Source organism: Mesoplodon densirostris, chromosome 18 (genome assembly GCF_025265405.1).
Source record: "Mesoplodon densirostris isolate mMesDen1 chromosome 18, mMesDen1 primary haplotype, whole genome shotgun sequence".
NCBI classification, from domain to species: Eukaryota; Metazoa; Chordata; class Mammalia; order Artiodactyla; family Ziphiidae; genus Mesoplodon; species Mesoplodon densirostris.
The window spans coordinates 48,090,099-48,152,708 of record NC_082678.1 but is presented as its reverse complement, the minus strand read 5'-3'; the positions used below and the strand labels follow the sequence as shown (position 1 = coordinate 48,152,708).

Here is a 62,610-nt window from a genome sequence, read left to right as displayed (position 1 = left end):
AATCCCTACCATAACTTGGGAGATAGCCGCATCCACATTTTTCAGATGAAAAACAAGCTTTAAGTAACATTTCCAAAGTCACAAAACAAGTATGTCAGAACTGAGATTTGAATCCAAGTCTAATTTGAATGAAATTCTGGGTTTTTGTTTGTTTGTTTGTTTGTTCTGGCTGAGCCTTGTGGCTTGTGGGATTTTAGTTCCCCAACCAGGGATTGAACCCAGGCCAGGACAGTGAAAGTGCCAAGTCCTAACTACTGGACCACCAGGGAATTCCCTGGGTTTGGGGTTTTTTTCAGTCTTTTTGTCAGCAGTGTTAAAGGCATCACACCAGCACTGCTGGCAAATCATAAAGAAATGAATTATTATGTATAAAATAAGCTACAAGGATATGTTGCTCAACACAGGGAATATAGCCAATATTTTATAATAACTATAAATGGAGCATAACCTTTACAAATTGTGAATCACTATATTGTACATGTGTAACATATAATATTGTACATCAACTATACTTCAATTAAAAATTCATAAAGAAATAAAAGTACTAAAAGAAAATGTAGAATATTATTTCACTGATTTTAAGGTAGAGAAAGCCTTTCCATCTTTCCATTATGCATGACATTAAACCCAGAAGTCAAAAAGAAAAAGACTTGTCTAAATTTAAACTTTTAATTTCTATGGAGAAAAAGAAGAAAGAAACTATAAACAGCATTAAAAGACCAATCACAGGGCCTCCCTGGTGGCGCAGTGGTTGAGAGTCCGCCTGCCGATGCAGGGGATACGGGTTCGTGCCCCGATCTGGGAGGATCCCATATGCCGCGGAGCGGCTGGGCCCGTGAGCCGTGGCCGCTGGGCTCCGCAGCGGGAGAGGCCACAACAGTGAGAGGCCCGCATACCGCAAAAAGGAAAAAAAAAAAAAAAAAAAAAAAGACCAATCACAAACTGGGCGAAGAATTAATATCCTTGAGCAGAAATAGAAACACAGATGTAGAGAACAAACGTATAGACACCAAGTGGGGAAGTGGGGGTGGGATGAATTGGGAGACTGGGATTGACATATATACACTAAAATATATAAAATAGGTAACTAATGAAAACCTGCCTGCTGTATAGCACAGGGAACTCCACTTTGCTGTACAGTAGAAACTAACACAACATTAGAAAACAACTATATCCCAATTTTAAAAATTTTAAATAAAAATAAAAAAGAATATTCTTGATATAAAGGCACATAAATCAATGAGAAAAAAATGAACACCTCAATTGAAAATTGGGGAAAGGGCTTCCCTGGTGGTGCAGTGGTTAAGAATCCACCTGCAATGCAGGGGACACGGGTTCGAGCCCTAGTCCAGGAAGATCCCACATGCCGTGGAGCAACTAAGCCCATGCGCCACAACTACTGAGCCTGCGCTCTAGAACCCGCAAGCCACGACTACTGAGCCCGCGCACTGCAACAAAGAGTAGCTCCCGCTCGCCGCAACTAGAGAAAGCCCGTGCACAGCAACGAAGACCCAAGGCAGCCAAAAATAAATAAATTAATTAATTAATTTAGAAAAAAAAAAGAAAAAAAATTGGGGAAAGAATATAACCAAATCATCCATAGGAAAAATACAAATAACTTTAAAGATATGAAACGCTCAGTCTTAGACTAATCATAGAATTCACATTTTAATGATCTTATTTTTTCATTTTTTTAGTGATTCAATTATATATATATACATATGTGTGTATATATATATATATATATATATATATATATTTTGGCTGTGCATCATGGCATGTGGGATCTTATTTCCCTGACTAGGGATCGAACCCATGTGCCTGGCAGTAGAAGCGTGGAGCCCTAACCAGTGGACCGCCAGAAAATTCCCAATATATATATATATTCTTTTTCAGATTCTTTTTCACTACAGTGTATTACAAGATATTGAATATAGTTCCCTGTGTTATTCAGTAGGACCTTGTTGTTTATCTATTTTATATATAGTAGTGTATATATGTTAATCCCATACTCCTAATTCATCCTTCCCTCTCTCCCCTTTGGTAACCTTAATCTTGTTTTTATGTCTGTGAGTCTATTTCTCTTTTGTAGATAAGTTCATTTGTATCATTTTTTTAGATTCCACATATAAGTGATCTCATTTGATATTTTTCTTTGTCTGACTTACTTCAATTACTATGATAATCTCTAGGTCCATCCATTTTGCTGCAAATGGCAATATTTCCTTCTTTCTTATGGCTGAGTAATATTCCATTGTATATAGACCATGTCTTCTTTTTTTTAAATTAATTAATTAATTTATTTATTTATTTGGCTGTGTTGGGTCTTCCTTGCTGTGCGCAGGCTTTCTCTAGTTGCTGTGAGAGGGGGCAACTCTTCGTTGCGGTGCGCGGGCTTCTCATTGCAGTGGCTTCTCTTGTTGCAGAGCACGGGCTCTAGGCACACGGGCTTCAGTAGTTGTGGCACGCGGGCTCAGTAGTTGTGGCTCACGGGCTCTAGAGTGCTGGCTCAGTAGTTGTGGCGCGTGGGCTTAGTTGCTCCATGGCATTTGGGATCTTCCCGGACCAGGGCTCGAACCTGAAGTCCTAGACCACACCTTCTTTATCCATTCATCTATTGATGGATACTGACGTTGCTTCCATGTCCTGGCTATTGTAAATAGTGCTGCTGTGAACATTGGGTGCATGAATGATACCATTTTTGATAGTTAAAAAACACAAACAGGACTTCCCTGGTGGCGCAGTGGTTGAGAATCCGCCTGCCAATGCAGGGGACACACGTTCGATCCCCGGGCTGGGAAGATCCCACATGTCGCGGAGCAACTAAGCCCGTGTGCCACAACTACTGAGCCCACGTGTTGCAACTACTGAGCCCGCATGCTGCAACTACTGAAACCCACGTGCCTAGAGCCCATGCTCCGCCAGAAGAGAAGCCACCACAATGAGAAGCCTGCACACCACAAGGAAGAGTAGCTCCAGCTCGCCGCAACTAGAGAAAGCCCACACACAGCAATAAAAACCCAACACAGCCAAGAATAATAAAAAAAAAAGAAAAAAGAAAAAAATTAACATTATAAAAAAAAAAAAAGAAGATACTTAACAACAACAGAAACCCCACAAACAAAAAACTTTTATCTGGGGAATTCCCTGGCTGTCCAGTGGTTAGGATTCTGCGCTCTCACTGCTGAGGGCCCAGGTTCAACCCCTGGTCGGGGAACTAAGATCCCATAAGCTGCTTGGCACAGCCAAAAAAAAAAAAAACCCCAAACTTTTATCTGTACAAAGAATTTAACTTTTTAAGAATTAAAAATGTTATTACTTTAGTTATATTTTGTGCATGCTAAAATAATGAGATATCACTTTTAACCTATCAGATTGGGTGTGGGAAAATAGATGCCAACATAATTTATGAGAACACAAAGCCATTCAACTTTTTTTGGAGGGCCAATTGGAGTAAATACTCAAATGTTTAATTTTCTTACCCCATAACCCAGCAATTCCACCTCCAGGAAGCTCTTCTACAGAAGACCTAGCACTGATGCAAAAGGAAATGTAGACCGAGTTGTCCACTGCATCATTTATTGTATCAAAACAATTAGAAACAACCCACATCCCCATAGGCAGGGGATGGTTTAAATAACCTGTGTTATTTCCACATGATGGAATCCCGTGCAGCCATTTTTTATAAAAAGAGGTAGTTTTATATTTACTGACATCAAAAGATAGCCAGGTTATACTGTTAAGTAAAAAAGCAAATTGCAGAACAGTATGTTCTTTTATTTTCATGCGCACAGAAAAACATTTGAAAGGAAGCATCTAAACTGTTCATGAGATTCTCTGCACACTGGGACAGAGGGACTTGCTTTTTATTTCCTGACTGGCTAATACAAGTATGTGAGGAAAGTATTCAGAACTAGACCAACAGGCATTCCGGGAAAATTAAGTCTGGCCCCTCCCTCATCCCCCAGAATCCTCTGGGGAGAAGAGAAATCTCATTTTTACTCTAGACATGTCTATAATGTTAGTACTTTTTATTTTAATGAAGAATATTGCCTATTATAATTTTAAATATTCAACCTAGTGAGAAAAGTAAAAAGAACGTTCACTGTAGAAAATTTGCAAATTATGCAAAAATTTAAGAAGAAAATAAATATCTGCCACAATCTCATCTCCCAGAGAAAAATGCCATTTGATGCCTTTCCCTCAAATATCTTTTATGCACATACATCTTTTTTTAAAAAGTCTGTAAAACAGTCACAAAATAAACACAAAATGGAAGAATTCTAAACATGTATTCTGAGGCCAAAAGGAATAAAATTTGTAAAAAGAAAACTTACTTTTTACACGTAGCAGGATAGTGTGAACATGCTCCCATATGAAATATTCTTACACAACCTGATTTATTATGGTTGTTTAGGAACCTTTCATAAGGAAAAGCTCTTTAATTAATCTTTTAGCATCAAACATTTAGGTTGTTTCCCATTTCAGAAAAATGTTTTGCAAATGAAGGAAAGAATAGCCTTTGGGGGCAAACAGAGTACAGGACAACAGAGAAAAAGTCCCTGCAGCCATCTCTTTCCCCTTCCTGACCCCATCCTGTGGGGTCTCTGCCCAGGCCTTCCAGACCCACTCCCAGAGCACGGCCAGGGCCAGAGCCAACTGGCCTCCAGCTCTGACATGTCCCGGTGTAAGTGCAGGGGCTCCAGCATGTCTTTCCTGGCCCTGGGATCTTTTCCCAGCACAAAACACAATCTAATTCGGGGTAGTTCGGATGCCTAAGCACCATCCACAGTCTTCCCACTCACGAAATTCAAGGTCCTCAGGGCTCTGGTGGTCCAGAGATGAGTACGACATTCTCATACTGGGGCTCCTCCTGCCCTTCCTCGTCAGCAAGCTTCTGGGGATCCTGATCTAGGGGACCACCCTGAGGGACCAGCTCCTGGCCCCTCCCTGAGCTCTTGATGCCATCCCCGAGCCCCCTGGCCACTTCCTCTGGCCCAGGCCCTGCAGACTCTAAGGCCCCAGTCAGCTCCTCACTTGGGGCTGAGCTGGAGCTCTGATCAGCAGAGCCAGAGGCCAGCCCGGGGCTGCCCTTGTTCCGACTCAGGGCCCGGCGTGGAGGCTTGGGGATGGCACTCTTGACCTTGGGCTCCGCCTGGCCTTTCTGGAAGCTACCAAAGCGGCGGAGGACAGACCGGACAGGGCCCTCAGATCCCCGGGGTGTCCCTGCCAGCATGTAGATTGTGGTCACAGAGCCTGCGCTCTCCTGGACACTGCCCTCGATGGCTTCCACACGTTCAGCCACTGTCCGGCCACTAAGCGGGAGCCGGCGGCGGCCAATGGCTGAATCCCTGGGGCTGGCGGCACCTGGAGGGGCCCCGTTCATTTCAGCTTGCTCTGGGCCTGGGGACTCCTCAGCCTCCTGGCTTTCAGGACCTGGCTGGCCCCCCCGGGAGAGCCTCTTGGGCTTACGGAGAGGGCTGGAGAGCTCCCCGGAGCCTCGGCAACTCTGTGGTGCAAACTTGGTGCCTTCAGCAAAGGAGACCGATGGCCGCTTGGCCCGAGCTAGGCTGGAAGTGCGCGGGATGGCAAACGGCGTGGAGGCATCCTCAGGGGGAGGGAAGGGACCTCCGGCCAGGCTGGCCTCTGGTGACTCTGCTTGGGCCGCAGGGACCATCCCTGGCAAAGGAGACAGAAGAGCTTGGCCAAAGCTGGGCTGGCTACCCCAATCCATCCCGCTTACCCAGCTCAGCATCTTCTGGGAGGCCCCCCAAATGGGGCAAGGGAGAGGGTGAGGATGCAGAGAGGCAGGGGAAGGGCCTATTCAGGCAGATGCTACTGCTTCTACCCTCTTTTCTCACCACCCGCCCTACTTTGCACTAATGTCACACTCTAACCATGGTAAAACTCCTTCAGCGCCACATGGCCATGTCCCTCTTACCTCTGGGCCTTTGGGTATACTGTTCACTCTTCCTGAAACATCATTCCCAACTCTCCCTAACTTTCCCAGGGCTAATTCCTACTGATTCTGCCAGGCTCAACTCCAATAACACTAACACCGAGACATCCTCCCTGACTCCAGTCATCCCTGACGTGGCTGGATTCCGAGCCCCGACTTGCATGTCCTCCATGAAAGCAAGTATCACTCTGTCCCACATGTGTCTGATGACTGCCCGCCAGACGACAGGCTTGGGGAGGAGGAATCTATCTTGTTCTTTACTGCATCCCACTGCCAGGAGCTGTGAAGGGCATGGAACGGGCGCCTGATACACGTTTGCTAAAGGAATAAAGGAGAGGCTGTGATGAGCAGGACTGCTCAGGGGCTGAGTGGGCTGTTTGGGGGCTACCTTCTTGGGGTGGCACGCAGTAGGCAGGACCCTCGTCCTCTTCTCCAGACTCAGGATCAGTAGAGAAGGAGTCGTCAGAGGCCCAGCCGGCCGAGGGCGGTTCGATGAAGCTGTGGTTGAAGGGGATCTCCGGATCATGGTGCGAGACTGAGGCGGGAGCGGGGGGGGCTCTAGGTCAGGCGCAGAGCCCCAGGGGAAGCCCTGTCCCCTTGCAGCCCCTGACCCTCAGCACCCACTTACCTGTCACCCAGGGAAGCTTGTGGCTGCTGAGGGAACCGCAGGGCAGCGCAGAGCCCAGGCTGGAGGTCAGTGCCCCCCAGACCTGCAGCTTCATCCTGGACATAGCGGTTCCATCTCTCGCTGGCCTGAGGGCACAGGAGAGTCGTCAGTGAGGGAGACCCCGGTTGGGGCGGGATGGGGGCAGCAGAAAAGGGCCAGGACCATTCTGGTCCCGGGATTCGTGTGACAGAGTGACTGTGTCTACTTCAGTGACTCTCTATGACTACAGAGTAAAGTCCAAACTACTGACCCTGAGATCTGGGCCTGTCGCAGAGGGCAGCGTGGCTCCAGAGTCACGAGGCAGCAACTGTGGCTCAGACTTTGCCTCTCTGGGCCTCAGCTTCCTCATCCATAAAATGGAGACAACTGCTATATATCAGAACTTTTTTCAGGACCCAGCACAGCACCAGCTACCTGGTGGGGCTGCCCCAAAATGCAGCAGTGTGTTATTATCATCGCAGCTGAGCCCGGCTCACCTATCTTTCTGGAAGTGGCACCACCTCCAGGAAGCCCACTCTTGTCCCCGCCCCGAAGCTGGAAGTGACAGCTTCAGTCATTACCATTCCTCAGACAGTCTGTGCACATGTCCTGGTCTTCCTGTGAGGGGCTTCTCCCCACCTCCAGGCTCTATGCCCCAGGGTTGCGGGGAGGCTACTGGGTCTGCTGGTCTGAGGATGCCCCACAGCACAGAGGGGGACAGGATCAAGGGGTAGTGCGTGAACTAATAAGAGCACACAGGACAAAACAAAGAGTCCAGAGAACCGGCCACGGGCTCTGTGCGTGCCAGTGACTAGCTGGGTCACCTTGGGCCTGTGTCCTCCTGGGAATTGAGAATGCTAATCCTCCTGCCCCCACGTGCCCTGCTCCAAACCTCCGTGCTGCTGTGAGCCTCCAAGGAGCTGAGAAGTACGAAGAGATTTTGTAAAGGAGCAAAGTCCTGTGCGAGGAATATTCCCCGCTTCCCTACAGCAGCCCGCAAGCTCAAAGCCCTCCTCGCCTCTCCTTTTCTCGAAAAGCCACATTCTCTGCTAAACCACTGCTCAGGCTTTTATGGCACTCTCCCTTCTGAGGCCTGGTCTCTTCCCCTCACTGCCCAGAGCTGTCCCGTTGCTTCTACCTCCTGCCATCCTGGTGCCCGGGGCCCCCTGCTCACGCGTGACTCAGAACCTCCCCCACTGAAGGCTTCTGAGGAGGGCAGATAGCTGACTTGGTGTCTCCAGGCCACAGCCACTGCCAGCTACCTCGTTACCTCTGACCTACGTGTGTGACAAGGCCAGCCCATCCCCACCCCTGAAAGGAAACCAGATGCCACCTTGCTTCCACCCATGGCCTGAACTGTGGAATCGGGAAGGAAGGGGCCAGGGTTCACCTGTCCTTGGGATCCAACCGGGCAGCCCAGCAGCAGCAGGCACAGCAGGCGATGGCCAGGAGGAGAAGCAGCAGAGGCACAAGAATGCCCGCAATGAGGGCGGCATCCTGACTATGAGATCCTAGGGAGAGCCAGGGACGGGCAACTATTCAGGGCCATGTTGTCTCCCATACATCACGTCTCATCTCTAGCTCTGAATTACCTACTCTGGGCCCCTCCCACTCTTCTAAGAGATGTAGACTCTGCTCAGCCTGGAGGCCCCCTCCTCCAGGCAGCCTCCCCACTGGTCTGTCCTCTCCCGATGGTCCACGGCCTGTTCCGCAAACTCTTGTCCTCAGTTCTCGGGCCGGATGAGACATCCCAGTGTCCAGCCCTGTCCGCTCATTTCCTGGGTGCTAGCCTGGACAGAGGCTCTGTCACATCTTCAGGGGGCCCCAAAGCACCCATATAGATTTCAAGTAAAGGGAACATCTCTGAAGGGGGCCCAGCCTCTCTGGCAAGTGATGAGGCCCCGGAGCCCATGTAAAGGGCCACTCTTTCCCCGGTTACTTCTCCCTGTACCCTCTTTCCACCTTACCCAGCTGGCAGGCCCCAGAGACAGGGTGGCAGTTTCCCTCCGGACATTCACAGGGAACAGAGCAGTTGTTTCCATGGAAGCCAGACGGACACGAAGTGTTGCAGCTTTGGGGTGACAGGAGAGACAGGCTGAAGGCTGGGTGAGAAGGCATGGAGGTAGGCAGGGGACAGGGGAGGGTAGATTTCTGGGCACTGCTTCCCACCCCCTGCCATACAGACTTCCCTGGATGATGCCCACGCAGATTCCTCTGACCTCTCAGCCACATTCTAAGTACCCTTAGCAGTGTTTGGGAGAATCCCTTAGCCCCTAAGCCCATCTTCCAGAGAGACCACCCACAAACTGCCCCCTGGCTCCCAGGCCCCCCAGGGTGTAAGCCACAGTCAGGGCCCACCTCTCATGATCCTCATCCCTTGCCCACCTGGCACTAATGTGAAGTAAGCTAGATGCCAATGGAATCCAGAGACACTTCCTCAGGGTTTGGAGGTCTGAGCCATCCCCAGCCCTGCCCCTAACTCTCTGGGCCTCGGTCCTCTCCTCTATAACATGAGGTCTCTTCCAGTTGATACTACATTCTATCCTACAGGTGGGAAAAACGTGACATTGGAAATAGTGACACTGATTATGTTTTTACCACCTGAAGACCTTAGGGAAACAACAATGGGGTTTGGCGCCCTCCTCCTAAGTAACGTCTAGTTCAGGAGCCAGGCCTTTTAGATTAAGCGTCACTCCGACCCTCCTTTGGAAGATGCAGACCCCACAACAAGAGGAATAACTTCTTAGTTATGAGGACGCTGGGTGGGAATCTGGGAGATGGAGAAGCCCAGGGAGGGAAGTTTGGGAAGCAGATTGCACAGAGGCCTGACCTAGGCCCCTGCCTCCTTCCAGGGCCCCAGTCCTCACCTGGGCCCCCAGTAGCCGGCGTTGCAGACACACTCCCCAGTCACAGCATCGCAGGCACCCCGGACACAGGTGGGGCAGGTAGAGCCACAATCCTCCCCAAAGGTGCCAATCGGGCAGGGGTCTTCACACCTGAGGTGAGGCAAGACTCAGAATGGGGAGCAGGGCAGGCCTGGACCCCACAGAGGGGCCTCACCCATGTGCCCACACTTGTAGATTCAGAGACCCAGCTGTCTACTTTTCAGCAGTGAAGCTCAGGTGCAAACAGGGCCTTGAATTTGAGGCCAGACCCAGTAGGTGACAGACTACAGATCCCTGGACGAGAAGAGGGCAGGAAGCCTGAGTGGTGAGGGAGCTGGAGGAAAACCGTGCCCAGGGCCCCATCAGCACCCATCTCTCACACCTCAGTCTTCCCCAGGAGGCGGGCCCCCAGGGCTGTGTGAATGTATGCGTTGCGGGAGGAGGCAGCTCTCCCTGAGGGAGCCGCTGCGGGGAGGATCTAGAAGGAAGGTATACCCTCACCCTGAGCAGGCTGGCCCCCTCACCTGGGCCCCAGCCAGCCAGGGTCACAATGTCGACAGTGCCCGGTGTCTGGCTGGCAGGCCTCCCCAAGCCGGCAGTGGGGGCACTGCTGCCTGCAGCTCTCGCCGAAGGTGCCAGGAGGGCAGGGCTCGTGGCACTGAGTCCCGTTCCAGCCCGGCTCGCAGGACTCGCAGCTGCCTGTGTCTGCAGAGCATGGCTCATTCTGCTTGCAGTGGCCGCAGCTGGGAAGAGAAGGAGGACATGCAACGCTAAGAGAGCCTCCCAGCGCCAGCTGGGCCCCTCAGGCAGGTCTGAGCCTCAGCTGCCCCATGTTGTACAACAAAGAGGCTGGGCAGACTATCTCTGTGGGCTCTAGTAGGATTCCAGCCCTTTCTTAACCCCTGGTTCTGAGCCCCACCCTTTCCTGGGTCCCAGGGTCACCAGGAGCTCCCAGCCCAGCCAGGGAAGCCAAGTTACGACCTCAGCCTCTGCTTGCCTTCTGCCCAGTGTCCCCTCCTCCCCTTTCCCCCTTCCTCCGTTCCACCCATGCCATCTTGGAGGTCTGGCATGAGCAGTCCTCAGTAGTGTACCCTCTATGCCATTTTATGCATTATGAAAACGCATAAAGTGTGTTTTCACCACTAGAATTTTATCTTACATTTTTTCCAGTTTTATTGAGTTATAATTGACATACAGCACTGTATAAGTTTCAAGTGTGCAGCATAATGACCTCCTCACTATATATTGTGACATGATTACCACAAAAAGTTTAGTTAACATCCATCATCTCATATGGATACCAAAAAATGAAAAAAAAAGTTTTTTTCCTCGTGATGAGAACACTTAGGATCTACTCTTTTAGCAACTTTTCCAATAAGGTTTATCTGGTCTTAATATCTCATTGATCCTTACTTGAAGTTTTTCCCTCCAGAGACTTAATTATCTGGGATCACGTGCTTGGATCAGACTCATTAGTAGGGTGAGGAAGGGAGTTCATAAAATCAATTTAGCAGATCCTGACCAGTATTAAAAAAGAGAGAGAGAGAGAGAATAGAAAACATTTCGGTGTACATATGTGCGTTGTCCGGTTAAGTTTTTACTTCAGTTAATATATATCGCATCATATATTATATATGATGGGAGGTAAAACATTTCTTACTGTGGGTGGAACTGGTCAAAGTTTGAAAGCCATTGAGTTTCAGAGGGACCTTGTAATCCTTTTGCCACAATGTTGATTCTTTATCTGTTTCTACGGCTTGCTAGTAGTAGTATTTTGTTTAACAGTAAGCGGATGAAAGTGGTGGGCGAGGCTGGACTTTAGGGCGTCGAGGGACTCTTTTCCCCCTTTCACCCCATCCTTGTCTGTTTCTGCGCAGCGTTCTCCCTGCGCCGCCGGCTCATCCCCTTTCCCTCCCGTTCTCTCCCCTTCCTTCTCACGCCCTCCTCCCTCCCTTTTCTCCCGCATCCCCCGTTGCCCCGGCTCACCTGTCGCGGCACTGCAGCCCGTAGCGGCCTGCGGGGCAGGGCAGCTCGCAGCGCGCGCCGCGGAAGCCGGGCGGGCATGTGCACAGGCCGGAGGCGGCGCTGCAGCGGCCGCGCACGCACTCGCAAGGCTGCCGGCACTCGGAGCCCCACCAGCCGGGCCGGCAGGCGCAGCGGCCCGACTCCTGCGCGCACGGCGAGCCATGGCAGGCGCAGCGGAAGCTGCAACGGCGGCCCCACCAGCCCGGCTCGCACAGGCAGGAGCCGGTGGCCTGATCGCAGCGCGCCGCCGCCGGGTTGCACTGGCACGGGCGGCGGCACGTGGGCGACCACCAGCCGGGCTCGCAGCGGCACGCGCCGGTCTCGGGGTTGCAACGCCCGTGGGGGCCGCAGGCGCACGGGAACTCGCAGAGGTCGCCCCAGCGGTCGGATTGGCAGTGGCACACGCCCGTGGCTGGCTCGCACTGGCCGTGCGGGTGGCAGGCGCAGCTCTCCCGGCAGTCGGGGCCCCAGTACTGGCCCGGGCAGCCTGCGGGGTGGGAGGAAGGGAAGGGGGTCAACGGGATCAGGGTCAGGCACCACGGATCCTCGCCCTGCACCCCCTTCCACGAGGAAGAGGTGGGGGGCCGGGCCCGCCCTCCAAGAGCCGGGGACAGCCTGTCCTCCTGGGGCACAGCTTACTTCCTGCCCCAGACTCTGAACTACACAAATCCTTACCACTGGCCCAGCCTCCCACTTCCACATTCCAAAACACACTTAAAGATCACGAGTGGCAAAGGGCCTTGCCCAGAGTCACACAGAAGTGGGTGTGCCTTCATTCACATGCCCCTCCTCCCTCTCATTGGGTTCCCCCATTGTGTCTTCCCCCGCCTGGATGCTGCCCATCCGGGTCGAAGAAGAAGCCACATTCCCCCCAGTGTCTCCTCTCAACCCTGACTCCTAGCCAGGCTGCCCTCTGGCTAAACTGCCCACCAACCCCTCTCCCATGCCCCACTTTCTGCCAGAGAGGGAGGACATTCCAGTCACCCTCCACACGTGCATACGGTGTATGCGGGGGAGACCAAGAATGCATCCATTCTGCAGTTAACGGGGGATCCACAGCATCTTTCCGGAAGTTGAAAGGGAAGATGAATGGCCCAGAACTGAACCTGTGGGAGGGCTCTGTGGATGGGATAAAAACCAGATGACTCAGGACATCCCCTTAGAGTGCGTCACTTCCTGTCTCGACCTCAGTCTCCTCAGCGAAGCTTGGAGGGATTCTGGCCCTGCTGTTCTAAGATGACGTTCCTACGTGCTTTGCCTCCCCTCTCCCCCAGTCCTGCCCGGCAACCTCATCCCCCAGGAGAGACTCAGGACTCACGGGAGTTGCACCGGGCCCCGAAGAATCCAGGTTTGCATCGACAGAGGCCTGGTTTCACACATACCTCGTCTTCCCGGCAGACGTCCAGCCCCTCACAGATGGCTGAAAAACACCCCACCCAGGTTGGAAGGACTGGGGTGCGGCCAGGGGACACTCTGCCCCTCTCACTGACTCCCGGTGGCCTGCCCCCCTCAAGAGCTGTTTCCCCAGGCCTGGGGGGTTGGGTCACAGCATAGACCCTAGCTCTAGGGCTCAGGAGGGCAAACAGACCCCAGGAGGGTAGGAAGGAAGGGTCGCTGGGCTCCCTTCTCAGGTGGGGGGTGCATCCTGGCTACTCACGGGTGGTGCATTCTCGATCTTTCTGCCTCCAGCCTGGGCAGCACTGGAGCTCAGCAGAAGGGCTGTGGGGCAGAGAGGGGTCAGCCGGGGGGCAGCCTGGCTCCGCAGGTGCATCCCTGTCTCCCTGAGACACGAGATGCCGCCTCAGCCCCATCGGGCAGGCCTGGCCAAGGGTCACAGCCCCCGTGTCCCCGACCCCTTCCCGCTCTGTCCCTGGCCATCCCACCATCTGCCCCCACTACCCACCACCCTCCAGGCTGTCCCCGAGCCCCTCTCGCTTTAGCCCCTCTTTCCTCGTGTCCTCCTCCCTCCCATCAGACCCCCAGAAGACCCACCTGCTGGCCATGCAGACGTGCCGCCCATTGGGGTCCAGCTCAGACCCCTGGGTCCCCCGAGTCCAGAGCAGCAGCAGAGGGAACAGGAGCCCCAGCCCCATGGCGGCCAGTGCAGTGGGAGGGCTTGGGTTAGTCTGGCCCCCACAGCTCCCAACCCCCTCCCTGCTTCCTCCCAAGGCTTTTCCTGAGGAAACCAGGCCGGAGGGGCGGGCTGCCCTGAGGCACCTCCCTGAGAGGGTGGGCAGGCGCAGAGAGGACCAGACAGCAGAGTACTGAAAGGAAAAGGAAGGCCAATGGCGAGGGCTGAGCGGGGGCTTCAGGGTCTAAATAGGCGAGGGGATAGGCGAGGGGGTGAGCCACGGGTGTCCACTAGGTCACACTCCCCACTGGAGGTCCACGCTGGGAGAAGCCTCCCCAGCCAGTGACAGCCAAGGGGAACTTCCTGGCAGAGCTGGGCAGGGGCAGACCACTGACAGACAGACATGGAGCAGTTTCTGGGTGTCACGGGCAGTTGCTTTATTACATCAGCTTAGGCCATCCGTACAAACACCTGGGAGGGAGGTAGTCAACTCTCCATCGCATGGATGGGGAGACTGAAACGCACAGAAGCAGCACTTTTATCTGGCCCCGGAGGCTTGGCACAGAGATACAGGAAGGAAGGTAGGTTGAGCTCCCCGTCACACCCTGGCTCAGGCCAGGGTTCGAAAAGAGCCTGGGGAGGGCGGGGAAGGAGGGAGCCCTGTCCTCATGTGAGGTCACACATCCACCCCCAGACAGACTCCGAAGTCAGGCAGGCCTCTGGGGCAGCCGAGACCCCAGACGAAGATATTCATCGAGAGCAGAGCAGGGCCGGTCAGGAGTTGGGGGCTGTCAGGCTGCCCACAGGCTCCACGGGGGTGGCTGTGGAGCCTCCTCTCCTCCCCGCATCTCGCTGGTGGCTGCAATGCTGGCCTCAGCCTCAGCCTCAGCCTCAGGGGCCTCTGTTCCACCCCGATGCCACAGGCCCAAGCTGGGGGGAGAGCCAAGAGGTGCTTTGAGCCTGGATGCCAGGGAGGTCAAGGATAGGGGCCGAAGGCAGGGGGTGCTGTAAAAAGGGGACTCGAGGATGACAGGGCAGCATGAGGCAGGGGGAGGTAAACGGGTCACCAGAGGAGCGGGAGGGGACGGGCATGCTCAGAGCTCAAGGTGGCTGGGTGAGCCACAGTGGAGCGCGAAAGGTGGGGTCCCTCCACTCCCACCACATTTGTCCTTCCTCTTCCCCCAACATACAAACTCTGTATTCTGGACTCAGGGGGTGGGGGCTGGAGGTGGTCTCCCTTATCCCTGGAGAGCAGGAGCCATGAGCCATCCTCATCGTCACTGAGGCAGAGGAGAGAGGAGTTGTGAGGGTCATTTGTCAAGGCCCTGAGGGACAGCGGGACTCCAGCTATGTTCAGCCTTCTGTGCAGCCCCCAGGAGCAGGCAGGGGAGGACAAAGTGACTTCAGGGCCCCCAAAGCTGGGGAGAAGGAAAAGCAGGGGAGACGGAGGACAACTAGAGGATTTTTTTCTTTTTGGCCGTGCCCCACGGCATGCGGGATCTTAGTTCCCCGACCAGGGATCGAATCCATGCCCCCTGCAGTGGAAGCACGGAGTCTTAACCACTGGACCGCCAGGGAAGCCCCCTCCTGAGGCTTTTATTTTCTAGCCTGACACACAGCAGGCCCCTGACAAGACTGCAGATACAGCCTTACCCATCTGAGGACAAACAGATGCAGCCAAGACAAGAAACCGAAAACTGACTGTGGAGAAGCAGAATTAGCAGGTTTCTTCAGCAGGATGTACGGGGAGCATGGCAGGCGGGAGCAGTGCGATCCAGAGAGAAGGGTGGTGGGCTCAAGACGGCAGGCTCAGGGGATGACCAGGCCAGGTTAGGTTCTAGAAGTGACTAAGCTAGGTGACAGGCTCAAGGTGTGACTAGATTGGGGTCACAGGTACAGTCTGAGGCAACAGGCTCAGAAGGTGACCAGGCTCAGTGGGAATGGAGGCAGGGACTTACCTGCTCTCTGCTTCCTCTGGGGTCCCTAACATCTTGGCCTTGATCTTCTTTCGTTGCTTCCTGATAGCCACCTTCATGGCTTCGAGCAGAAGCCCGGGGACCCGGTGGTCTGTGAGCAGCTCCCTACAGAGGAGGGGGAGGGGCAGAGAAAAAGCAGTGGGGATGCCAAGAGTAGGTCTTGTCCCAAGTACCTGCGCATGTTGTTCCCCCTTTTGGAAACACTCTGCCTTGCTAACCCGCCGACTTTAGTTTAGATGTCACCCCTCCTAGGAATACTTCCTTGATGGCTGCTGTGACCCTTTGCAATGGCCCACCCCATGTGGAAGAAGTTCCAGGAGGGCAGGGGCTTTGTGATTCTCGTCCTTCAGTGCCCAGCACAGTGCCCGGCACACGACAGCGTGGATATATCGATGACCCAAAGAATGAGGAGGGTGAACCAAGGCCTGGGAACAGGTGAAAGTGGTGCCCCCGAGCCTCCCGACCCCTGTCCTGCGCCCTCACCGCTGGAAGTAGGCCAACTCCTCCTTCAGCAGGAACACGTTGGCTTTGAGCTCATTCCTCTCCTGAAGGATCTGTTCAACCTCCTCTCGACTGAAGCCGCACTGCCCTACCTTGGCGGGGCGTCCTGGCGGCGGCAGGGCATCCGCCTGCGGAAGGACAGGCTTGGTCAGGGGGGCGCCTCGGCTGGAGAGGGACGCTAGAGGGTGACTGGCAGGGCGACTTGGGAGGCCAGGGCGCTACAATAGATGCCAGACCGGTGCTCTGGCTGAGACTGGGGGCGGAGGCCGGCTGGGGGCGCACACTCGTGCCACCTTCCTACTTCCCGGTGGCCCTAACTACGCAGCACAGCAAACCTTTCCCGAGTGCCGGACCGGTCTCTGACCTCATCCGGCACTCACCCGGTCCTCAGGGGTCCCCGGGGCTCCTGTGCTCGCGGCTGCCGTCTCGGGCTCCTGCCTCTGCTCGCACCCGGGCGCCGCGGCCTGGCCCTGCGCCTGCTCTGGCTCGGGCTCCAAGGTCGCTTCGCGCCGCCGCTCTGATTCGCTCTCCAGGTCCCGCGCGGCGCGCAGCTGGCTTTGTACTGCGGCCAGCTTGTGCCGCAACTCCGCATTCACCAGCAGGAGGCGCTGCAGCTGCTCCTGCAACTGTGGGCGGAGCAAAGGGGGCTGGTGGGCGGGGCGCCGGAGGGCCGGGAGAGCCCCGCCCCCGCACGTCGCCCCGCCCTGCCCTCACCGCCTCCGTCTCCTGGCTGCGCTGCAGCAGGTCGCGGTTGTGCGCCCGGAGTTCATCCCGCTGGCGGTCGGTAACCTCCTTGAGCTGCCGCAGCAGAGCGCGCTCCTCTGAAGAAGGGTCGTTCTCAGCGGCGGCCCGTGGGGAGAGGCCCTGAGCCTCCCCGCCCCCGGGCCCCGGCAGGCCCGCACTCACCCTGTGGCCCAGAGCGCAACTCTCTGCAGAGGCGCTCGTTCTCCTCCCGCAGCCGCCGCAGCTCGAGTTCGGCCTGCTGCGCGGATACCTGCAGCTGGAGAGGCCGCGCCGTCAGAGCCGGGCCCCGCCAGCCCGCGGGCGGCTAAGGGAGGGCGCCGTGACTCACCGAGTCCGGGGCGGGCCCCACGGCCGCCTTTTCCAGGAGCTCCAGCGCCTGCACCACCAGCGGCACGAGCCCGGCCGCCGCCTCCGGCCCGAAGCGGCGCGCCAGCTCCTTCAGCTCATTGCCCAAGGCCCCCGCTAGGTGGTACACGAGCTCCGCAGCCGTCCCCGACCCCGCGGCCACCCGAGGCCCCCAGTAGTGCGCCCCAGGCCCCACTCTCCTGGGCTCCATGTCCCCCCGAAGGCGACTAGGGCTGCGACACCCTCCTCCCCGCAACTGGGGAAGGAAAAGGCCAACCAGTCCTGGCCCAGGAAGCAGTTTAGGACGGTAGAGGGCGGGGTAGAAGCGACAAGGGAGGAGCGATTAAGGGAAAAAAGCTGGGGAAGGAGAGTCTCAGTGCCCTGCTCCCTGTCCTGTTCAAGCCCCCAAGGTCACAGGAAGCAGGACAGCCAACTTCCAGCCAGGTGTCCAGGAGCTGAGGCTCAGGGCTGTAAGTGGTCACTTTCGACAAGCCCTCCCCACAGTGCCCACACCAGGCTCCACCCCTGTGTCTGGAGTCATGGGGCCTGACTTGGCTGCCAACTCTCCAGGCAAGAGGTGAGAGGTAGGAGAGCTGTCACTGGCCTCAACCAGAGGCAGCCGACTGTCCAGCCATGTGCCTGTTTCCAAGACAGACTGAGAGTGACACAAAGCTTAAAGGGCTAGGCTGGGCACCACAGCTGCAAACTGCTCCGAGAGATGTTGGAAAGCGGTGAGTGTTTCCAAGTATTCTGGAGGGAAATTGGCAAATGTCGTCATGGCAGAAGGAGTGTGAAGGCCCAAGTCCCCTTCAGTTCTCTGAGTTTAGAGCATATTTACCCCCATAGCTCCTGAATTTCAGGGGGACCTCAAGGATCAGTCCAGCAGCTTGCTGTGAACAAGTCTGGCCTCTGCCATCCTTACACCCAGAATTCGAGCTGAGGGAAAAAAAAAAAACCTCAAAAACTCCTATTTATACAAAATTTATTATACTTTGTTCAGAATTACCAGTCACCACGAGGTCAACAACATAAGCACAAAATAGAGGAAAAAGGGGCCAAGCTGCTGAATGTCACCAGCTTGTCTGTGAGGGTAAAAAGGCTCTAGCCTCTGGGGAGTCTGAAGCAGGAGGTGAGGAGACAACTAGGCATAGAGGTCCTCTCGGTCCGCAGAGTAGACCTCGCCCTCCTGCAGGAGAGCAAAGTTGAGGAAGTGGGAGGGTCTGTGCACCTCGTGGTAGAACTCTTTGGGGTTCGCCAGCTGCAGCTCATACTTCATGTTGGGATCATGCCGAACACCTTGGAGTAGAAGGAAAGGGCCAGTGTTGACAAGGTCCACCTGCCTCACCCTGCTGGGTCCTGGACCATCTCCAAACCAGAGTCCGGCCCCAAGTGCTACGGGTGATGGCCTAACCCCAAGCCCACCTTCCTGTGTGCCCCGCCACCACCCCACACCCTGCCTCACATACCCATAAAGTTGTAGTTCCACGAGGACTGGGCAGGGACCATAAAGAAGCCAAGGAAGCGGTCTGACAGTAGCATCTGGACCCTCTCGTAGTGCGAGGGTAGGTAGCCCTTGGGGTTGTTGCCCTTGTCTGTGTTCTGGCGGCCCCATTCATAGCCACTGGGGGTCAGCTTGTAGGCTGTCAGGGTGCAGGAGCCTGGTGTGAAGCTGGAAGAGGAATGAGGACAGAGTCAGCGCTCAGGCCACCACTCCTGGGCCCTGGCCTGCAGTGCCTGCCCCATCGTACTTCCTCCCAAGGCGGCCCAACCCCACCTGCAGGTGATGATAATGGTCTTCTCGCCATCCCAAGATGGGTTGTCAGCCATGATCTTGGCATGGGTGGTGACATCCTGGGGTGACAGCTGGGGGGACTCGTTGGGCTGAGTGTGGATCCAACCTAAGGGTTCCATCTCCTATGGGTAGAGCAGTGAAAAGCTATTTAGAGCCCCGTCTGCAGACAGGAATCCCACCCATGAGAGTAACACCCCTGCCTTCCCTCTACCGCCTTGAGAGCAGAAAGCCCCGGTTCTCCCACACCCCCGCTAACCTTGAGGTACTCATGCTGGGGCAGCTGGCCAGGCAGGTGCACAGTCTGGTGAGTGCCCCACTGCGGTACCATCACGATGCAGCGGATCTCCTTCACCTGGGGGTTATCTGGTGGGCTCACCCCATAGAGGTACCCTGCAATCTGGAGACAAGGGGGTCAAGAGCCAAAGAGATTCTTAGTACCAGTCCAGATTTGGGGCTGTGAGCCCTGTGTTTAATCCCCTTCTCCAAGAACAAGGACAGAGTTTCTCAAAAAGTGGCCAGAATCTCCTGCATCAAAAACGCCTGGGGGTGCTTATTCAAAATGTTAAACACGGACCTCATCTCAGACTTATCACATCAGAATCTCGAGTGGGGTCCAGGAATTGGCACTGCTCACACATTCCCCAGTTGATTATTTAAGTATTTAAGTACAGTGTCCATAAACAAATGAGCACACAAGCACAGAGCTCATGCATTTCCACAAACTGAACACATCTATAAAATCAGCACTCAGCAGTACTTTAAATTTTACATTGTCATGAACAAAGTAAGAAAACTTGTGTTACTATAAACTCACCCAACACAGGACACTAACAATCTTCAAATTCACCAAACTGAGGCCACAAGTTAGTGTTTTATAAAATATGATTCTCCCTGATTACTAGTAAAGTTGACCATCTTTTCATATATTTTCCACCTTCAGTTCCTTTTCTGAACTACCTTCATACTCCTTTGCCCATTCTTCTACAGTTATCTTTTATAAAAATCAACTTCTGAGAATTCCCTATTCTAGATCCAAACCCACTATATCTTAGAGTTACGCAAATATTTTCTTCCTGTTTTTAGTTTGTCTTTTGTGGTACCCTTTGTCACGCACAAATTATTAATTTTGTTGTTGTTTTTGTTTTTTTGGGGTACGCGGGCCTCTCACTGTTGTGGCCTCTCCCGTTGTGGAGCACAGGCTCCGGACGCGCAGGCTCCGCGGCATGTGGGATCCTCCCGGACTGGGGCACGAACCCGTGTCCCCTGCATCAGCAGGTGGACTCTCAACCACTGCGCCACCAGGGAAGCCCACAAATTATTAATTTTGATGATGGCTTTGTGTCTCGTTTAAGAAGGTTATCCTAACTTTAAGATGATAAATATTTTCTTCTAATACTCTACTACAGTTTAGTATTTTACATTCACAGTTGTACTCCACCTGGATTTGACTTCTGTTAAGTGCTATGAGGCAGGGATCAAGCCTCCTTTTTCTGACTGTTTCAGTATCATAAGGCATGCTTAATCCCACAGATGAAGCGGGATCCTCAAGTGATACAACACATTTATTATATACACATGAATCTGTTTCTATATATCCTCTTCCAATAACTTCTAGGCCCAAAATACATCATTTCTCAGTTGCCACAGCTTTATAATGTTTTGGTATCTGGTGGGGGCCGAAACCCTCCTCCCTGCTTTGGCTATCCTTGTATAATTACTCATCTATCAATTTCAAAACCAGCACCTCCAGTTCCAGGAAATCTCAGGGAAGTTTTAGGCACATAAAATGTTTGGCACACACTGTGGCCTCGTTGAACAAACAGACTCACTTGGGCCCGAAGGTCAGATATGCAGATAAACTTCTTAAGCACATTCTTGGGAAGAATATAGGTATAACCAGTCTCCTTGATGTCATCAGATGAAACATAGATGTGATTGGTCCTTAGGTGCAGGTTGGCGGCAGAGATGGCCCTAAAAACAGGGAGGGGATGTTGGCATTTCTCAACTGAAGCACCTCAGGTAGTACCAGTAGGCCTGTCCATCCCTACCCCTCTTGCCCCTTATACTACCTGACCCTCCACTCAGTCTTAGATGAGAAAGTCTGGGTCTCATAGTTGCTGGTGGTAGAGGTGATGATTTCGTCCCCGTGCTTGTTGACAGTGCGAGTCTGGGTTGCGGTCAGCTGTGACTGTTCCTTGGTCTGCTTCTCAATCTCAGCTATCTGCTGCCGCTGCTGTGACGGCGCCGAGATCTCCATACCCAGGATGATGTCTCGGATTTCTGACTGTGTCAGCGACGCCACGTTCACACTGTGGGGACAGTGTGGGTCACACCACAAGGATCCCTTCCCCTTGGTCATTTATGCCCCAATGGCAAGGTATAACATGGTGGGACAGGGGGGCCCATACTCTGACCCCAGATAACCTTCGATTGACACTTGAAGCGTGAAGTGGAAATACACTAATACGGATAAGATTTGTCACATCCCAGGCTGGCCCTGGGCCTGTACACCTTTCAGCCATGCTCAAACCTGCTCAGCATCCATACCTCCCACTTTTCCTCAAGAAAATGTGCCCTGGAACTGGGAAAACTCTCAAAAACGGAAATCCTAGAACAAGTTCTCAATCACAGTTGGTGTGTCTGCACCCGTACTGGGTAAACATTTTTGGGTGCCAAATGACAAGGAAGAAGAGAGAAGGAAGGGGTGTGTGTGTGTGTTATTAGCTGTGGTACCTGGGGGTCTGGGACGTTAGAACTTCCTGTAATGTATGGACAGTAAGGAAACGCCCTGCTCAAAATGGCAACGGTGCCTCTGCTGAGGAATAGCGCCCAAGTGTTAGCCCGAGCCCTGAAACATGGACACTTCCTATACCATCTGAAGACACTGCCTACCTACCTCTCCTCTATAGGCATCTCTAGGACAATTTCTTGAGAAACTTCTGAGCTTAAAATGTTGCAAAAAACCCAGAAGGCATATACTGAGCCACCCATTTTACCCTTTTTGGATCTCTCATCTGTATCCCCACCACTGCTCACTTGTTTTTCTTGCCATAGTCAGCCAAGATAAGGTCCTTGAGCTGCACCTCCACCTTGATCCACTCCTCGTCAGTCAGAGTGGGCCAGATGTGGTGTGGTTCCGTGATTGTAGTCTTGTCTGGCTTCAGGATCACCTTCGCCCGGTCGTTGTTCACATGCAGGGCACGCAGAATCAGGATGAGGCGGGAGAAAGCCTGGGGAGAGATGTGGCAGAATGGGAGGAGGCCAGCTACTCGATGTTCTTCCCCTCTCCTCCACCCTATCCTTTCAGGAGACCCAAGAACCCATTTCAAACCCTACGGTGCTCCCCTCACCATGAGTCAACTTGATATGCAGAGTCACTGGCCCATGCACAGGCTGAAGATGTGAAAATGGCCCCATAAGAGGCCTGTGGGAAAAGCTAAGGCACAGGACCTTCTTGTGACCCCAAACCCACTCCTCTTAGAGTGACCCTCCCTCCTCGTGAGGTGGCTTCATACCGTGTAAGATGAGATAGTCTTGAGCCAGTCATCATAGAGGTTAAAGAGAACCATCTGCGGCTCAGTGGCTTTAAGGATGAGATCCCCAAACTTTTCCACCTTGAGACAAGCCTGGAAGGGGAGCTGGAGCTCTGATCCTTTGATCACAATATTGGGGAAGTCCAGCAAGTGCACCTGAGTCAAGATCAAGTCCAAGTTTAGAAACAGAACCAGCAGGTCTCAGCCCTCTTTCCTTCTACCTCATTCACCACCTCTCACCTCCAATGGATCGAGCATGCCTTTCCTGGTGACAATGATCTGCTTGGGCTGCTCCTCCACTGGCAGAGATCGGATCAGGGCAGCCACCTCCTCAGCTGTCTTCCACTTAGCCAACTAAAAAGCAAGAGAGAAGAACATGGAAACTGAGTCTCCACCCTCCCAGGTCAACTAGAACAAAAAATTCTAGTCTTAAAACAATTAGACTATGTTTCTATCACACACTGCTATTGAATGTTAGGTACTTCAGAGGTATAGAAAAAACGTCTAATGGCCTTGCCCCAAAGGGTGTCTCAACCTAGCTGGCCAGACAAAGTTCACACAATACCACAAGCTAGTATTTAATTATATACACGCTATGTCAGGGACAAAAGAAATTAAGGCTAAAGGTCATAAAAAGCTGCACAAATAAAGAAGTCTTAAGGGATGAGTAAGACAGTGATTAACAGAAGAGAAGAGTTCATTCTAGAAGCAAAGACCTATAAGCAAAGCCACAGAGGTGGAGATGCTCATCAGGGTTTGGGATATCAGGATCCTGGACTGACTGCCGGAGGAAACACGCTACAGAGGAAGAGGAACTGTGGCTGGACAGGTTACAGGCCAACCAGATATTAAGCAGATATCTAGGAAACCAAAAAGTTAATTCAGCAAAAAGGAAGGGGCTACCAAAGGCTTTGAGGAGGAGATGAGATTTGGTGAAAATAACATTTTAAGAGTGCTTATTCCCTTTAGAAAGATGATTTTTCATAGCCCTCTTCAAGATAGGTTAGAGATGGGAGAGTCAGGAAGCAGAGACACCAACTCCTAGGTAATGAAGGACCTCAAATATTCTTGGACCTCTTATAGAAGAACACTTCCCAAGTTAAGTAATTCAGGAAAAAAGTTTAAATGAGATGTCCTAAATCTTACAAAGAGAGAAACAGGAGATTCTCTCTCTCACACACACCCCCCCCACACATACCAAAGAGTAAGAGGCAGCAAAGTTCTACAGCCTCTCTACCCTTTCACACGCTCACCTGCCCCAAACGCTTCTGTCCAGCCCACACAGATGTGTGAATTATCTTGAGAAACAGCTGCCCTGTGCGTGGGTTGAAGATGAAGATGGCCCCATTGATGGGCTTGGTGGTCAGGTTCCCTTCAAAGGTCTAAGGAATGATTACATCAGTTAGCACAGTCTAGACACAACCAGCCCGCCTTCCTCACAATATGTACACACTTGCCCGGCCACCCTCCCACAGGCATATACAGAGCCCCACCCCCACATGCTGCATCTAACTCTCACCTTATGGATAGTCACTCTGTAGACATTCGTGTCATCCACAAACCAGATAATCTGGTTGGAAAAGAGCTCACCATAGTTCTGAGAGGACAGATAGGGCTCAGTAGGCTCAGATGAATAAAGCTGCAGCCCTTTACGGATCCGTTCACGTAACACATACAAGGCAGGGTTTGCCTTCATGATCTTGGCCATGGCCTGCTGTATGAGGGGCTTGCTGCCAGGGAACCAGTTTCCATAGGCACTGTGAGGGTGGAAGAGGCAAGAAAGGTTAAGACCAGGCTGGCAGTCCCAGGAACAAGGCAAACTGCAACTCTACAGAGGAAGAAAAGGCTGTTGGTCAGGCTGAGAATGAGTGCCTGCTCGTGTACGTAGAGGCAGGGAAGAAAGAGTCAGTGACCCCAGTGGAGGAAACGGCCAACCTCACCTCACCTGGGCAAACTAAAAAAACACGTGTATATTAAAGTACGGGGCAGGGGGGAAGGATAAATTAGGAGGGTGAGATTAACATATACATACTACTATATATAAAATAGATAATCAACAAGGACCTACTGTATATAGCACAGGGAACTCTACTCAATACTCTGTAATAATCTATATGGGAAAAATATCCTAAAAACAATAGGTATATGTATACATATAACTAAATCACTTTGCTGTACACCTGAAACTAACACAACATTGTAAATCAACTACACTCCAATGTAAAATAAAAATTAAGGGATTTCCTGGTGGTTCAGTGGTAGAGAATCCGCCTTACAATCCAGGGGACGCAGGTTCCATCCCTGAGCCGGGAACTAAGATCCCACATGCCACGGGGCATCTAAGCCTGTGCGCCACAACTACTGAGCTCTCACTCATTCCTTAGACCTTTGAAGGGAACTTGACCACCAAGCCTCTCAATGGGGCCATCTTCATCATCGAACCTCAACTAGAGAGCCTGCGTGCCGCAAACTACAGAGCCCACATGCTACAACTACAGAGCCCACGCACTCTAGAACCTGCGCACTACAACTAGAGAAAACCCGCACACCACAACTAGAGAGAAGCCCATGTGCCACAACAAAAGATCCTGTATGCCTCAACAAAGATCCCACGTGCTGTGACTAAGACCCGATGCGCCCCAAAATAAATAAGAATAAATAATAAATAAATCTTTTAAAAATAAATAAATAAATACAATAAAGTGTGGGGCTGTTGAAAAATATCAATACATGCTTCTGAGCCTCAACTTACCTATGCAGGTTATAGGCCAGGTCGATGGCAATGAGCACACCTGTGGGCGAAGGGTAGATACTCATGTTGTCTGTGGTGTAGTCCAAGAACTTGGCCCGGGCGTAGCGCTCAATGTCATGGGAATCATAGTCCCCCCAGCGCAACTGGATGTCAATCCAATACTTCTGAGTGGTGGTGCTGTCCATCACATCCCTGAGGGTGGAAAGGGGTCAGGAATCTAGGCTTCCAGGAAGACAATGGCACAACCAATATCCCCAGAACCACAAGAACTCTCAATCACTACGTCTAAATCTCAAAACCAACCCCTCTGCCTGTTCCAGATCAGCAAGACCCACCAGAGAATTAGCAGACCTGGCTGAGGGTGTTAAGAGAATCAGGGGTAGAACTTGTTTCAAGTTAAAAAGAAAGGCAGCCAGGGACAATTTCTAAAGTAGTTCTGCTAGAATAGTAAAACTAAGCTTCTCAGATGCCTAGGGCTGGGTCGTAAGGCACTTACTTAGAGTCTGCCAGCAATGAGGGCCGGGAGACATTCCACTTATAGGAGGCAAAGAGCAGGATATCTGCACAGGAAGAGTTCATCTTATAGGACTTTCGGGGGTGGATTGTCTCCTTTTGTACTGTCTCAATTTCCAGTGCATCCAGTTCCTGATCAAACACCTGGAGGCAAAGGTGGAAAGGTTATGACTAGTTATGGAAGCCCACTTAGAATGAGGGCTTATAGAACTTAAGATAATGTGGCACCTGGGACCACAACAGAAGTCTCATCCTTGAAGCTCTGAGGGTGGATTTCCCATACCCAAAAGAGAGAGCTGACTTGACTTTTTGTGGCATCCTCTCCCCTCAATTCTAGCCCACCTGACACAAGTCCATAACGATGCTCTCGTGGATCTTCTGCCACAAGTGAGCTCGGAAGATCTGGATGAGTGAGATCTTCAGTGTGGGGATCTTGCCGTGCATGAAGATACCTGTCAGGTCCAGCTGCACCTGAAAGCCTACGTATACCTGACAGGAAAAAGAGAGTGACACTAGCGACCAAGACGTTCTCAGGACATAATTAAGGGAGTAGAAACTCTTGTTTTTAGCTTCCCATCTCCCATGTCTATCAATCACACTCACGTTGGCTCGGTTGATGGTTGGGGACCACCAGAGGGTGAATCTACGATTGGGAATCTGGTTCAATCCTGATCGCTGAGCATTGGTTAGTTTCTTCCACTTCATAGACTCCTCAAAACCACTGGCCTTCTCCCTGGGAAGCAGAAGAGACCAGGTAAAGTGACGTCCTGCCATCCCCCAGAGCACTGCTGACCTCCTGGGGTGGCTATGTGGGAAACACCACAGTAGAACACAAAAGCACATGAGGGATGAGCTCAGAGGGCTGTGACATGTGAGAGGTCACTGTAAGGGGAGAACAGAATCCTCACCAGAAAAGCCCCTCCCAGGTAGGGAAGTAAGTGCCCTTGAAGAGAGTGTGTTCCAGAATGCCTTCCACACCACCCAGGGCCTGGATCATGTCCGTACGGTAGTTGTTCAGGTTCCAGAGCTTTCCATCATGCCGCTGGTGTGTCCACCAAAAAGGGTTCTGCTTCAAAACCTAGATGGCAAGGTAGGTACGGTGAAGCTTCTGGGTGCCCACTGCCCCAGGTTCCCAGCATGGCCACAGACTCCCCTAATTCAGGGAAAATCTCTCCACTATCCCCTCCACGTACCTGGTACTGCTTAAAGTCCGTTCGGACGCGCCAACCCTTATCATAAGCCAGTGTGTGCCGGTCCTTCTGGAAGAGGGTGTTGATTCGAGGAATGCCACGATCCCATGAATCCTCTAGATCTTCTAGGGTCAGTCGTCTGCCAAGGAAAAAAGACCAAAGTTAAACAAATACTCATATGAAGAGTCCAGCATTCCTCCCTGGCCAAGGATAAACAGGGTCAGACACACAACCTACTTCCTCGACCCCATAAACACATGGCATGCTCTACTCCTGACCTCCAGGCAGGGCTCAAAGGTCACACCCCTCAGCAGGACTGCTATGCCCTCCTGGATGCCCACCTGTTCTGCGCAATGGCCTCTTGTCTCTTGAGTGCATACTCAGCCCAGACCCGCTGAGAATCGATGAACTCACTCTCCCAGGGCTGTATGTAGCGATACAAGTTGGGAATCAGCTGGTCTTCTTCATGGCTCATTCCTGAGCGAAAGTGTGTGATACCTACATCTGTCTGCTTGGACCACCTGTGTGGGGACACAACCAAGATTAGAGAAAAAATAAAAACTGAAAATAAAGAAACATCCCCTTCCCTCAGGGTCTAGCAAGATTTTCAGCCAAGTCCTACCTGAGGTCAGATTGGGGGATGAGCACATGGCCCATTGAGAGCATGCCAAGTCCACCCAACTCCTTAGGGGTGTAGAACACGACAGGGGGGAAGCGACTCGGCATCTTGGAGTTGAGGCCAATCTTGATTCGTGTCTGGATCTTGTTCTCACACTTCACCAGCAAGTCCAGGAGCTCCTGGGTGTTCACCACAGCCTCCCGAAAGTATGTCATAAGGCCAATAAGAGCTGTGTTCCACTTATTCACAATCTGAAGACAGTGAAAAAGAAGTAAATTATAGATAAGCCATTGCAGGGAAAGGGTGTGTGTCTAGGAACCACCAGATATAATTAGTTATATTCTCCCTAGTTCTCAAGAAAGATTTGAGCTCAATGTCATTAGGGGAGTGTGTATAAATCAAAATCACTATGAGATATTACTTAACACCCACTGCAATGGCTATAAGATAGTTACAAGGATGTGGAGAAAATGGAACTCTCATATACTGCTAGTAGGAATATGAAATAGTGCAGCCACATTGAAACAGCCTGGCAGCTCCTCAAAAGGTTAAATAGAGTTACCATATGACCCAACAATTCTACTCCTAGGTATATACCCAAGAGAAATAAAAACATATGTCCAGGGCTTCCCTGATGGCGCAGTGGTTGAACGTCCGCCTGCCGATGCAGGGGACACGGGTTCGTGCCCCGGTCCGGGAAGATCCCACATGCCACGGAGCGGCTTGGCCCGTGAGTCATGGCCGCTGAGCCTGCGCGTCCGGAGCCTGTGTTCCGCAACGGGAGAGGCCCCAACAGTGAGAGGCCCGCATACCGCAAAAAAAAAAAACAAAACCAAAAACATATGTCCACACAAAAATGCGTATACAAATGTTCACAAAAGCATTATTCGTAATAGCCAAAAAGTAGAAAAAAACCAAATGTCCATCAACTGACAAATAAATAAACAAAATGGTGTACAGCCATATTATGGAATATTATTTAGCCATGAAAAGGACTGAAATACTGATGTACGCTACAACATGGATAAACCTTGAAAACATTATACTAAGTGAAAGAAACCAGACGAAAAAGGTCACATACATGATCCATTTATATGAAATGTCCAGAAGAAACAAATCCATACAGACAGGAGGTAGATTAGGGGTTGCCAGAGGACTGGGGCAGGGAGGGACATGGGGAGTGAGTGACTGCTAATGGGTATAGGGTTTCTTTGTGGGGTGATGAAAACGTTCTGGAATTAGTGGTGATGTCTGCATAATTTTATGCATATAATGAAAACCACTGAATTGTATACTTTAAAAGCGTGAATTTCATTTCAATAAGAACATAAAGTTGGGCTTCCCTGGTGGCGCAGGGAAGATCCCACATGCCATGCGGAACAGCCAAAAAAAAAAAAAAAAAAAGCTGAAAGAATTTCCTTTAAGATCAGAAACAAGACAAGGATGCCCACTCTCACCACTTTTATTCAACATATTATTGAAAGTCCTAGCCACAGCAACCAGACAAGAAAAAGATATTAAAGAAATCCAGGGACTGCCTTGGTGGCGCAGTAGTTAAGAATCTGCCTGCCAATACAGGGGACACAGGTTTGAGCCGTAGTCTGGGAAGATCCCACATGCCGCGGAGCAACTAAGCCCATGTGCCACGACTACTGAAGCCTGCAGGCCTAGAGCCCGTGCTCCACAACAAGAGAAGCCACCGCAATGAGAAGCCCTCACACAACAACAAATAGTAGCCTCCCGCTCGCTGCAACCAGAGAAAGCCCACGTGCAGCAACGAAGACCCAATGCAGCCAAAAAAAAAAAAAAAATATATATATATATATATATATATATATATATTAAAAAAAAAATCCAAATTGGAAAGAAGTGAAACTGTAACTGTTTGCAGATGACATGATATTATACATAGAAAATACTAAAGACACCACCAAAAAACTATCAGAACTCATCAATGAATTCAGTAACATGGCAGGATACAAAATTAACATAGAGAAATCTATTGCATTTCTGAACACTATCAGAGAGAGAAATTATGAAAACAATCCCATTTATAATTGCATCAAAAAAACAAACCAAACCAGGGACTTCCCTGGTGGTCCAGTGGTTAAGACTCCACGCTTCCAATGCAAGGGGCACAGGTTCAATCCCTGGTTGGGGAACTAAGATCCCACACGCTGCAGGGTACAACCAAGGGAAAAAAAAATCTAAAAAACAAAAAACCAAAAAAACCCCCAAATCAAACCAAACAACAACTAGGAATAACTCAATCCAAGGAGATAAAAGACCTGTACTTGGAAAACTGTAAGAACTTGGTGAGGGACTTCCCTGGCGGTCCAGTGGTTAAGACTCCGCACTTCCACTGCAGGGGACACGGGTTTGAGTCCTGGTCTGGGAAGATCCCACATGCCACGGAGTAACTAAGCCCGCGAGCCACAACTACTGAGCCCGCATGCCACAACTACAGAGGCCCATGTGCCTAGAGCCCATGCTCTGCAACAAGAGAAGTCACCACAATGAGAAGCCCATGCACCGCAATGAAGAGTAGCCCCCGTGCGCAGCAACAAAGGCCCAACACAGCCAAAAATAAATACATTTAAAAAAAAGAACATCGTTAAAATGACCACACCCCCTCAAGTCCATTTACAAATTTAATGGAATCCCTATCAAAATACCAAAGACATTTTTCACAGAACTAGAACCAATAATTTTAATATTTGTATGGAAACACAAAAGACCCTGAATAGCCAAAACAATCCTGATAAAGAACAAAGTAGAAAGTATCACACCTCCTGATTTCAAACTATATTACAAAGCTACGGTACTCAAACATTATAGTAGTGGCACAAAAGCAAACCCATAGGTCAATGGATCAGAATAGAGAGCCCAGAAATAAACCCATGCTTTTATGGTCAATTAATCTGCAACAAGGAAAGCAAGAATATACACTGGGGAAAAGACAGCTTCTTCAATACATGGTGCTGGGAAAACCGGACAGCTAATGCAAAGGAATCAAACTGGACTTTCTCACAACATACACAAAAAATAAAGGCAAAATGGATTAAAGACTTAAATGTAAGACCTGAAACTATAAAACTCCTAGAAGAGGGACCTCCTTGGTGGCACAGTGGTTAAGAATCCGCCTGCCAATGCAGAGCACACAGGTTCGAGCCCCAGTCCAGGAAAATCCCACATGCCACGGAGCAACTAAGCCCGTGTGCCACAACTACTCAGCCTGCACTCTAGAGCCCATGAGCCACAACTACTGAAGCCCGCGTGCCTAGAGCCCGTGCTCTGCAACAAAACGTCTGTGCACTGCAATGAAGAGTAGCCCCTGCTCACCACAACTAGAGAAAGCACGCAATGAAGACCCAACACAGCCAAAAATAAAATAAATAAATTTATTTAAAAAAAAAAAACTCCTAGAAGAAAACACAAGCAGTACTCTCTTTGACCTTAGTCTTAGGAATATTTTTTTGGATATATCTCCTCAGGCAAGGGAAACAAAAAATTAAGAAATGGGACTATATCAAACTAAAAAGGTTTTGCACAGGGGCTTCCCTGGTGGCGCAGTGGTTAAGAATCCGCCTGTCAATGCAGGGGACGCGGGCTCGGTCCCTGGCCCGGGAGGATCCCACATGCTTTGGAGCAACTAAGCCCGTATGCCACAACTACTGGGCCTGTGCTCTACAGCCCACGAGCCACAACTACTGAAGCCCGCACACCTAGAGCCCGTGCTCCTCAACAAGAGAAGCCACTGCAGTGAGAAGCCTGTGCACCTCAACAAAGAGTAGCCCCCGGTGGATGCAACTAGAGAAAGCCCTCACGCAGCAACAAAGACGCAACACAGCCAAAAATAAATAAATAAATAAACAAATAAAAGCTTTTGCACAGCAAAAGAAATTATCAACAAAATGGAAAGAAAGCCCACTGAACAGGAGGTGATATTTACAAACAATATATCTGATAAGGAGTTAATACGCAAAATATTGGGTTGGCCAAAAAAGTTCGTTCAGGTTTTTCCATAATATCTTATGGGAAAACCTGAACGAACTTTTTTGGCCAACCCAATACAAAGAACTCATACAACTCAACATAAACAAAACAAAACAAAACAAAAACCTGATTTAAAATGTCTATTCGGCAGAGGAGCTGAAGAAACATTTTTCCAAAGAAGATATAAAGATGTCCAAGAGACACATGAAAAGATGCTCAACATCACTAATCATAAAGGAAGTGCAAATCAAAACCACAATGAGCTGTCTCCTCACACTTGCCAGAATGGCTATTATCAAAAAGACAAGTAACAAGCGTTGACAAGGATGTGGACAAAAGGGAACCCTCGTGTACTACCGTACTACTGATGGGAATGTAAAGTGGTGTAGACACTATAAAAAACAGTATGGAAGTTCCTCAAAAAATTAAAAACTGAACAACCATACAATCTAGCAATTCTACTCCTGGGTATTTATCTGAAGAAAACAAAAACACTAATTCGAAAAGATATGTGCATCCTCATGTTCACTGCAGCATTATTTGCAATAGCCAATATATGGAAGCAACTTAAATGTCTATTGATAGGTAAATGGATAAAGGAGATGTGGTATGTACACACACACACACACACACACACACACACACAGAAATATTAGTCAGCCATAAAAAAGAATGAAATCTTGCCATCTGCAACAACACAGATACTTGGAAGGGTGGGGGAATGAGTGAAATAGTTGAGGGAGACTAAGAGGTACAAACTTCCAGTTATAAAATAAGTAAGTCACAGGGATGTATAGGGAATATTATAACTTTGTGTGGTGACAGACAGTAACTAGACTTATCCTGGTGATCATTTTGTAATGTGTAAAAAGAGCAAATCACTACATTGTTTACCTGAAACTAACATAATATTGTAAGTCAGTCATACTTCAAAAAAAAGAAAGAGATCTGCAAGTTCCCTGGTGGCCTAGTGGTTAGGCTTCTGGGCTTTCACTGCTGTGGCGCCAGTTAATTCCTGGTCAGGGAACTGAGATACTGCAAAAGCTGCACAGCGCAACAAAAAAAAAAAAAAAAAAAGAGAGAGAGAGAGAGAGAGAGAGAGATCTCTGAAGACCCATGAAGGGATCCATTTGCAGGCTATAAAACTCCGAGGTCGTGCTTGCTTCAGCAGCACATATACTAAAACTGGAACAATACAGAGAAGATTAGCATGGCCCCCGTGCAAGGATGACACGCAAATTTGTGAAGCATTTCATATTTTTTTGTTATACAGCAGCAACTAACACAACAATGTAAAGCAATTATACTCCAATAAAGATGTTAAAAACAAAAAACAAAAAACCTCTGAGGTCAAAGAAAGAACCACCACCAGATCAGTAAGCTGAACAAGTCCCACAGCTCACATAAGGTTGACAACAGTTTGTGTTCCCGCCAGCCATACAGAAACTTCGTAATAAATGGGAATTAGGTATAGTCCATAGAAAGTTATCAACTTAGTAGTGGAGATAAATTAGCCCCAGAAGAAAGGGTGCTCTGGATTCACTATAACCAAGAAGCTTAAAATTAAAAGCAAGCCTCAAAAGGATCAAATTAAACCACAAGTTACTTAACTGTACACCAGAACACAACCCAACACTCTTTAAAGGAATATAACAAAATCCATAAATCAATATAAATTACACAATTTCTAGCATCCAATCAAAAATTGGATGCATACAAAGAAGCAGGAATAAATTACCCATAAACAGAAGAAAAATCAATCAGTACAAACAGACCTGGAAACAACAGATGATGGAATTAGTAGACAAAGACCTTACAACAGCTATTAAACATTTTATAATTGTGCTTGAGTATATAAAGAAAAACATGAACATAATGAGGAAAGAAACAGAAGATGTTAAAGATCCAAATGAAACTTTTAGAGATAAAAATTACAGTATCTGAAACTTTAAAATGTACAGATGGGATTAACAACATTGTAAAGCTGCAGAAAAAATAATGAAGGCAAAATAAACACTTTTTCTGACAAACAAAAGCAGAGTGTATTCATTGCCAGTACACCTTTACTACAAGAAATGTTAATGGAAACTCTTTAAGCAGAAGGAAAACAATACCAGATGGAAACCTGGATCTACATAAAGTAATGGAGAACACCAGAAATAGTAAGTATGTGGGTAAAATGTAAAAGACATTTTTTTTTCATTTTGTAATTTCTGTAAAAGATAGAAAGGCTGTTTAAAGCCAAAACGGTAACAAAGTATCACTGTGTTTATAACACAGGTACAGTTAAAACATATGACAAAAACACTACAGGGACTTCCCTGGCCATCCAGTGGTTAAGACTTCTCACTTCCACTGCAGGGGGCACGGGTTTGATCCCTGGTCAGGGAACTAAGATCCTGCATGCCGTGGGGCGTGGCCAAAAAAACAAAAACAAAAAAACACAAACACTACAAAGAATGAGGAGGAAAATGAAAGTATATTATTGAAAGGTTCTCGTACAATATGTAACATGATAGTAGACTAGTGGTCACAGTAAGCCAGAGATATATACTGTAAACCCTAAGCAACCAATAAAAAACAAAGAAGTGTAGTTAATAAGCGAAGTGTGGAGATAAATTAAAATCATACCCAAACCCCACTCAATCCAAAAGGCGGCAGGAAAATGAGTTACTCAGTTTTCCTGGGTCTCTCCCACATATATATGTTATGAAACTTTCATTTGATTTTCTCCTGTTTAAAAAATAAATAAAAAAGAAGGCAGGAAAAGAGGGAAAAAGCAGAATAAAGAACAAAGGACGAGATGGCAGATTTAAACTCAACGACATTGACAGTCATATTAAACTTAATTGGAGTGTTTAGACTATTTGTAAGGCAAAGATTGTTAAACTGAATTTAAAAAGCAAGAACCAATTAAATGCAATCTATAAGAAGTTAACTTTAATTATAATGACACAGATTAAAAGTATAAGGATGGAAAAAGACATCCATGCACACACAAAACAAAGCTAGAGGGGCACTACTGATATCAGACAAAGTAGACTTCAGAACAGAGAATATTACAAGGAATAAAGAGAAATATTTCATGATGATAAAGGAGCCAATTCATTAAGAAGATATAATAATTCTAAATATACTACATACTTAGGGACTTCCCTGGTGGCGCAGTGGGTAAGAATCTGCCTGCCAATGCAGGGGACACGGATTTGATCCCTGGTCCGGGAAGATCCCACATGCCATGGAGCAACTAAGCCCGTGCTCCACAACTACCGAGCCCACACGCCACAACTAAAGCCCGCAGGCCTAGAGCCCATGCTCCACAACAAGAGAAGCCACTGTGAGGAGAAGCCCGTGCACGGCAACGAAGAGCAACCCCGCTCGCCACAACCAGAGAAAGCCCGCGCACAGCAACGAAGACCCAACGCAGCAAGAGATAAATAAAATTAAATCTTTAAAAAAATAATAAATATATTATATACCTGATAACAGAGCTTCAAAATATATGACACAAAAAATCATGGACCTGTTGAAGCATAAGATTCAAAAAAAAAAAAAAAATTATAGGGCCTCCCTGGTGGCGCAGTGGTTGAGAGTCCGCCTGCCGATGCAGGGGATACGGGTTCGTGCCCTGATCTGGGAGGATCCCATATGCCGCGGAGCGGCTGGGCCCGTGAGCCATGGCCGCTGGGCCTGCGCATCCGGAGCCTGTGCTCCGCAACGGGAGAGGCCACGACAGTGAGAGGCCCGCATACCGCAAAAAAAAAAAAAAAAAAAAAATTATACAATTATGCCCAACAGTATGAACAATACATATGTCTTGCTGGGGTGTCAACAGAGTTGCTTCTATCTATTGAAATGTCTATGTGTGCATCAGTTGTAAAGTTCATTTCTAATTCTAGCTGTATCTTCAGGTACATCATACAGCATTCCACCTGGCACAACTCCTTGGTCATCACCCATATGCAGGTTCTTGCACAAAAAGTTTGTCAGTTTGCATTTTGGTCTCAATGAGATGGCTCCCTACTCCCCTAAGCCTGCTAATCTCCTGATGACTCTTTCTTGGTTTTCCACCTGTAAGCCAAGCCAATTATACTTTGCCCAACTTTGACTAAATATTTAAAAGATACCAGAGCAGTCTGAACTTCAGACATTCTTCTGTGCTCAAAAAAGATATAAATTTCTGGAAAAATGTCACGTGTCTTCATGTTATAAGCTTGGATGTCTTTAACAAAGTGAATGGTGTCTCTAAAGCTAAAAATACAAAGAGGAACCTGAAAAGGGGAATAAATCCACGACTTATGACCATCTTCTCTCAGTAATTGATAGAAGTAGACACAAGAAAAAAAAAGACATAGAAGGACTTGAACAACACAATCACTTGACTAAACCTAAATGACATTTGTAAAACCCAACAAAGCAGAATACAGATTCTTTCTCAAGTACACACGAAGACAGTCACCATATATGCTAAACCATAAAACAAGTCTAAATACACCTGAGAAAACTAAGATCATAAAGAGTGTTTTCTGACCATAATGGAATTAAACTAGATACTAATAAAAGAAAAATACCTGGAAAACCCCTCAAATAATATTTGAAAATTAAACAACATACTTCTAAGTAACCTATGGGTAAAATAAGAACTCATAAGAGAGGGACTTTCCTGGTGGTCCAGTGGCTAGGACTCCACGCTCCCAGTGCAGGGGGCCTGGGTTTGATCCCTGGTCAGGGAACTAGATCTCACATTCATGCCACAACTAGGAGTTCGCATGCTGCAACTGAAAGATCCTGCATGCCATGACTGAAGACCCCACGTGCCGCAACTAAGACCTGATGCAGCCAAATAAATAAATAAAACAAATTTTAAAAATACATATATAATTTGAGTAAAAATAAAAAAAAAACGACAAAAAAAGAACTCACAAGGGAAGTTAGAAAACATTTTTAATTGAATGAAAATGAAAATCTATCAAAATTTGAGGGATACAGTGCTTCCCTGGTGGCACAGTGGTTAAGAATCCACCTGCCAATGCAGGGGACACGGGTTTGAGCCCTGGTCCAGGAAGATCCCACATGCCACGGAGCAACTAAGCCCCTGTGCCACAACTACTGAGCTGGCGCTCTAGAACCCACGAGCCACAACTACTGAACCCCTGTACCACAACTACTGAAGCTCACGTGCCTAGATCCCGTGCTCCGCAACAAGAGAAGCCACCGCAATGAGAAAACTGGGCACCTCAATGAAGAGTAGCCCCCCACTCGCCGCAACTAGAGAAAGCCGGCACACAACAACGAAGACCCAACACAGCCAAAAATAAATAAATAAAAAATAAATTAATTAAAAAAAAACTTAAGGGATGCAGCTAAAGCAGTGCTTAAAAGATTTTTCAGCACTGAATATTTCTATTAAAATGAAAGGTCCAAAATTGTCATCATCTAACCTTTTACCTTAACAAACTAGAAAACTAACAGCAAATTAAACCCAAAGTAAGCAAAAGAGCAGAATCAATGAAACAGAAAAGAGAAAAATAAAAATCAATGAAACTGGGCTTCCCTGGTGGCGGTTGAGAATCCATCTGCCAATGCAGGGGACACGGGTTCGAGCCCTGGTCCAGGAAGATCCCACATGCTGCAGAGCAACTAAGCCCATGCGTCACAACTACTGAGGCCCACACACCTAGAGCCCATGGTCCACAAGAGAAACCACTGCAATGAGAAGCCCGCACACCGCAATGAAGAGTAGCCCCCGCTCACTGCAACTAGAGAAAGCCCACGTGCAGCAACAAAGACCCAACACAGCCAAAAATAAATTAATTAAATTAAAAAAAAAAATCAGTGAAACCAAAAGATCAATCTTTGAAAAAGAGAGCAACCACAAATATCAAACGATATAATCAACACTTTAAGGTAAGGAATACGTTTGCTAGGCAATTGTTGAAGTGAAAGATCACATTGGCTGGAGTTACCACAGGAATTAGCCTTGAGCAAATAATATTCAGACAGGCAGGATGAAGTGACTCCTGGATGAGGTAACACCCAGAATCAAATCACAAAAGCAAAACTGAGCATCTAGCTTGTGCTCAGGATGAGACAACCAAGGCAACAGACCTATAGCAACGAGAGCGGAGAGCTGGGGACCAGAATGGGCTAGATCTGGGAATAAAGCAAATAGACTTCAGTAAGACAACTCCGAGTCTTCGTAAGTTCTCTGACTGTATTTGGTCCCTAGAATCACATGCTGCATGGTTTGTATCACAGAACACTCCAGTTCTGCTGCAGTTACCGGTGCTTTATTCCCATTAGGGAGTAAGTATGAATTCCCAAGGAGTATCACATTCCTTTAAGAATAGCAGAAGTTCCTGGGGATGAGGGGAGGCAAGAAAGAGAATAACACTGAGTGATTCCATGTACTAGGTACCATGGTAAGAACTTCACACATATTAAGTCTTCATAAAAAAAACAAATTCAGGGGCTTCCCTGGTGGCGCAGTGGTTGAGAGTCCGCCTGCTGATGCGGGGGACACGGGTTTGTGCCCCGGTCCAGGAAGATCCCACATGCCGCGGAGTGGCTGGGCCCGTGAGCCATGGCCGCTGAGCCTGCGCGCCTGGAGCCTGTGCTCTGCAGCAGGAGACGCCACAACAGTGAGAGGCCCGCGTACCACAAAAAAAAAAACAAAAAAAAAAAACCCCAAATTCAATTCATATAACCTGCCCATCATGGCACATGACCAACTTGGACGGGAATGTGGAAAATAAAACTGATGTTAGGATGATGGGATTCTGGGTGTTTTCTGGGTTCTGTTAGTATTTAATTTCTTTTTACTGTAAGTGAAAACATAACTGGTAAAAAATTAATGGGAACTTTTACTGTGTCCTTTTGAACCATGGTACATTAGACAACAAATTTTTTCCATCTAAAACTAAACATATAGCTGGGGCAGGGGAGATGAACAGGCAGAGAACAGAGGATTTTTAGGGCAGTAAAAATACTCTCTATGATATTTTAATGATGGATATGTGTTCTTCTACATTTGCCCAAACCCACAGAATATATACCACCAAGAGTGAACCCTAAGGTAAACTAAGGACTTTGGGTGGTTATGATGTGTCGATGTAGGATCATCCTTGGTAAAAAAAAAAAAATGTACCACTCTGGTGAGTAATGTTGATAATGGAGGAGGCTTTGCACATGTGGGGGCAGGGGTTAATGGGAAATCTCTGTGCCTTCCTCTCAATTTTATTATAAGTCTAAAGGTGCTCTAAAAAAAACAAAGTTTTCAAAAAATAAATAATGTAAAATAAAAGTCAAAGCAAGAACAGAGAAATACATCTACTGCCAGGCAAAGATGTTCTTTTCCTCTTGGCTTTAGACTTTAAGTCATCTACACATGCTTAAAGGGATTCCCTGGTGAAGGACAGAGAGAATGCTGTTTGTGGGAAGACAGGGAACTCAGCAGGAAGGTGGCCTTACAGTCCTTCATAAGCTAAAGCTAAGTAGGCTGCACCTTGTAAGTCAGATGATCTAATGTGGTACATTTCTATTTTCCTTCTGTTATTCCTGGCCCATATCAAAGTCTTGTTTAAATGTTCCAGTCTCATTTCATAGCTACTACTAGGACTGAAGGAGTCCTGGCTCGAAGCCTGGGCTACTGCACTGCATGTACATAAAGCAAGAATGGGGGTAGCACCTAAAGTGCCCCCATCAGTAATAATTACAAGTGAATCTGGGGGGAAGGACAAGAATAGTGCCATAAGGTCCAGCCACCTCTAGCCCTACTGGAGATTTCCCTTCTATTATCAACCTTGGAGGACCAAGAAATTTTATTACAAGAACTGCTTTACCTTAACACACCTCAGGAAACAAATTCCAATACTGTACTATCCGATCATAGTCTGTGAGATGCCTCTAATCAATGACAGCAAACATTTATTACAAAATCTGTTGAGTAATGTAGCTTATTATAAGCATCATTTGTCACAAAAGCCCTCTGAGCTAGCTAGCCTATCAGTACCCCCATTTTATGGATGAGGGAACTAAGGCCCAGAGTGGGTGGGTGGCTTAACCCAGATCCCAAGAGTAATGTGGTAGAGCTATGACTAAACCCAGTCTGACTCCAGAACCCGTTACTCTAAGGACTATATTAAACTGCCTACCTGACCTCTGACAGTCCTCCTTTACTCAGGCTCTTACCTCTCACACATATATTCCTTTGATCCCTGTATTTTTTCCCAAGGCCACTGGCCTCTTCTGGTCTCTTCCTTCTCTCCCTCCCAATATCCAGGGTTCCAATAGGGGCCAGCACCCTTGATTCCCCTGCATCCAACCCCTTACCACTCCACAACAGCCCTCTGGCAAAACCCTAGTCCTAAATCAGCAATACCATCTATCCACCTTCTCCAGCCCGTTGCTGAGAGCTTGAGAAGCTGAGTAGTTCTGGGAAGAGCCCACACTCACTCACAGTTGTCTTCACTCTCTTAAAACCCTCAGTGCAGTTTCTTCAACAGTCGAATCACACCCTCACCACTGTGCTCACGTCCAGCACCCCCTGCCCCTCACTCCAGCCCAGGTGAAGCTGAAAAATGCAAGGTTTGTTGTAACTTCCCACTAAACTTATCTACGTTCCCAACTATGCAGACCTCGTTCTACTAGGTTCAGAGAATGCTTCCCTCTGCTTTCCCTGTACTCTATCCCTGCAGAGCAGACACCGTTCCATCACCTACCACGCTTCTCTGCTGCACTCTGAACCGCTACTGGCTCCTTACTGTACACATACTCCCAGCACTCCCATTTACAAATACCTGCCTTGACTTCTATCTCCCTCTAGGTGGCGCCTAAAGTCCCTCCTCCTCCTCCTCCTCCTCCTCCTCCTGCTCTGGCAAACTGACAGTCTTTGCTGTCTCCACTCCCTCACTTCCCATAAAGCCTCACCCACTGCAATCTGGCATTTATCCCGATATTTCTGAAACAGCTCTTGCTAAGGTCATCCATGACATCCTGACTGCCAAATCCAATGGATACTTGTCAGGCCTTATCTGACTGAAACACACTTAGGCAACTCACACTGCTAAGTGCCCATCCCGATTCCTGACAGGCTTGGCATCCATGGCCCGGCACTCTCCCAGTCTGGCCACGCTGCTCAGTGTTCCCTACGGTTCCAAACTCACCCCTCTGCTCTTCTCGCTCCTTACACTTTCCCCAGATAATTTTGCTCACTCTTGAGTTTTCAACCATCTCCTTTATATTGACAGACTCCTAAATCTGTATTTGCAACCCAGACATCTTCCCCAAGCTTCAGATCCCAAAGTTATCTCCACTTGGACATCCTATAGGAACCTCTAAGTTGCCCCTAGTCGCTCTTACTTTCTCACCTCGTTTCTCTCCCTGGAGCTTCAAACTCATAATGCTTTTCATCAAATCTAAGAGGTACCACTAAATACACACACACATATATTTATTTTGGAACTGAAGAAATACGATATAAATAAGTGCCTGCTGGAACCTCTATCTGGATGTTCTCAGGAATGTCAAACTTTTTATATCCTAAACTAAATTCATTTATCTTCTCTCCTAAACCTGCTCTTCTTCCTGTAGTCTTCCAGTTGATGGCTAGCCACCCATGCCAAAAACTGAATGTTATTTTGACTTCCTTTCCCTCTGGCATTTCACCAAAATGAAGCTCTGCTGACTGTACCTACTATTTATCCAATCTGTTCCCCTCTGCGTACGTTCACGGATCTCACCATCTCTATCTGGACTTCAGCAGTAGTCCACAAACCTCATCTTTCCTCCTCCTCTTCTGAATCCATCTTCCCCACAGCTGCACAAGTGAACCACCTAACACGGAACGGAAATCTGAAAAAGTCACTCCCATGCTCAAGACCCTTATGGGTTTTTTTTTTTTTTTTTTTTTGGCCACGCCATGCAGCACGCGGGATCTTAGTTCCCCAACCAGGGATCGAACCTGTGTCCCCTGAATTGGGAGCGCAGAGTCTTAACCACTGGACTGCCAGGGAAGTCCCCCCTTATGGGATTCTTAACAAGGCAGGTGATGCCCTCCATGATCTAGCTCTGCTTACCTATCCAGCCTCCATCTCCTCCACAGTTTTACTGCTGTAAACCCAAACTTTTTATGGCCTCACATGTACCACGCCGGCTACCTCTTCATACCTCTGGCTGAAAGAATGCTCTCCCTCACCTGCCCCTCACATGTTATTTCATTCAGGAAGTCCTTCTCTCTTCCTCTCCCAGACTGGGCTAGTCATGAACCTGAGGATTCTCAGAGATTCCCAAGTAACACAAGAGCTCTATAAACACATTGTACTGTAGTTCTCTTTGACTATGCATTGTCTCTCCAACTAGGTAGTGAGCTCTTGGAAGGCAGAGACTGTGTGTCACATGTAGTGTGTGTGTAGCGTCTGGAACACAGTGGCTATCAACAAACACAAATGGAATGAATGAGTTACACAATTCCTGTTATCTGACTCTTGGACGATATACACCAACCTAAAAAGACAAACACTTTTTCCCTGCACTATACTCAAAAAGAAAAAATGTATCATGAGGGACTTTAGGTAAGGAATATTAAGATTAAAAAAATGTATCCTTGGGCCTCCCTGGTGGCGCAAGTGGTTGAGAGTCCGCCTGCCGATGCAGGGGATACGGGTTCGTGCCCCGGTCTGGGAGGATCCCATATGCCGCGGAGCGGCTGGGCCCGTGAGCCATGGCCGCTGAGCCTGCGCGTCCGGAGCCTGCGCGTCCGGAGCCTGTGCTCCGCAACGGGGGAGGCCACAACAGTGAGAGGCCCGCATACTGCAAAAAAAAAAAAAAAAAAATGTATCCTTAACAGAACTATTACTAAAAAATTGGAAACCTTCTTTATATGCTGCATATTTAAAGGGATATGAAGGCCAGAAGGAGAGAAAATGCTACAGCTAAGAGTTATTCTAAGAGAAACCAGGATGACGCATTTTTTAATCCACTGAGGCATTTTATTTCTATGTATGTACTACGTTCCTAGAAAAAGAATACCCCCTATGTATTTTTATGTCTTGCTTCTTTGTGGTCCACAATGCCAGCTGAGTTGTCAGTACAATGAAACCAAACTGATGGGGCAAGAGCAGAATATTCTGCCATTTTTCTAGGTCTTTGAGTTGCACAGCAAATCTGGGGCTGATCACATCACTACACTTGTTTAACTTGCCTGTGAAATTCAGTTTTGCCCGCTCTGTGATCATCAATGATTTCAAATTCACCCGTGTAACCCTGCCTCATTATTACAGTTAGAAACTGGACAGTGACTTTGGAACACAACCTAATAATAACCTAGCACTTCCCTCTCTTTTTGGCATTACTGATGCTCTTGAGAGTATCAGCCAGGACATTCATGTGCCCCATTAGTGGAATGGAAAGGCAGCAGGAAAAGAGCAAGGCGACTTTTTAAACCTTGCAGAAACTTAAGCACACACAGTTAACAAATCCTCAGATTACTCTTTTTCAATTCCAGCTGCCTTCGGCTGGGCCTTTGGAAACAACTGAAGGGGAAATAAACACTGAGATATAGCTCATTATACTTGCTTTTTAACATGCACATTATGTGACGGGTCAAAAGATGAACTGTATGACCTGGATAACAAGCCTGGGGACAATGCAAAAATGGTGATTTTTGTTCAAATTTAAAAATCCAATTTCTACCCTTACCTTAACTTAGAATCATCACAACTACACAGAAGTAGGCTGTAGAGTTCCTACAGGGAATTCTCAGGAAACAACTGTGAGGTGATTTGACACTCTAAGCTGCTGTACCATAAAGCATGGAGACTAGTACACTGGACACAGTTGGGAAGAAAGGAGAGCAAAGGAGGGAAGAGCTGAAAGGGATGTGAGACAAAGGACACTACTGCTGTACGTACCTTGGTGAAGGTGGTGGAGCCAGAGGCCATCAGAATTTGACGCACACGGTTGTGGAAGCGCTGCATTGACTCATCATCCACACGCAGGAAACACTGAGCTGTTCGCTCCTTAGTAACCTAAACCATAAGGTCAAGGTTAACTATCTCTGGAACTGCCACAGGAACAAGAAACACCACTGAGCCCTACCCTCCCAACAGAGCTCAACTGACTGACAATGAAAAGGTGTGCAGTATACCTCACCCCCACCTACGCAGGATGTACAGGCATGGTAATGCTACTCCTACTACCCCCTGGTCCCGCTCCAGGCTGTACCTCATTCTGTAGGTTCCAGACCCCATCCTTGTGGGTGAACTCCTCATAGCTGGTGCGGCATTTAGGCAGGATGCGGCACTCAAAACCACACATGTTGAACAGCAGGTTGGGGTTGTCCTTACTGTACACGGACACGAAGCTGTTCTCCCACTGAACTGTAGTCACTGAGCGTGGCAGACGGTTCTTGATGTCCCAGAACACTGCCCGACCCCTGCCCACAGAGAACACAGGGTCACATCCGTCTCCTACAAGGAACTTCCCTTCAAAGGCCAGACTGATGATATCCCAACAGAGTACACCCTCCCACCCAGGACACCACCTTATAAATCCCCTCTAATTGTTCTCTGGGTCCCTCAGGTTGATTCCAGCTCCCACGGCCCCAACTTAGACTCACAAGTTGACATCATGCTTCATGAGGCGCATGCGGGCGTCTCGGGGCCAGCATTTCTTGTTATTATAGCCAACGATGTTTTCATTGTTGGGGTCAGGGTGCTCCGTCAAGTAACGCTGGATCAGGTCCCGAGCCTCATCTGCTGTGAACCTACACCAGACAAGGTGCGTTGCTGAGGGCCAAGTACACTGGGATCTCATGAGGCCTACAGCTCCACAGACGGGGGCCACCCCCAACCTGCACCCTACTCATAGGACTTCATCCCATTTTAGAGCCCCAACCCAGCAGCAAGTCAACTAAGGTACAAGAGCTGCTTCCAGAAGCTGGGCATATACCTCAACACCCTGCAAGGGTAAGAATCCAGGCAAGCCCTCACCTGAAAAAAATATGGATGCGATCGATGTATCTGCAGAAGAGACGGATGGGGTGGGCAGCCTCAGTGGCTATGTCTTGGAAACTGAGAAAATCGTTTGGCATCTGAGGGGGCCCAGCCATCTCACTGGCCCGGTGCAATCCCAACACAAGCAAATCCATAACCAAGCCATAGTACTGTACGATGAATGAGGCAAACTGCAGGCCTCTAATGATCCCATACGAATTTGTATGGTTCATGTCCTAGAAAGACAGACAACTCTTAACCATGGCCAAGTCCCAGGCTTCTCGGGGCCCATCCTCTTTTGCCCTCCCCCCAGCAAATCCCAACTCTGTGGGCCAACCACCCCTCCCCCAATTCCTTGCCACCCTGCCCCCAAGACACACCTTGTAGTTGATGACGACATTGTTCTTGGCCGTCATGTAGTCGGCTATGTTGTGGTCCACGATGAGGCGCAGCAGCCGATTAAGCAGGGTCAAATCTATCTTCTCATATATCTTCTCAAATCGGGACTCCAGCATGACGTTGCACTCGCCCTCACTTGTCTCCCACACGTCCTGCAGGTTATTGATGCCTGAGGAGTAGGAAACACAGGTCTCCAGCAGGTTAGAAATTCCCTTTCAGAACTAGTGCCTGCAGGAGCTATCACATTCATAACCCAATCACACAACCACTCTATTCATTCATCTGTATTGCTAGGAGAGTCAGCTGTGCTCAACGTAACATCAACACCGTTTCCTGGGTACCATGCACCAAGAGAGTAAACTAATTATGCTGACTGGATGAGAATTTTCCCACAGAACTTAATTCATCTCCCTTCCTCAAGGGCAATCCCAGAAAAGTTTTACCTTGGCACCACTTATAAACAAGCAGAGGAGGTGGTTCTGTGTCAGCAGGCTTGATCCAGGGTGGGAAAAGGCGGCGCTTGTCAGCTTCATACCACAGGTACTGGTCCAGGTAAGCATCAGTTATCTTCTCCAGTGGCTCCACATCATACACTGGCACCAGGTGGCTATAGAGATCCATGAACTCAATGCCCACCTGTGGGACAAGGAAGCTGGCTCACACCAACCCACTAATCATTTGAGGCAACCTGCCGCCCTGGGTGCCACGAATGAATCAAAAAGCCAAAGGAAAATGTTGGGGTATCTGACTCACTTCTTTAAAGGCTCTCTGTGTGAGGAGGTGACGCTTGATGCGGGACAATGCCTCGTGGGGGTTGTCATAGGCTTGCTCGATCAGACCTAGCTCCTCCCTCTGCGACTGGTTTAACCGAGACTTCACACTAACAAGGCAAGAGTAAAGGTGAAAGGGAAAACCAAGAGGAAGCCATCCCCAGAAAGGCCTTCTTTCTTTGGACTCTGACGATGATGCCATTCTCCCCCCCTCACCTCCCCACAGGAGCCTGTCTACTCTACTTCTCACCTGTAAGCTTCCTTGAGCCGCTCCAAGGCCAAGATGAGCAACTTGGTGTCGTGCTTGTAGGAGAGTGGGGGGAATGGGATGGGTGAGAACCTACGGCTTTCCAGCCAATGCACAGTTGTGGTATACACTGCCACCGCTTCTTCTGCTGTGATGTAAGGCCCGTCCTGCAAGGTGGACATGAGAATTAGCTTCCCACCATAGCCCAATCCCACCAGGGCAAGGTATGGTCCCAACTTTGCAGTCCACCCTCCTGCCCACCCCCACACACCAAGCCCAGCCTACTCTACCCAACCTTTAGGTAGTTGTGCTGCCGCTCTTGTTCTGCCTTCAGGTAGAGCCGAGTGAGGCGTCCCAGGTTCTTTTTGCAAACAGTCTTGTCTACAGTGGCCCCACGGCGGATCCGTTCTCGGTTGTAGTGCGCAGTGTTGGTCCACCAGTCAGCCTTGGCCTTCACGTATCGAAGGATCATATTCTCTATAGGGGTTGGCAAACCAGGGACCTAGAAGTGCAAAAGGCACAATGAGAAAGTGATGGGAGCCACATGGCCCCCAAAGACATTCCAGAAGTGGTAATCCTGAGCCCAGGAAGATGATGTCTATGCCTCCTCGGAGTTGGGGAGACGCCCACCTTCCAGGGAATATTGGCCTTCCAGCAGCGCCAGGCTTCACTGAGGTGCTGCAGGATTGTCCGGGCCTTGTTCTGTTTGATCCCCTCAGGCATCATGTCCAGAATGTCATGCATCACAGCTGCCCGAAGCTCAAGGTCAAAATGTGACTCCACTCGCTGCTTGGTTACGGTCTTTGCCACCCCCTTTGAGTGTCGGCCTAGAAGTGAAAGTGAGTAAAAGCAAGATTTGTTGCTCCTAATAAGCGTCTCTACCTTCATGCTGTTGCTTACCATGGTTATAATGAAATCAGTAAGTATAAACAAAGCCCAGCATATGCAAGACAAGATACGCCAGATATTTAGAACTACGCTTCTGAGGAATTTCCATCCTGTAAATGCTCGATAGCCTCAAGGCCCCAAAGCGAAGCCCAAGACCCAGAATACGAGGTCAGACTCATTGGAGACTGGGTCTTAGAGGCAATCCAACAGGAAGGGATTCTCAGTCTCGAACAAGGTCAAGGAACAGAACAGGAACACACATGATCTACCCTTGGAGTGATAATGGGAGAAGCTGGACACGGAGAAAACCACTTACCTTCAAACTGCCGGGCCAGGAGGTTACCCAGCCATCGCTCCAGCAAAGGGGTGATGCCACGCATGAAGAACAGCCAGACCCGCCAGCCAGCAGCCCAGAAACCACAGCCAGGGCCCTTCCCTACAGGGCCCTAGGATTCCAAGCAGAAGTCAAGAATACAAGTTAGCAATTCATTCAGTCAACAACAGAAAATTGGGCAGAGGTGGGGCAAAGAGCACATGTGTGGCAGTTAAGGGAAAAAATGGGAAAACTCTGAGGCCTCCATATCTAAAATGGAGTAAATGAAGAAACCAGTCACTGAGATTCTCTATTTAGACCTAAAAGTGGGCTTTGAGGGGAAGTGTTGAGATTCACAAGATGAGGGCAGTAATGAAACACTCAAAGCCTCTCTCCAAACAGGTGCCTGGAAAGAGTCCTGACTAGATGTAAAAATTAAGATGGATCTGAGAACATGAATATACGAGGGCAGGGTCCTACCGTGTTGAAGCGGTAATAGATGAGATGCTTCAGGTCCTTGCACATGCGAATCTGCCGCATCAGCTTATATTTGTACCGGTACATGCCCGTCAGCTGCCCCACGTGGGCAAAGATATACTGCAACCCATCTGCCAGCTGCAACACAATTGCCCATCAGGCTTTAAGCTAGAGCCAGATCCACGATCAGCCCAGGCTTCACCCAGCTTCCCCACCTGGAGCCAGGACTGGGAATTCCTAGCCTCACCTGGAAGGCATCCACATTGCCCAACCGATACTGCACATGACTGTCCACCACCAGCTTAGTTAAGCGCAGAACCTCTCGACACAGATGGAAAGCATTCCCAAAACGAGATTTCTTTCGTTCCTGGAAAAGAGGCCAAGGACAGAAACAACATTTGTCAGCAATAGTCTGGACTGGATGTATGCCCTCCTTAGAGGCCAGAGCAAAGCCAGTCTATCCCTCAGCCCAGGAGACCCCTAAGGTCCAATGCAGGTACCTTGGTGGTGAGCGTCTTGACAGGCTTGAGGTTGAAGTTGTAGTCCAGGTGCAGATAGTTGAGATTCTTACGGTGAATGAGAAGGTTGAGCATGTTGTAGCCCTGGCGGCAAACCTGTAGCCCCACCTCCACCCAGTCCAGCTTTGTAGACTGAAAGAATTTGGTGGCTTTGAAGGAACGGAACAGATACCTGGGGTGGGAATAAGGAGTGAGAGTTAGACTTCTGATTATCTCTGGAACGGAAAAAGTCTGAGTAGGGGGCCTAGTGCACCTCACCTCTTCTTTTGCGCTTTAGGGGGCCGGTGCTTCAGGGCATTCAACACATAGTACTTAAGCAGCTTCTGGTAGGAAACCCTCACTTTCACAGGCTGCCCAGCAGGACAATGCTCCCGATACCTGAAAAAACAAGCCCACCAGAGCTCAGCCCATCTCTTCTTCCAGCCGCTCTGCTAAAGGCTGCACGCCCACCCAGCTGGAGTCTTTCCTCCTGTACATCCACTACTATCCCCCCAGGTAGAAGCCTTACCAGTTCTTGACAAGGGGAATGTCCAGGGCCCGGCGGGTGCGACCAGAGCGTAGGTTGAAGGGCCGTGGGGCCCAAAGCAAGGCAATGCCATTGGCTGTATTGTCTGTGTAGAGAGGTGTATCTTTCAAGAAGGGCTCCACAAACTCTGGGAGCTCAAACTCCTCGTCGTCATCTGGCAATGGTTCCTGACTCTGAAAGAAGAACCCCCGAGGGTTTATTTAGCTCCCGCTGATCTGGGCAGACATTTGCGATCAGAGGGAAACTCTCTGGGGCCAAGTACAGTGGCTACATCTGCCATGGAAACTGAGCTGCCTGACAAGAGAAGCCCTGAAGGGCCAAGGCAAAGGGGGCCAAGGGAGCAGAGAACAAGGCAGGGCCAACCAGGAAAGCAAGCAGCACTCCTCACACCCCAACTGGCTCACCAGCAAAAGGTCTCCTAGAGGACCCCCCAATACCAGGAAGAGGTGAATACTGCAATCACCTCCTGTCCAAGCTCCAAAAACTGGGCTTGGGGAAGGAGATCTGTTCATGTTAAGAACGTAATGGAACGTGGATCAACATCAAAAACATTATGCTAAGTGTTAAGACCCAGACACAAAAGACCACATACTGTATGATTCCATTTATATGAAATGTCCAAAATAGGCAAATCTACAGTGACAGAAAGCAGATTAGCAGTTACCTAGGCAAGGAAGATTCAAGGGAAATAGAGTGACTACTAATGGGTGCAGGGTTTCTCTTTGAGGAAATGAAAATGTTCTAAAATTAACTGTGGTGATGGTTGCACAAGTCTGTGAATAAACGAAAAACCACCGAATTATCCACTTTAAACGGGTGAATGTGTGGTAGTGAATTACAGCTCAATAAAGGATTAAAAAAAAAAAACAAGAACACATTGGAAACAGACCAGAATAAGACCACATAGAGTTCCAGAGGAGAAATGATAAAACCCAAATGGATAATCATAGAAACAAGATAATACCAATAACTTGGTCTGAGACAAGTGCCAAACTCTCACGTTAGCTTACAGCTAGAGGGGAACACTTAAGGATGGAAAACATGTCTCCCTCTAGCTGAATTTTTATCTAGTAATGCTTCTGCCCGGACAGGAAGTCTCTCTTGAAGAGCTGAGGTCAAACGTCCCTTCCTCTCACCTTGACAGAGTGCCTATGGGAAATTGGGTTGATCAAAGGATCAAAGTAGAAAGCTGGCAAATCAGGATCCTCAGTTTTGATGAACACAACATTAGGAGTGTGGTACCTAAAATGAAAGAAGAGTCAGCCAAGGTTCTCCTGCCCTGGCCCAACCTAAACGCCCACCTCTCCTTCCCCCCAGCTGGGTTCTAGCTCTCTCACCAGGTGAGGTGGACGTGGTGTGGAAGATTGTTGTACAAGTACGGAAAAGCAATCTTGTACTCAGTGCGGATGGGCTGCCGGATGATGATCTTGTTAATATCATTGAATTCATTCCAGTCTTCATCCCTAGGGTGCAAAATCAAAGATGAGCAGACTAGTTGGGCAGTTTGGAAACTACAATGGGATCTTAAGGATCAAGATGAGATTTTATGGGGCTTCCCTGGTGCTGCAATGGTTAAGAATCCGCCTGCCAAGGCAGGGGCCACAGGTTCGAGCCATGGTCTGGGAAAATCCCACATGTTGTGGAACAACTAAACCCGTGCACCACAACTACTGAGCCTGTGCTCTAGAGCCCACGAGCCACAACTACTGAGCCTGTGGGCTGCAACTACTGAAGCTCGTGAGCCTAGAGTCTGTGCTCCGCAACAAGAGAAGCCACCGCAGTGAGAAGCCTGTGCACTGCAACAAAGAGTAGCCCCCGCTCGCCGCAATTAGAGAAAGCCCAGTGCAGCAACAAAGACCCAATGCAGCCAATCAATGAATGAATGAACGAATGAATGAATGAATAAGTAAATTTTTTTAAAAAAGATTAGATTTTGTTTAACCCAAGGTGCCTAAAATCTCTACTCTCTCCAACTTACTGTAGGTTGATGTCTCGGACAAGAGGCTCAAATTTGGGGCCTCCAGGAATGGCCATATTGAGTGCCTTGGAGGTAAAAAAGGCCTTCAGATCAAACAGATAGAAGTAATTGTCATCTACCAAGTCTGTCAGGAGCTGATTGGCCAGGCGGTAGAGAGTGGACATCATAGGCAGTGTGAACTGCCAGCGTTGGTAAGTGGAACCATTCACATACCTAGGGAAAAAAGAGGCCCGTGTCAGGTAGATATACTAGCTAGCCAAGCCATACTACCCATTGCTCTCCCAGGACCCCTTCTGGAGTTCCAAAACCCTCACAGGAGTGGTAACTCCAACCATCACTCACTTCCGGCTGTCCCTCAATGGCTGGTGGTCATAGAACCAGTCCAACACAGGGGCATCTTCCTCAGGGTCCAGCTCTAGCTGAATTGCCTCCAGTGGCTCAACATCTAGGATGTTGTCAGCATAGTCCAAAGGCGGCTCCTCATCATCAAAAGGGGGGAAACGCATCCTCTTGAAATGCCTCCTGTCTCTTTTTTCTCGACGCATCATAATCCACATTGACCTGGAAGTCGACAATGTCACATAACGGTTTCTACCCACTGCCTCCACAACCACTACCACCACACACCATGTTCCAGCCCTTCTCACCCCCACTGGGAGATGTAGACAGGTTCAATGACCCAGGGAATCTCATTGACAAAGGAAATGGCTCCAGTGATGTGGTACAGCACAGGCACATCCCGAATCTGCTCCCAAGGCATAGGCATGTTCTCCAGGAGTTTGAGGACTGCATGGGGCATGTACTTTAGGGCACTGCAACAACAGAAAGACAGATGATTAGAAGTGACCAGGTGTTCTGCTACCTGTGCCATGCAGAGAAGCCACAAGGTAGCACAGTATCACGTTCCACAGAAAACCAGTCTTACAGTCCAAACCCCCCGTTAGTACAGGCCCTCTGTGACCAGGAACTCTGCCTCCCCACCTCCAGCTGTGCCACTCTGCTTCTTAAACATCACTGTCCCACAATACTGGGCTTCAGTCCCTCTAAATCAACAGCTGTTCCCTTAACAGACAGCCTTTAGACTACCTCACAGTCTATTCTCTCCGTAGCTTTCCATAAAAAATAATATTTACCACACTTTACTTTAACCATTGTCTATTATGTCACTAGGCTATAAGCTCCAGAAAGGCCATTACTTCCTGTTCACTGCTATATTCCTGGCACACAGCACAGATCTCAAAAATATTTTTGAAATAAAGCTTCCACAGCTGTCTTAGACCAGTTCATTAAGTGGCTAACATTTTTAAAAATTTATTTATTTATTTTATTTTATTTTATTTTATTTTATTTTATTTTATTTTATTTTATTCTTGGCTGCATTGGGTCTTCGCTGCCACGCGAGGGCTTTCTCTAGTTGCAGCAAGCAGGGGCTACTCTTCGTTGAGGTGCATGGGCGTCTCATTGCAGTGGCTTCTCTTGTTGCAGAGCACAGGTTCTAGGCACACAGGCTTCAGTAGTTGCGGTTCGCGGGCTCTAGAGCACAGGCTCAGTAGTTGTGGTGCACGGGTTTAGCTGTTCCATGGCATGTGGGATCTTCCCAGACGACGATCGAACCCTTGTTCCCTGAACTGGCAGGTGGATTCTTAACCACTGCGCCACCAGGGAAGCCCAGGTGGCTAACATTTTTGTGTAAAAATGGAAAAGGGATCTGCTAAGGCATTTGTAGCTGTACTCACCCACCTTGGGGACACAGAAAAACAAGAGTACAAAGACCTCAGGAGTGAACTACCCCCGAACCTGAAGATTCTGGTCACTTAGGCATTACAGGAAACAGGAATGTACAGGTGTCCTGCTCTTGGCTTTAACCTACTCAAAGATAGAGACATCTTATCAAAGCATCAACAGGACAAATTAAAAGCTCCAGTCCCAGATCAGGAAAAAAAATCAGGGCAATAAAGAACACAACTGAGAACTCTCCTGCACTGTTGGTGGGAATGTAAATTGGTACAGCCACTATGTAAAACAGTATGGAGGTTCCTTAAAAAACTAAAAATAGAGCTACCATATAATCCAGCAAACCCACTCCTGGGCATATATCCAAAGAAAAACATAATTCAAAAATATACATGCACCCTGATCCTCACTGCTGCGCTATTTACAATAGCCAGGACATGGAAACAACCTAAATGTCCATAGACAGATGAATGGATAAAGATGTGATACATCTATACCATGGAATATTACTCAGCCATAAAAAAGAATGAAATAATGCCATTTGCAGCAACATGGATGGACCTAGAGATTGTCATACTGAGTGAAGTAAGTCAAAGACAAATATCATATGATATCGCTTATATGTAGAATCTTAAAAAATAGTGGTACAAATGAACTTATTTACAAAACAGAAACAGAGTTACAGATGTAGAAAACAAACTTATGCTTACCAAAGAGGAAGTGGGGGAGGGATAAACTGGGAGACTGGGATTGACATACACACACTACTATATATAAAACAGATTACTAATAAGAACCTACTGTTGGGACTCCCCTGTTGGTCCAGTGTGTAAGACACCGTGCTCCCAACGCAGGGGCTCAGGTTTGACCCCTGGTCAGGGAAATAGATCCTACAGGCATGCCGCAACTAAGAGTTTGCATGCTGCAACTAAGAAGTCCACGTGCTGCAACTAAAGATCCCGTGTGCTGCAACCAAGACCCGGCGCGACCAAAATAAATTTAAAAAAAAAGAACCGGGCCTCCCTGGTGGCGCAGTGGTTGAGAGTCCGCCTGCCGATGCAGGGGATACGGGTTCGTGCCCCGATCTGGGAGGATCCCATATGCCGCGGAGCGGCTGGGCCCGTGAGCCATGGCCGCTGGGCCTGCGCGTCCGGAGCCTGTGCTCCGCAGCGGGAGAGGCCACAACAGTGAGAGGCCCGCATACCGCAAAAAGAAAAAAAATAATAAAATAAAAAAAAAGAACCTACTGTACAGCACAGGGAACTCTACTTAATACTCTGTAATGACCTATAAGGGAAAAGAATCTAAAAAAGAGTGGATATATATATACGTATAACTGATTCACTTTGCTGTACAGGAGGAACACAACGTTGTAAATCAACTACACTCCAATAAAGATTAATTTACCAAAAAAAAAAAAAAAAAGCAAAACTGGAAGATGTGGAAATTATGACAAAATTCTAGTGATTTTCTCCCTTCTTTGATAACCACTCAGATGGGCTGTCACAGAACATTAAAGTCCCAAAATGATAAAGCAGCTATCCAGGACTGAAATATAAGAGACAGGGAGAAGGGAAAGGGGCCAAACTCCAAATGAAATACTTCCAGCATGTTCCTTACCCCAAGTACACCCTTTTGTCATGGCGAAACTTCCTGTTGGTCATGTCTCCATGGTCTCGAATGATCTTCCTGACATGTTCTGGAGGCATGTCTTCCTTTTGAGCATCCACAAATCCAAACTTCCGCTTTTCCGCATAGCGCTTGGCCTGCAATTGCTGCCATTTTCGGGCTACAAGGACACCTCAGTTTAAAAAACTGCACACCCTTAGCCTAACCACCCCCACCTCTTGCCCTAGGGTAATCTCCGGTCAGGATGTATGACAGAGGGCAGGCACCCGGCAGAAGCACTCCCTGACAATTCTCTTGTCTACTCGCTCTGCTTTATTTTTTTTCTTCATCACATTTATCATTTCCTAGCATTTCTGTCATAACATAATTAAAGTTTTGTTTTGTTTTTTTTTTTTTTTTGCGGTACGCGGGCCTCTCACTGTTGTGGCCTCTCCCGTTGCGGAGCACAGGCTCCGGACGCGCAGGCTCAACGGCCATGGCTCACCGGCCCAGCCGCTCCGCGGCATGTGGGATCTTCCCGGACCGGGGTACGAACCGGTGTCCCCTGCATCGGCAGGCGGACTCTCAACCACTGCGCCACCAGGGAAGCCCTTAAAGTTTTTTTTTTTACTGTCCACCTCCCTCACTGCAACTTAAACCCTGTAAGGGAAGGGGTTTGTCTGTATCGCTATTGTATCCTCATTGTCTGGATCAGTGCCTGCAAATAATAGACGCTTTTACTTTTTTTAAGTACATGATTTTAGAGACTTGATTAGATGTAAAAAATAAATGGGGGCCAATAAGTGCACTAACACCTCATGTTTTGACACTTGCCAAAACGGGGAAAGGGGCCAAACCCGCTGCGCGCACGCGCACACCCGCCCCCGGCGCCGCTCCCGCACGCTTTCTTCACCTTTCTCCTGAAGCTTCTCCTCCGACATGTAGTCTGGCAGCGGGGCTAGAGGGCCAGGCACCGGGTTACCCGGCCCTCGGTAAGGAAATACTCCGGCCATACCCGGAGAATCTGGGGAGCAGAGAGAGAAAAAAATTAACGACAGGGCCCGGGCCCGCAAGAGGGGCAGCAGGAACACGTCGAAACCCACGGCCTGCAGTCCCGCCTCGCTTAGAGTGCGTCCAGCCCGGCCCGATCCCTCCGACCGTTCAGCCCGACCCCAGCCGCGCCTCCCGCAGCCCGGCCCTTAAAGCCCGCCACGTACCCCTACAGCCCCTCACACAGATAGCCGCTTCCCTGCAGGGCAATGGCGGCAAGCCGACGTCCGCTCCGCGTTGCTAAAGCCCGGAAGTGCGCGACGCGGCTTCAGCAGGTGACCCAATAGGCGCCGGTGTGCTCAGACGGATTAGAGAGTTCACCAATTAGAATTGCGATTCTTGCCGGAGGGGGCGGATCCATGGGCGGAAATATTTGGACGCGAGGGGGTGTGGTCGTAATAGGCGCAAGCCCCGCCTTCCGCGTTTCTGGAGCTGTCCCTGGGGCCTCAGCAGCGGCTCGCATCCGTCCGACAGAAGCCCAATCTTCCAGAGTTTTACTAAATTTGTCGAAGTTTGCACATTATTCTGTGTCTATCTCATATATGTAGACTTGAGGTGCAGTACTAACTCCGAGTCAATCAGTCTTTTGTCCATGCATTCATTCATTCATTCAACAATCATTTACTGAATGCCTACTATTGTATCAAGCGTTGGGTGGGGGGGTGAAGAGGGGAAGGGGGTGGGGGCGCCGGAGGCGGGGGGTGGGAGGGGGAAGCCAACCTCAAGGAGCTCCCCAAGAAACTGGGTGGTAGACGAAAACCCAGGCTCTCACAATGCCCTGTGATGGGAATTCAGGGCCAGGGTATATAACCCTGCCTATCATGTCAAGGAGGAGTTAGTCAATGAACCTACAAAAGTAAAAGAGGCCTTGGGGAACAACATTGCCAGGTGTTTTTCCGCCTCCCTCTCCATTCCTATTTTCTCTCTCTGGCAACGACTACCCTATGAAGTGTATAATGAACACCCTATAAATGCTTCTTGACTCCCTCAGGCTCTGTCTATGTCTTGCTGCTTGAATTGCCCTCCAACTCCTGCCTTGTTTTAATTTTCATGCCTCTTGCTCTATTTTCTGATAACAACTTTGAATCTGACTTAACAGATAAGTTTGTTTGAACTCACACCAAGTTTATTGTGGAGGATGCAGAGGACTTGTAACCCATACAGGTTTTTCGTCTAGTTGGGAATTTGGGACTCAAAAGAGAAAATGAGAAATATGCAAAGAAGAGTCCAGGCAAATACCGGCTGGTGTGGAGGTTCATATAGTTCAAAGAAGAGAGAGGAGCATTATTAAAGATGTGATGGAGGTGGGGGATATGAAGGATTTGAGGAGGTAGAGAAAGAGGAAGGAAAAAGAAATCCCAGGTGGTGGTAACTACTAGGGTTAGAGTTTAGAAAGAGAAACAAGCATGGCATGTTAGGAAAACAGCCAGCCAATCAACCTGGCTGCAAAAGAAAGTGCAGCAGCATCTTTATGATGTTCATCATCGTCACTGTAGTGAAGTCCTTACCACTTGTATAAGGTCCACTATGTGCCAGGCATTATTCTAAAACCTGGTAAAATTCTAATATTGTCTGTTTTCATTAATACTGTTGTACTAATGTCAATTTCCTAGTTTTGATTGTCCTACTATTGTTATGTAAGAAGTTCTCAGGTGTGTGAAGAGTACACAGGAACTCTCCGTACTATTTTCTAAACAGCATTATTGAGAAATAATTTGCATTCCATAAAGTTCACCTGTGTAAAGTATACAATCCAATGTTTTTTAATATATTTACAGAATTGTGCAATTATCTCTACCTAGTTCCAGAACATTCTCATCATTCCCAAAAGAAACCTTGTACTCCTTAGCACTCACTCCCCACTTCCTCCCACCTCCTACTCCTCAGCCCTAGGCAACTACTAATCTACTTTGTGTCTCTACAGATTTGCTTGATCTGGATAGTTCATGTAAAGGGTATCATAGAATAGTGACTCTTGTCACTTTGTGACTGGCTTCTTTTACTTAGCATGTTTTTGAGGTTCATCCCTGTTGTAACACATATATATTTTCTTTGTAGAAATGTCTTTTCAGATCCTTTGCCCATTTAAAAATTGAGTTGTCTTTACATTTTTTAGATGCAAGTTCCCTGTCATATATATGATATGCAAAATTTTTCTCCTGTTTTTTGAATTATCTTTTCACTTTCTGGATGGTATTAATCGAAGCAAAAAAGTTTTTAATTTGCATAAAGTCTAACTCATCAAATCTTCTCTTCTATTGCTTATGATTTCAGTGTCAAATCTTAGAAATCATTGCCTAACCCAAGTCACAAAGATGTAATCCTATGTTTTCTTCTAAGAGTTTTATAGTTTTAGTTCTTACCTGTAGGTCTATGATTCCCTTTGAGTTTATTTTTGTGTGTGGTGTGAGATAGGAGTCAAAATTCATTCTTTTACATGTGGATATTCCGTTGTTCCAGCACCATTTGTTAAAAAGGCACTCTTTCCTCTCTGTCAAAAATCAACTGACCATTTGTTTCTGGACTCTCAGTTCTATCCCATCGATCGATATGTTTATCTTTATGCACTCTGTGCTATTTTTGCAACTTCCATATGAGCCTAAAAGGTATTTCAAAACAAAAAGTTAATAATTAGTGAATTTAACCCTCAAAACAACCTTACAAAATAGGTATTATCATCTTCATTTTACTTATGAGAAACCCAGACGCAGAAAGTTTGAGTAGGGACTTCCCTGGTGGTCCAGTGGTTAAGAATCCGCCTTCTAATGGAGGGGAAGTGGGTTTGATCCTGGGTTGGGGAACTAAGATCCCGCAAGCGGCGTGGCGAGACAAAAAAAAAAAAAAAAAAGTTGAAGTCCAACTCTCCCCTTGGCCTCTCATACACATGTACACCCTTCCACTACCCCACCCTCTCAGTATGATTACATTATTCTTTTGGTGAGACTAATACTCAATATTTACATAATTGTGCATGCAGTAATAATAGCTAGCCCTTATATAGCATTTACTCTGTATTAGGCACTATTTTTTTAAACGCTTTTTATGTTTATTTTTATTTTTTTACTGAATTATAGTTGATTAATTAATTAATATATTTATTTTTGGCTGCCTTGGGTCTTCGTTGCTTCACGTGGGCTTTCTCTAGTTGCCACAAGCAGGGGCTACATTTCCTTGCAGTACGTGGGCTTCTCATTGCGGTAGCTTCTCTTGTTGTGGAACACAGGCTCTAGGCATGCGGGCTTCGGTAGTTGTGGCACGCGGGCTCCGTAGTTGTGGCTCACGGGCTTAGTTGCTCCGTGGCATGTGGGATTTTCCTGGACCAGGGCTCAAACCTGTGTCCCCTGCATTGGCAGGCAGATTCTTAACCACTGCGCCACCAAGGAAGCCCCCCAGGCACTTTTCTAAGCACATTAACATTAATTCATTTACTTCTCATGATAATCCTATTATTATCATTCCATTATACAGGTGAGGGTACTGGGGCACAGAGAAGTCAAGTAACTTGCCTAAGACCACATAGCTAATAAGTGGAAAATCTGGGATTTAAATCCAAGTAGTCTGGCTCTAAAAGCCATGACCTAGTGTACCCTCCCCAGCTTTCTGTGAAGGACACAGTATTGGAGTACGTGCCCAGCCTCTGAGATGATCATTTATTTCCCAGGTCTTCAGATACAGCCCTACCCCTTGCTAAGGATCCAGGCTACAGGGAGGAAACCTGCACCTCCCCTCACCCTTCCCTCTAAGTTTTTTTTTGTTTGTTTGGTTTTGGTTTTTGGGTTTTTTTTTTTTTTTTTGGCTGCTCCGGGTCTTAGTTGTGGCCTGCAGGATCTTAGTTCCCTGACCAGGGTTCGAACCCGGGCCCTCTGCACTGGGAGCGCGGAGTCGTAACCACTGGACCCACCAGGGAAGTCCCCACCCCCCTTAAATCATCTCTCCCACCCCTCTGTCGAGTGCCCTCACCCCCACTGCCTTCTATCTGTCATCAGTAATTTACATGAAGTTAAAATGTAAAAAAATAAAAAACAATCATGCAAAAAACTTTATTATGCCTGTCTATACAGACGGTACCCACAGATTTGCAGCTTTTTCAAGTAGTAAGCTATGATTACATTTATTTTCCTATGCAACTGTTTGTTTTGCCCATAGTTAATAGCTGCATTTGCTTAGTTTTCTATGGATTCTGCCAACTTCTCCTCTGGCTCTTCATTAGTTTTTAAATCTCTTTTAAAATGTTCAGACATATAAGGTAGTCTATCAATTTCACCTTCCCCCTCAAAAAAAGGGCTTTCCCAGAGCTTTGTGACCTGCTGTAGTATATATCAGTTTCCCTCTCTGCTGGTTGTACAGCTCTCTTCCTAGGATTCCCCTTCACCAATCGAACTGTGAAGTTCTTCTCTTCTGTGTTGGATCTCCTGTTTTCTATATCTGGGTCTTCCTTTTTCTTTTTTTTACATCTTTATTGGAGTATAATTGCTTTACAATGTTGTGGTAGTTTCTGCTGTACAAAAAGTGATTCAGCTATATGTATACATATATCCCCATATCCGCTCCCTCTTGCACCTCCCTCTCACCCTCCCTATCCCACTCCTCTAGGTTGTCATAAAACATCAAGCTGATCTCCCTGTGCTATGCAGCTGCTTCTCACTAGCTATCTATTTTACGTTTGGTAGTGTATATATATCAATGCTACTCTCTCACTTCGTCCCAGCTTACCCTTCCCTGCCCCACCGTGTCCTCAAGTCCATTCTCTAAGTCTGCGTCTTTATTCCTGTCCTGCCCCTATGTTCTTCAGAACCATTTTTCTTTTAGATTTCATATATATGTGTTAGCATATGGTATTTGTTTTCCTCTTTCTGACTTACTTCATTCTGTATGACAGACTCTAGGTCCATTCACCTCACTACAAATAACTCATTTTCATTTATTTTTATGGCTGAGTAATATTCCATTGTACATATGTGCCACGTCTTCATTATCCATTCATCTGTCAATGGATATTTAGGTTGCTTCCATGTCCTGGTTATTGTAAATAGTGCTGCAATGAACATTGTGGTACATGTCTCTTTTTGAATTATGGTTTTCTCAGGGTATATGCCGAGTAGTGGGATAACTGGCTCATATGGTAGTTCTATTTGTAGTTTTTTAAGGAACCTCCATACTGTTCTCCATAGTGACTGTATCAATTTACTTCCCACCAACAGTACAAGAGGGTTCCCTCTTCCTTTTTCTTGATTGTCTCCCTCATTGTGATGGAGTGTATTTTCTAGCAGTTTTCTGAGAAGCGTACATGGAAGATAACGTTTTTTGGACTTTGCATGTCTGAAAATACCTTTATTCTGCCCTCATACTTGATTGATGGTTTGGCTGGGTAACAGACTCTACTTTTAAATAATTTTCTTTCCAATTTTTGGTGAAATTACTCCATTGCCTTTTAGCTTCTGGTGTGATGTTTAGAAGTTCGATGTCATTTTGATTCCCGGTGTTTATACATAACTTTTCCCTCCGCTCTGAAGCATTCATCTCAATGTTCTGAAATTTAATTCTGTTGTTGCTTGATGTGAATCTACTTTCTTTCACTATTCTGGGAATTCCATGGATCCATCAATAGGGCAACTCGTGTTCTTTGGTTTTGAACTTTTTCTTTCATGATTTCACTGATGATTTCCTTTTTATTTTTATTAAGAAGGAATTTCCATCCTCAGGAAACAACTTTATTTATTTATTTATACATTTATTTATTTATTCATTTATTTTTGGCTGTGTTGGGTCTTCGTTGCTGTGTGCCGGCTTTCTCTAGTTGTGGTGAGCGGGGGCTCCTCTTCGTTGCGGTGCGCAGGCTTCTCATTGTGGTGGCTTCTCTTGTTGTGAAGCACGGGCTCTAGGCACGTGGGCTCAGTAGTTGTGGCTCGCGGGCTCTAGAGCGCAGGCTCAGTCGTTGTGGTGCACGGGCTTAGTTGCTCCAAGGCATGTGGGATCTTCCCAGACCAGGGCTTGAGCCCATGTCCCCTGCACTGGCAGGCAGATTCTTAACCACTGCGCCACCAGGGAAGTCCTCCTTTTTCTTTTTTTTCCCTCAGTTTTCTTTCTGGGACTCCCATTATTTTGATGTTGGGTTTCTTGGACTGGTACCATGATTGTCTCATTTTTGTCCCTAATATCTTCTTTCTGGGAGATTTTCTCAACTTTATCTTCCAACTCTTCCATGAATTTTTCATTTCCAATATCACACTTTTAAATTTCATATACTCTGTTTAGTTCTGTCTGAATTCTTTTTAAAATTTTGGTAGTATATTATTTCATGCTTATGATATATTCCCTTATCTCTCTGAGGAAAATAATGAGTTTTTCTGAAGTTTTATTCTCCATGAATAGTCTTTGCTTTCTCTGTGTTTTCCCATTTTTCATATTCTACATATTTCATGTTAGAGGCTCTCCTCAAGTGCTCATAATTGGTCCTTCAATTAAACTCGTAATAAATACTTCCAATGAAGACAGAAAGATTTGACCTAATTGTAGGGGGAGGGTCATGGAAATGTCTTTAGGAAAAGAAATGTTGGAAATGAGCACTGAGAAGTGAGAATGTATAAGATAAAGGGGGTGGGATAGGAGGAGGGGAGCCAGGAAGATGGAAACAGGGGAGAATGGATAGCCTACCAGGCATTGGGCATTGTCTGTGCAAGGTCCTGAGAAAGGAAGGAGCATGGCATATTTTATTTTATTTATTTATTTAGGCTGTATTGGGTCTTCGTTGCGGTACGCGGGCTTCTCATTGCAGTGGCTTCTCTTTTTGCGTGCAGAGCACAGGTTCTAGGCGCATGGGCTTCAGTAGTTGTGGCACATGGGCTCAGTAGTTGTGGCACACAGGCTTAGTTGCTCCGTGGCATATGGGATCTTCCCGGACCAGGGCTCGAACCCGTGTCCCCTGCATTGGCAGGCGGATACTTAACCACTGCACCACCAGGGAAGCCCCCATGGCATATTTTATAAACTGAATAAAGTCACACAAAGAGTGAAACAGGGAATTCCCTGGCAGTCCTGTGGTTAGGACTCAGCACTTTCACTGCCGTGGCCAGGGTTCAAACCCTGGTCGGGGAACTAAAATCCTGCAAGCCATGTGGCGTAGTACAAAAAAAAAAAAAAAAAAAAGAGTGAAACGGAAATTACCATGAAATGAATCTGGAGAGTAGACAAGGGGAGACCATGAAGAAGCCTACAGGTCATATCATGAATTATGCCCCTACCTAATAAAGGAGGAGCCACTGGATGGTATTAAGCAGGGGAATGACATGATCCAATTTGTATTTTAACAATCACAGGGGCTTCCCTGGTGGTGCAGTGGTTAAGAATCCACCTGCCAGTACAGAAGACACGGGTTTGAGCCCTGGTCCGGGGAGACCCCACATGTCGTGGAGCAACTAAGCCCGTGCACCACAACTACTGAGCCTGCGCTCTAGAGCCTGTGAGCCACAACTACTGAGCCTGCGAGCCACAACTACTGAAGCCTGTGCACCTAGAGCTGGTGCTCTGCAACAAGACAAGCCACCACAATGAGAAGCCCACACA

The 62,610-nt window shown here is 48.0% G+C and overlaps 3 protein-coding genes, 1 non-coding gene and 1 pseudogene across 6 annotated transcripts; 1 reads left to right on the top strand and 4 right to left on the bottom strand.

The window, feature by feature from the left end:
- Positions 1–3,718: 3,718 nt before the first annotated feature.
- SCARF1 (scavenger receptor class F member 1) lies at positions 3,719–13,760 on the bottom strand. 2 transcript variants are annotated; one of them, XM_060082297.1, is made up of 11 exons: positions 13,508–13,760; positions 13,173–13,234; positions 12,834–12,935; positions 11,477–12,002; positions 10,015–10,233; positions 9,473–9,601; positions 8,573–8,676; positions 7,996–8,116; positions 6,588–6,712; positions 6,348–6,494; positions 3,719–5,679 (listed from the first exon to the last, which is right to left on the bottom strand). In XM_060082297.1, the coding sequence occupies exons 1-11, from the start codon at positions 13,606–13,608 to the stop codon at positions 4,820–4,822; spliced, it is 2,496 nt and encodes an 831-aa protein (XP_059938280.1). In that variant the 5' UTR covers positions 13,609–13,760; the 3' UTR covers positions 3,719–4,819. The 2 variants fall into 2 exon arrangements, with proteins under 2 accessions (XP_059938280.1, XP_059938281.1); XM_060082298.1 differs by having other exon boundaries at positions 5,487–5,679; positions 6,348–6,457; positions 13,508–13,659.
- Positions 13,761–13,789: 29 nt separating this feature from the next.
- RILP (Rab interacting lysosomal protein) lies at positions 13,790–17,391 on the bottom strand. Of its 2 annotated transcripts, XM_060082299.1 has the most exons (8): positions 17,136–17,391; positions 16,970–17,063; positions 16,778–16,884; positions 16,444–16,689; positions 16,046–16,191; positions 15,545–15,667; positions 14,777–14,866; positions 13,790–14,516 (listed from the first exon to the last, which is right to left on the bottom strand). In XM_060082299.1, the coding sequence occupies exons 1-8, from the start codon at positions 17,361–17,363 to the stop codon at positions 14,378–14,380; spliced, it is 1,173 nt and encodes a 390-aa protein (XP_059938282.1). In that variant the 5' UTR covers positions 17,364–17,391; the 3' UTR covers positions 13,790–14,377. The 2 variants fall into 2 exon arrangements, with proteins under 2 accessions (XP_059938282.1, XP_059938283.1); XM_060082300.1 differs by lacking the exon at positions 13,790–14,516 and having other exon boundaries at positions 14,527–14,866.
- Positions 17,392–18,117: 726 nt separating this feature from the next.
- PRPF8 (pre-mRNA processing factor 8) lies at positions 18,118–55,295 on the bottom strand. Its single transcript, XM_060080454.1, has 43 exons — positions 55,215–55,295; positions 54,911–55,021; positions 54,010–54,178; positions 51,303–51,467; positions 50,998–51,216; positions 50,656–50,868; positions 50,015–50,140; positions 49,814–49,919; positions 48,660–48,850; positions 48,410–48,529; positions 48,134–48,323; positions 47,881–48,000; positions 47,637–47,771; positions 47,160–47,289; positions 46,586–46,782; positions 46,251–46,457; positions 45,959–46,122; positions 45,692–45,818; positions 45,382–45,574; positions 44,920–45,107; positions 44,537–44,775; positions 44,164–44,310; positions 43,770–43,980; positions 43,457–43,573; positions 27,555–27,802; positions 27,274–27,453; positions 26,936–27,071; positions 26,651–26,820; positions 26,346–26,475; positions 26,085–26,231; positions 25,726–25,886; positions 25,230–25,421; positions 23,997–24,234; positions 23,731–23,859; positions 22,718–22,831; positions 22,460–22,633; positions 21,981–22,174; positions 21,014–21,253; positions 20,774–20,915; positions 19,201–19,341; positions 18,927–19,066; positions 18,619–18,821; positions 18,118–18,448 (listed from the first exon to the last, which is right to left on the bottom strand). The coding sequence occupies exons 2-43, from the start codon at positions 55,008–55,010 to the stop codon at positions 18,294–18,296; spliced, it is 7,008 nt and encodes a 2,335-aa protein (XP_059936437.1). The 5' UTR covers positions 55,011–55,021; positions 55,215–55,295; the 3' UTR covers positions 18,118–18,293.
- Positions 32,703–32,809, top strand: LOC132479415 (U6 spliceosomal RNA). The gene has a single exon (XR_009530531.1). It is a non-coding gene; the product is annotated as a U6 spliceosomal RNA (small nuclear RNA).
- LOC132478671 (small ribosomal subunit protein uS8-like) lies at positions 42,579–42,941 on the bottom strand (annotated as a pseudogene).
- Positions 55,296–62,610: the final 7,315 nt, after the last annotated feature.

Coding starts and splice junctions, on each gene's coding strand:
- SCARF1 (XM_060082297.1), bottom strand. CDS start 13,608: ATGGGGCTGGGGCTCCTGTTCCCTCTGCTGCTGCTCTGGACTCGGGGG. Junction 12,003..12,833: donor CGGGGCCCGGTGCAACTCCC/GTGAGTCCTGAG, acceptor CCCACCCCGCAG/GCTGCCCGGGCCAGTACTGG. Junction 10,234..11,476: donor GGGCTGCAGTGCCGCGACAG/GTGAGCCGGGGC, acceptor TTCTCTTCCCAG/CTGCGGCCACTGCAAGCAGA.
- RILP (XM_060082299.1), bottom strand. CDS start 17,363: ATGGAGCCCAGGAGAGTGGGGCCTGGGGCGCACTACTGGGGGCCTCGG. Junction 16,885..16,969: donor GTTGCGCTCTGGGCCACAGG/GTGAGTGCGGGC, acceptor ACCCTTCTTCAG/AGGAGCGCGCTCTGCTGCGG. Junction 15,668..16,045: donor GAGTTGGCCTACTTCCAGCG/GTGAGGGCGCAG, acceptor CCTCCTCTGTAG/GGAGCTGCTCACAGACCACC.
- PRPF8 (XM_060080454.1), bottom strand. CDS start 55,010: ATGGCCGGAGTATTTCCTTACCGAGGGCCGGGTAACCCGGTGCCTGGC. Junction 43,574..43,769: donor TCTGGAACCTACAGAATGAG/GTACAGCCTGGA, acceptor CTTATGGTTTAG/GTTACTAAGGAGCGAACAGC. Junction 18,822..18,926: donor ACCATTATCATCACCTGCAG/GTGGGGTTGGGC, acceptor TTCCTCTTCCAG/CTTCACACCAGGCTCCTGCA.